We start from the raw sequence: 72,089 nt of genomic DNA, 5'->3' as shown, positions 1-72,089 counted from the left end.
TATGGTGCAGCCTCCCTGCTCAAGCAGGGCCATCCAGAACCAGTTACCCAGGACCATGTCCAGATGGCTTTTGGATATCTCCTAGGACGGAGACTCCACCACCTCCCTGGGCAACCTGTGCCAGTGCTTGGTCACCCTCACAGTACAAAAAAGTGTTTCCTGAGGTTCAGAGGGCACCTCCTGTGTTTCAGTGTGTGCCCATTGCCTCTTGTCCTGTCACTGGGCACCACTGAAAAGAGCCTGCCTCCATCCTCTTTGTACCCTCCCTTCAGGTGTTTATGTACCTTAATAAGATTCTCCCAACCCTTCTCTTCTCCAGGCTAAAACGTCCTGGCTCTCTCAGCCTTTCCTCATAGGAGAGATGCTCCAGTCCCTTAATCATCTTTGTGGCCTTTTGCTGCACTCTCTCCAGGATGTCCGTGTCTCTCTTGTACAGAGGGGTCCAGAACTGGACACAGTACTCCAGATGTGGCCTCACCAGTGCTGAGGAGAGGGGAAGGATCACCTCCCTCAGTCTGCTGGCAGTACTTTGGCTAATACAGCCCAGGATAGCGTTAGCCATCTCTGCAGGAAGGACACATTGCTGGGTCATGTCCAACTTGGTGTCCACCGGGATCTCCAGGACATTTTCTACCAAGCTGCTTTCCAGCTGGGTTGTCCCCAACATACATTGGTGCATGGAGTTCTTCCTCCCCAGGTGCAGGACTCTGCACTTCTCCTTGTTGAACTGCATGAGGTTCCTGTCAGCCCCTTTCTCCAGCCTGTCAAGGTCCCTCTGGATGGCAGCACGACCCTCTGGTGTATCAGCCACTCCTGGTTTTGTGTCCTCTGCACACTTGCTGAGGATACACTCTAATCCATCATCCAGATCATTAATGAAGATGTTAAACAGGACTGGACCCAGCACTGATCCCTTGGGTGTACCACTAGTCACCGGCCTCCAACTAGACTTCACCGCTGATCACACCCTCTGGGCCCAGGACAGAAAAAGTAAAACTCACAAAGACCATATGAGCTCCGAACGTGTGTTAAACATACATTTTTTGATTGAAGAGATTTCTGTAAAAAATGTGGTATGAAGTCAGTTCATGAGCAGTGTATACCTAAGGCATTTTTATGGGGCTGCTTTCTTATATACTATAGTCTCATCACGTTCACTCCTCAGTGCTTGATAACAGTTTGGGAAGACATGTTGTGTATTAATTAGGAAGTTTCACCATTAGTTTCTGTACAGTTTCTTTTGGAGGTCTCTGTTTTACTTTTTCCTTCTTTTAAGTCCAGGTTTGCTCCCCCATGTACACACCAAACCTTGCAAATTCATATTCTGTGGACAGTGTTATTCTGCAATGTACATTTACACAGGAGAACTGGTAAGCAACAAATAATGAATTTGTACCCAAAACATGGGGTATTAATATGGCATCACCATGCTGAGTTCTTCATACTTGAGGGTAACAGTGCTGGCATGCATCAGTTAAGCCTGGTAGACTTATATATATATATATATATATATATATATAGTTAAGTGAATAAACCTGGGTAACATAAAAACTACTTCTCTCCCAAGCCAGAGAATTCAATTGTCTTTTTCTAAGCACTAGCTCACCATATAGTAGCTGACTGACTATTCATGTCATCTATATATACTATATATCTGGCTCAGCATGGCTGGGTTTAATTAGCATTATATCAGAAAATGTGTAATCAACAAGTTTCGTGCCCTCATCCCTGGCTAATTTGACATACTACTTCAGTCAAAGCACAAAAATGCCTCTAGTGGAATTTCTCCAGGCAACAGTCATGACTTCATTACAGTCTCCAGCTTTGTAGACCTTCACGAAGCAGACTCATTTCATAGGCCTGTACAAAGGGACTAGTTAAGCTTATGGGAGTGTAAATTCCCTAGTTCTCGGATAAAAACTATGTTCAAGAATAGGTGTATCTTATTCATATTTGTTGATGAAAGAACGTTTGAACACGTCAGCTATGAAAGTTTCCTCCCACTGCTGATAAGTCAGCACATTATCATATCAACCATGAATTTTCCAGAAACTGAATGACTGTTGGATCAATCCTTTTATTCTACTCAAACTCTGTTTGCAATGGTTCACTTCTGTCCAGCATTTCCTGCCTTTTATAAGAAAATTTCTACAGCAGGCAATGTTTAAATTCTATCATTTTAACAACATACAACCCCCAGTACAGAGAAAATGCAGAAAAATCGCAAGCCAAAATCAGTGGAAGAGCCTCTGCAGAGGTAGCCAGTGATGTTTGGAAGGAGTTCTGAGGAAAGAAAAGGAACCTGGAAGTGAGGCAAACAGAAATAAAAGGAATGTGTGAAGTGAAACCAGAGCAAGGGGATGACAAGGATGTGTTTGATGAACTATTTGTCCCCAAAAAACATTCACAAGTGTTGGTACTTAAGATTCTCATTACAAGCCGTGCCTTGTTTCTTTGGCACTTTACTCCTTCCGAACTCAAAGCAGCAACTTAAGAACAACTTATTTCATTTGTGTTTCACCCACTTCCTAATGGTGACTATTTTGCTTGATTTTCCTAATTTGAGTGTTTATGATTGTGTATTTCTTCAGCTAGTTTTTGTAGAACTTACTGAAAGAGAGGTATGTTATTGATCTCCTTCCATTGTATAGTCTCTACACATCGATGTTAGAACATTTATAATTTCAATTATTTGTACCCATAAAGCTGTTATCTTGGAGCATACAAATTGTACATGACATCTCATCTTTCAAGCTAGTAAATCAAATCCTTTTCTTCACAATTTCATTTGGAAAGAAAATGTAATCGGTAGTCCAATGAAATCTACATTAGCTTGTTCCAAATTCAATCTGAATGAAAAAGAAAAAAAAACAAAACCTTGCTGCAAGAAATCACTTTATTAATCAGATTAATCTCAATTACTCCAGTAAACCAGTGGCTGTACTGAGCAAAATGGTGTTGAAGCAAACATCAGGCAATTACTAAGTCTGAAATTGACGGTGCTCAGGTTTTATGGTGTCTGATTTTTTTTTTTAATGATGCCTGCTTAATATAAAACATTATTTTTTATTCTTTTGCAAGTGTGAAAATACAACACAGACACATAGATCTAAAACCAGTCCTCATTGTAAAACCTCACTGTTTTCCTTTGGTTATAGGGATTACTTTCTTTAAGTCTGTATAAGTGCTTGATGTCAGAAATATAAAATAAAATGGAAGGGAATACAGTTGTATACACAAATACACAAATACTTTGTACAGAGTGAAACTCAGATTTGGATGACCTCAAGCTATTTTTGAAGTTTAAAGCTGGAAACACAGCTTTCAGATGATCCAGTTCCATTTAATTCAGTCTTGCCTTTATTTTTATTTTCTTTAAAATCAGTCCTACAATGACATCCCATAACTCAGTGCTATTTAATCTTTCTGCTATGCTGACACACATGGAGGACCCCTTCACCACTACATGAATTCATAAAAGCACTGTCTAACTGAATTCTTTCTCAAGACTGATTAGTGCAGCAGTGCCTAACAGAAACTAATCAAGAAAGACCTTTTAACATTTACTTTCATTTGATCATATTTTTTTACTCCATCTTGTTTCGTTGACTATATAATTTGCTGCTCAGATTTATTTATAGAAATGATCATTACACTATTCTTCATTTATTCCAATGTTTCTGTATTCTCCATTTTTTTCTCTACAATTCCCTGTAAATATTACTCCTGAAAAAAAAAGGAATTCAGTGTTTGAAAAAATACAGTATATTAAGTGTTAAAAACATATTCCTTTGATGGGCAATGTTTCATTGGCTGAAACTGGCAACTGAAATGGTAACTGTTAGAATTAAGCTACAAATGTCTTCTTTAATAATAAGCCATTAATTAAAATGTGCATGTACAAAACTTATTCTCTTTCTTCATAACTGTGGATAGATACAATATACTTGAAAGGCAATTTGACTATTTTCTTTCTAATATGATGAAGTACTAGACAAATGTGAATGCTTGCTTAAGTTCCCAAGCATAAAAGTTAACTTAAAAGATATAGAATGGCTTTTGCTAAGTTTTTGTTGGTGGTTTGGTTGGTTTTTTTCCTGTACTTCAGAAAATAAAATTATCAAAAAACTTAGTTATAATCAACAAGGTTAGCAAAGACCTATTCACATTTACTGTGCTGATTTCTATTGTTTTGGTTGAACTGGTCTATACAATATTGCATAGCTTTCATGTCAACAGATCTAAGTGAAAAAAAATTTTTGGATGGGGACGTAGATGAGCCATGGCTGGACAGCTAGGTAACCTGTTTAATAAGCTTTGGTAAAGCAAGAAAAAGTCTTTTGGACAAAGTTTGTTTAGACTAGACTGTTTCCCTTTGGATATTGTCATGTCTGTTGGTCTGAGTTTGATCATTTGGCAGCTTTGGGGCATGCAAGATTGGTTTTATCTAGCCAACGTTCTACCTCTAGAAAATGGAAGTCAGTGGTGAATATATGCTTTAAATAAGCAAGAAACTTAATGAGGTTTTTAAGTGTTGACTTCTCAAATGCAAAAGTGAGAACACTATTTAAAAATATTGACATATTAGATGAAAGAAATGAATAAAGAATATTTTTCTATATTTTGTTTATTTTATCAAAATTATTGTAATTGGAAGAATATATCTATCAACTATAAATATATTTAAATAGTATTGAAGGAATTATATTAGCAAGACAGGTAAATACATTCTAGTTTTGATTCTTTCAGGAATTCTGAAGGGGTGCCTGTTGTGGTTAAAACTGTCTGTTATAACGTTAATGGATTTGAAAAAGTACATCAACATTAGAGCAATGGCATAGAAAAAATACAGTGATTATGCAATAGGCTTAGTAGTTCATGTCAGATTATTGTTCAGAAATCTGACATTAAGCTTTTACTTTTGATCATGTCATGAACTGCTGATCAATTAGAAAACAAGCTCTAAAGGTACAGTATGTCTTGAGAAAAATCAATAACTCTACTTTGTCCTATTTTAAAGATGAGATGAAAATTTAGAACAGTCAATGCACATTGTTGTTACTAACCCCAGGTAATGGGGAATCCAAAGACATACTAACTGGCTATTTAAGTATAATAAAAGGTTGAACTCAGACCTTCTCACCTCTTTTTACAGACAACCATTGCAAAATAAAGAGCTTATTATTGATAAAATCTTAACTTGTATATAATCATAAATGGATATACTCATAGCTACACCAGAACCTACACACCTCACCCTTTAACCAAAATGAAAATCTAATGCACAGGGTACCCAGAGCTGTATGCTGCTGTGGAGGTCCGAATTTAGACAACAGAATGATATTTTTAAGATTTTCCATGGTACTGGGGAAATCGATCCATCAGCTATATGCTTTAATTCAAGTGGCATAGATTTTCAGTCAGTCTCTACAGAAGACAATTCACCATGGCCTTATACTGTTGCTAAGTGCCTTCTGAGAACTCTCCTCTGTGACCAAAACGAATCGTCTAACTGACTGAGACAAGGTCAGGCAATATATGCATGTTACACTTAGAGTTAATTGACTTCTATATTTAGATTTTTCAGTTATTCCATTGTAAAAAACACTGGCCTAAGAAACGCCATGGCCTGCAGCCATTTTCTAATACTTGACAGAGATAAGCATTACACTGGAGAAATGCATTTTCATCTATGAAACTCCTTTCCACTTTTGCTAATAACATTCACTTTTTCTCTTTTCTCATTTCTTTAGGAAAATTTTAGAAAACTATGGAAAATTCCTCAGTGCATGGTTGTCCACCACCAAAACGACAGTAACAGAAAAGCAAGATAAGATAAATTCTTCAGAGTGACAGAAGTTTTAAGGATGGAAAAAAAAATATGCCTGGACAAGTCAATCCATTTTCTCTTATTTGGACTTATATTATGACCTTAAATATTCATGCCTAACTTTGGGGAACTACTTGGACAAGAACTTCCATATAAGATGGTGTGAAAAGGTAAATGTTTAGGTTAGGCTTAGTTCTTACAGACTCGTGGACCAGACCTTAAACCTGAAGGCCCATCACAATTTAAAAACTGTGCCTATAATGCACATTGCCATCCTGTACATATATATCTGAGTTGACACTGAAAAAAGAGATAGTGATGATGAAGTCAGCTGACAAAGTCTGATATAGCAACTTAATCCAATTCCATGGATCCTGGACAGTATCACATTCTACTTAAGAAGTCTTTCTGAAAACAATGAAGTCGACTACCTGCCAGCACCTTCTGGACTTTTTTTCTTCTAGGTATTCAACAATTATTGTTTCTAAAAGAAAAATAAAAACTTTCAGGCATAATTTGCCAGCCAAATATTGTCTGACATGCATTTGTTCATTGAAATCCTGCTAAAAAGTAGTTTTATAAATTCTATAGTCCATTCATTAAGGCAAGCAGCAACTGCCTCACTGTTAAAATTATGATATAGAGGGACTAGAATATCTAACACTCCAACTGTATTACCATCCATTCCTTGAAAGTAGGTCAATCCTAGGAAGATGTCTTTTGGCCTGATCTTCTAACTCTTTTTCTTGTATGTTGCCCCTCTGAAGTTAAGTAGGAACATGAGGATTGAGTCTTTTCTGACTAGCAGTAAAGCTATTTCACCTCTGTTATCTGTAAAACAGGTCTGAAACAACAATCCTATCTGGAAGACAACATCTTTGACTTTACTTCCACAGAGAGTATCATACTTAGATTGTCTAAACATAAAGGACGACAACTGAGAAATTTGAGTTACTGTACAGACATACTTTTTTTTTTTTTTTTTTTTTTTTTTAATGTTAAAGCTTCTGGGGATGTTTTCTTCTCCGAATGTGTATTAGTTTTTATCTGGTTGTATGACTAAATACTCTTCAAAGTATTATTGAAATGTTGCTATGACTTTCACAGTCAATTTTCCTGCATTGTATCCTTTACAAGAGCATGAACGTGCTGGCATTTAAAAGAAAGCTATAAAAGCCTACACGTGTCAAGACAACTAAATTGAGTTCTATTCTATATATATGCTCAGAGAAGGAGAAAAATTTAAAAAAAACTAAAAAAAAAGGTAAACTGGGAAGAACCCAGGCAAGATAATGGAAGATAGTATTGGATAGTAATTCTGCAAGGAATTAAACTGTTCAAATTCACTGGTAAGTTCAGTGACTGCATCTAGTTACTGACATATTACCATGATATCTTACACCTAACTATGTAGATCCTCTCAAGATTATAATCATGTCATAGCTTCTTGATGATGTACCTCATATTGAATGAGGAATAATTCCTCAGAGTGGAAAAATAAAATAAAAACCTATCTATTGATATGGGCCATAAATAACTGTTTCCATGAATTCAGCATGAGCTGTTGTTATGGCCAAATTCTTACACAAAAGTTTTGAGTCATTTATGTCAAAGGACTTCAACAAACAATTAAAAAGATCCTGAGTGCTTGGCAATGCACTCGTAAGAAATTAGGTGCCCAAATCCAACACTGTAATTGACATGTCCAACACCACAAGTATCTTTTGATATAAAATACAAGATTTATTGCCCTCCTGGGACTCATAGGAACCAGATTGGTAAATAGTTAGTGACATTAATTGACTAGAAACACCAAAAAAGGGTAAGTCTGAAGACTATCTCAACAGAATAGAGTAGAGTAGAGTAGAGTAGAGTAGAATAGAATAGAATAGAATAGAATAGAATAGAATAGAATATTTCAGTTGGAAGGGACCTGCAACGGTCATCTAGTCCAACTGCCTGACCAATTCGGGGCTGACAAGTTAAAGCATGTTGCTAAGGGCACTGTCCAAATGCCTCTTACTCCCAATGCACTCCTTGTATTAATCCGGGCTCCTTTATAGCCTAGAACATAATATTTCTGAATACAAAGAGAACCTGACAGTAGCATAATGAGAAAGCTCAGCTAGAAAGCAAGAGCCATACACTATACCTACATTAGTAAATTAAACGCACTCAGGGCTCTTCTCTGGCATTGAGATCAGCTGGCACTGAATGGCCTGCTTCCACAGTCTTAAACCCTTGTACGCTCTAAAGCTAGGTGGCTGACTCCAAAAGGCCTATAGGAACAGTGTCTAACCTATGCTATTTGTGAATTGTCACCAGGAAATATTTTATTCAGTCGTGCTTAAAATATATTGTGCACCTTTGGGTAGGGCACTCTCCACAGTGGAAAGAACTGTGGGTTAAACTCGCTGACGATGATAGGGATGCTATAGCTGTCAGCCTGAGAACTAGGTGGTGCAACAGCTCCCCAAAGCTGCAGCCAGAAATGGGGCCCAGAAACTGAATACAACAGAACTTTATTTTGCTTCACTTCAGGAAAAAATATGTAGTTGGAATAGTTCTAAAGAACGGCAGTGAAGAAGGCAAGATCTACAGCAGTTATTTACAAAAACTGTACTAAAATCTATTTTAAAGACTAAGGTCTAGTCTATTTTAAAGACTAAGGTAGAAAGTGTTTCACAGGTGAGAAGAATTAAAATTCTGGTTAACAACAAAAGATAAAAGTAGACCAGAGCTTTTATAAATCTTCTTTATATTTATATTTTCATTTGTCACAAAGTAATTCCTTACATTTCTGTTGTTTGTAGACTTCTCCAAAACCTGTGATTATGGAGAACAGCTCTCTATAAGGGTGTGCATTTTCTATGTGCATTTCACAGAGGACAACAGTTTTCTTTAATCACTTTTTTTTTTCATCCTAAAATAGAAAGTAAAAACAAAAGCTAGGGAACAGCAACAATTGAAACCTTGCTTGTCAAAAAAGAGTCAAAACCAGGAAAGAAACAAAAAGGAAATAGACAAGTCTTTGTAGCAACTATGAATAGAGATATTAAAGAAAACGTGGTCAATATAAAATGATAATATTGATGAATCCCCTATTTGAAAATACAAGGAAATAGAAAGTTTAATGGCAGTACTCTGATCTTTCTATGACTTCAAAATATTGCTGGCATATATTTTGCTTTTTGTACTAACAAGAAAGGAATGGAGTGGAAAAAGAAAATAAATGCATTATAAAATGCACAGCAGTTAATCTTTCTAATTAACCTATGTGCCATACTCCATGTAAAGACATGAAAATCTGTCTTAATGTTTGTTTCCAGTTAATATGTGTTGGCTACAAGAGATTCTTAAATTCAACAAACTCAGCAAGAAGAGAAAAATTACACTCAGAAATCAAGGATCTTTGTTTTAGAAACACAAACTCCACATCGTCCTGAGCTGACTTTGGCCAGCAGGTAAGTGGAAAACATGAAATCTTGCCTGAAACTAAAGTTTTTTAATATTTCTCTCACAAATGTTCTTTTAAACCAGAGTCTCAAATATTACAGATTACAAAGATCATGTAGATCTTGTTTCCTATAAGAAGCAAAATTTATAAATCACATGAGAAAGGCCAAAATATTTTCAGTGCAATATTATACAAAACCTCTGACATTGGTTTGGTTTTCAGAAAATAAAATTGCAGCTCTTTGCCCATTCTCTGATCACCAAGACTGTTCAATACAGTTACATAAACAAACAGGCCAAAATTTAAAGACCAAATGGCAAATAATATCTACCCTTATTTCAGCCACCTTCTATACAGAGTGAAATAATAATGTTGGTTGACCAACCTGCAGGACAATTGAGACATAATTATACCTGTAAATACTTTTACCATTCAGTGATATTGACTTTCAATCTAGAGGCAATACTTTGTCTTTATGTAGCAAACTCAAATTAAAAAAATACTTTTGATATACTTTTGTAGTCAGAAATCTTTATATTTCCTTTTAAGATAGCTCACATATTTAAAATTCTTTTTCTAATATGAAAATCTCCCTTTGAGACAATCTAAATTATATCAGTTTTGACTAGTCTAGTCATCTGTATTTCTTCCATGATCCTAATACAAATGTTTGTGGTATTTTACTATCTAAACACTTCTTTAAAACAAATGCTTCTTCTTCAAAACTAGCAGATTTTGAATAAACTAATGGATTTCTCTTAATTCACCACAATTTTACAACTTCCAAATTGGGAATGGGCAATCCTCTGGCAAATTCTCCCTGAAAATAGTTGTTGCAGGTGTTTGTTACCTGTGTTCAGCTTCAAAGGTCCTAATAAGTTAAAGAAATAGGATCAGCTTAAAATGTGAAATACAATAAATATGCCCAGGGTCATAATAAGTAAAGGCCAAAAAGAATAGGTACACACCGATCTAATAACAGAATAGATTTATCTGGTATGTTTACACTGTGAACATAGAAGGTGTTTACTTGCTTAAAGACATTTTAACGTAGTAGAAGTATTCACACACACGTAGTCAGTCCACTTGAAGGGAATCCACACTCCCCAGAAGTACCTCCTCCTCCAGATCAGATCAATGGGTTGTGGTAATTCCTAACATTTCATGTTCTGGGATTAAATTTTAAATCTCAGGATTCCATGATACAATGATGATAGACGTTACTCTGAAATCCACATCAGGCCCACTTAGTTAATTCATGTCCTTTTCCAAATTCTTTGCTGGAAAGGAATAATACTAGAAACTAATATCTATCTAATTTGTGATCTCATGATTGTGACCTTCAGATGAATATTTGAATAATTATATACATTAATATATATATATTTTATATATATAAATGATCTTAAAGATCTTTTCCAACTTAAATGATTCTATGATTCTATGATTCTATGAATAATGTGCTGCCTATGTTGATTTCACTTGAACACTTGGATTTCACCTGAATAAAATAATGAATTCCAACAGATACATTTGAGTGGCTTAAGAATTTGTTTTTTGTAAAAGGACTACAAGACATTTCCACTGTTTTCTTTTTTATGACTTGACCCTTACGGTTTAAAAGAGTTCCATGCTTCATATTTAACTCACCAGACTTTGAACTCTGTCTTCATTTTTTCAGCTAGAGCTCTGCTGGGCGGTCTTGTTTAACTTTAGAGACAACAATACCTAATTCATTTCAGTGAAACACACTTTTACCAATAGACCCTGTAAACTAAGAAAAAGCTTTGAAAACAGGAGGGAAAGATCAAAGATGATTAAAGTATCTTAGTGTACGTTAAGACATATTTCCAGCTGTTCGGCTATGAAAGGGTAGAGTTTCACAGACCTTTTCATAAGGAAGATCTGAGAAGTCAACAGAGTAATTTTGGTCCAGCTAAGGAGGACAATATGCAGACTCTTCTAATGTCAGAAGTTATCTACTAAACCTCTACCTTTTTGCCATAGATTTGAAGGGCATTTAAGGTAGAAATGTTCTTCAGTTTCTCAATCTCTTTTTTAAAGTTAATATTGAAATAATTACTTTCTCAGGCCCTTTTCTCAGACCATCTAGAGCCACCTGAAGATACTTCAACACTGCCTAGGTAGTCTGACATCCCTCCCTCTTCAGAAGGTGTGCAGTCCAGAAATTAAGTATTCCAAACTTGCCAAATCTCTCAAATGCAGAAAAAAATGACAAGGAAAAATATCACCAACTTCTTTCCAAAGAGTAAAGCAACATTTTATCCAGTGTCTAGAGCCAGAAAGCTTCTCACATACATAATATTTGGGAGCTAGTAATGCGTTGTTGTATAACTTTATAGGCATAGAGAGTAAATAACTGCAGTGACTATGATTTATTGAATTTCAGAATCCAGTGATCAATTTTCCATTTGCAGCTAATTCAGCTGAAATTATCTCTATTTTCACCTCCATCTGACTCAGCCAGATGCAAAGAATAGAGGCAAACTCTTGTTCATTTTCTGCTGCTGGATCCTTAACTCACTCTTGATATTGGAGCTGCTGAAATCATTGCAAATGCAGAAGGAGAAGAAGAAAATTTGTCCAGACCCAAGACCCTATCTTACACTACTAATATAAATTTATTCCATAGAAGTATTTATATCAATTGTTTACAACACCTCACAGATGACACACCATATATGACAGAAAAATTTGCCTTAGCAAATTTTCAATACTCCTTAGAGTATTGAAAACATATCCTCTTACAGTGTGTAGATGATAGCACATCTAGCACATTTTGTAGGCTGACATAAGGCTATTCTGGCTGCATCCTAAGCAATAACAAATGCAGATGCAGTCTGCTTTCAATCGAAGTTCACCATGAACCTCAGGGGTCTGACTTGAATAATGCCACACCTGAACTAGTGGTGATGAATCTACATTTATATATCCCAAGTCAGTGCTTTGAAATCTGCATTACAGTTGTTTCTAAAGAGGACTTAATTCTGCTCACAAAGCTGTATATATAAATATATGCTTTCTGTATAAATATATATTCTCTCATGTATCTTCTCTCCTTGTTTCTTGTCATAAGCAAAGTGAGCAGAAGGATAATTTTTCTAAATCTCACATAAAATGAGGATTAAAAATACAGGATTCTTACAGTCAAGTCTTAAGCAAAAAATTCAAAAAAAGTTTCAAAGGCTCTAAACAAATTTAACAAGTACAAATCCAAGTTTTGGTAATTTTGAAAAAAACAGTGTGCTCCTTATCTTTTTTTTTTTTTTTTTTTAAATCTGAAAAAATAATACAAAAGGGATAAAAAATGAAGCAGGATAAGAACCAAAGCAGTTACCAATCCAGATTTACAGAAGTTGCTCTGCAGAGGAAAAAAGCTTGGCAGCCTGTTCAAAACAGGGAATACCTTTCAGAATGTAATATTAGTATTTAATATACCTGGTAAATGGTTGTACCCTCATATGTGGAGAAAACATGAATCATTTAATCAAAAAATACAATGAGGTATCATGTATAATTCAGCCAGATTAAAATGCAGGGTTATATACACAATGATCAGAGAAAAATGTTAATACTGTTATCAAAAGGAAAACAATGAGCAGCCAATAATATTGCAGCAACTACCAACAGTCAAGTAATAGAGCCATTAACAATTGTAGAATACAGCTACAGGCTGATTTTCAGAAATACTGTATGTTCATTAGCACAGAGTGGAACATGACTTCTAATGGCTAAACTTTAGTGACTTCTTATAACAAGACAGTAAATAACAAAATAAGTAATGGATAGGAAAGTTTTTAAAATGCTAAAACAGGAGGAAAAGAAAAATCCTATACTGTTTATGCTTAGCACAATTTTGAACACTGCATGTTTGTAGCTTTGTTTGGGTTTGTATGTGTATGTGGAGACATAGATTTATGTTTTAGCTATATAAGTAATATCAGTTTAAATGTGTATACACATCAGAATGAGGAAACCAGAATGGTATTACTCTTTAATATATTTGTGCACTTTTTTCTTCCCCATACTTCCTGAACTGACCTCCTATTGAGGAAAGAAGAAGTAGCATAGATTTCTGGTTATATGCCACCTTATACGGAAAGAAGCATCCTATGGCTATCTATGGCAGATTTTGATCCCCAGTATTGATCATTTGATCCGAACCTCCACTACTGACCTTTTGCACAGAATTTTTGTCTACAAGCAGAGTGCTGTGCACCGCCAAAGTATCACTATTTAAAGGCTGTTTCTCAAACCTTGTATCATTTTTTTTTTCCATCCCAAGAGCTTATATTGCTTGCAGACTGTGGATTTCTCAGATAATTGCATCTGAGTGTCCCACATTGCAAAAGAAAGACGCCTAGGAAGTAACAGAGAGCTGCTAAGATGTGAATAAGATTGCTGTCTTGGTGAGCCAGTGTTTTTATGAAGACTGTCTGCTACACAGACTTTAAACTCTGGTGTCAGACATGCTGGGTGGTGTACTTCACCTGTGAAGGTTGGCTGCTACAGTATGTTTCCTTCTGAAGTGCGAAAGATTGATGAGGTATGAAAATTTTATTTTTCCATCAAGTGCAAGCTGTGCCATCACCCTTCATGGATGAAACAGTCAATGATACCTTTTCTTTCAGGTATTATGAAAGTGTTTAATTTTTCAGTGTATGCTTTTAGAGAGGGAAAATAATGTTGGCAGTGGTGAGGATTATTAAACTCATCCTCAGAATACCATCCTGTTACATAAGTGATGCATGTACTCTCTTTGCTTTCAGTACATCTCTATTTTCTTACTATACAAGATGGAGATTTTGGGTGCATATTGGGCTATAGACTTAAGAATGAAATTATAAAATGCTATAATAAAACACTACTCTTTTATTTGATGTATTAGGATATCATCAGCCACACTATCAAAGTCCAGACCAGTTTTTGCTAGTCTTAAAGGGTAATTACCACACTGCTGATCATGTTCTCATGGCTCAGTCTTTTTTTAAATCAGCCTTCTCACTGTGCTTTCAATGCTTTCTCCCATTTGTATCATCTCTTGAGCAGAGCAGCAACCTTCTAACTTGAATTTCACATTGCTCAAAAGCCTACCAAGTTTCTAGTTTCTTTCTGTGCTTTCTAGTTTCTTCTTTTCTCTTCTTCCTCCAAAGCAATTCTAAGCACATCTTTAATTAATCTCAGAGGCTAAACAGTTTAATTTAATTGTTGATCCATTCACTGAAGTGGATATGACTCCTTGCCAGTAAGACTTGAATGCATTGACGCTATATTTAATCCATTGGTCTTAAAAAAATCCCCTAATGCACTGTATTTCTTAAAACTGCAAACTTGCTTCTTGATTTTTCAAATACTCATTGCATTACAGTCTTAGGAACCCAGGAAACCATTAGACAAAAGGAAGTACATATTCCAGTCGGCATTTCTGAGTGCAGGCTTCTCTGTTCAGCTCCCCTCCTTCTTTATTTAAAGGAAAAGGCAAACAGAAAACATTTCAGAGTCTCACATCCTAATTTAAGGGTAAAGCTCCATACAGTTCTATGCAATGTTTTCTTTCATGGAAAGGTTTTGCAATGCATAGCAGTTCTAGTAGAAGCAATATAATTAGTGTATAGCCAAGTTTTGCAAGTACTGATTTTATAAACCTGAGACTTTTGCCAGTGGAACTGAAAATGTGTGCAAGTTATTGGTCAAATCTGGCACCTATAACACAACGCTTTAAAAACCAGGTCAAGGAGCTCTGTTTGGGCCAATAACCTCTGTTCTAGAGAAACCTAATTAAGTTTTCTGTGCTGATGGAGAACTATTACTTAGGGTTTTTCAGTAAACTTGCTCACAGACAACATACCTTTCTCTTCATCATGCTCCATCAGGCAGTGTAGGAATGTCAGTAACTAGCAGTGACTGGGTTAGCAAACTGTTGGGAAACACACTGCTCTGTATGCACTATTAGAATCTGCTTTCTATTTTTTCTGTTGTCTTTATATGCACTCAAATAAACCAAAAGCCCCTCTTTCACACAAAATTGATCTTCCTCCCAAGTTACTTTCTGTCGATGTTCTGGGCTTCCTTCTACAGCAGGTGCAGCATCTCAAAAAGATACCTTAAAGATATGTATCTATATGGGGGGGGAGGAGAGAGAAGGAGAGACAGTGAGACAGACAGTGAGAGAGAGGCAGAGCCACAGAGAGAGAGGTAATAACACAAAGAGAAGGATCTAATATTTCTCTGCTACTTTTGCCAAGAAAGACGTAACTCCACTGAAAGGAACAACAGTGAGGTAATGCTTAGCAATGACTCTGATGAGTTAGAGCTGTCCTATTGTCTTCAGATCATCTCTACTCACAGTTTGTTACTGTTATATCTCAGGAAAACACCACAACCCCTCTTCAAAACTTACCTATTCATCAGCGTATAGTGACTATTATAGAACATACTGCCTTTTGGAGTGCAGTGAAAAAAGCCCTGTTGAACAAAATTTAAAAAGGTAAAGCCTGTACAAGATTATTCTTTATTTCTGACCATCCCAGGAGTGATTTGAAACACATAGGCCTTTGCTAAAGTCACCAAAAATACGAAAGTGGAAAAGGTCAACTGATTCTAACTTGAAACTCTAAACTAATAGCAGAAAATAAACTTGCCTTTCCACGGGACCCCCCCGTAGTTCCATCAAAGCATGTTAAATACTTAATAATGTATAATGATACCCCATGCACTGAATAAATGCTAGCTTATCTGCTTTTCTGCCTGATACTTTTTTACAAGTTGATATATTGACCTAAGTAATAACTTTGCTTCCTATGGCCACTGTAACCACAAATTGCCAATATGTTTGGACATTTCTTGTTTATACTAGAGAGCAGAGCAATGCAATGTACACTGTCTGTGTCTCTCTAAACTACAGCTTTTTCAATATTCTTCTTTCTTTTTAAAGAATAAATCTTTCCTTAGTGCCACAGCAGATCTTCCTATAGAATAAGTTAATAGAGCAACATACAAGATTTTGTTGGTCTCCAGTGGATACCTGCAGGGTAGAACTGCAGTGGAAGATATTAATAAGTTGGGGTTTTTATCCCATGACTATAACTTATTTTCCTAGAAAATAACATATAAAAATGGGAGCTTCCCCTCAAGCATAGTGTACTCTCTGCAAAAACACCTCACCATTCATTTGGCTCAAGAAGAATTGACCTCAAATTTACTGTCTCTGTGCCCTCTAAGCAATTCAGAGAGTAGAGATCAAACAAGACATCCATGGACCTACAAGTGAGAACAGCTCAATGGAAACACAGAAATCTTGTGAAACAAGAGACCTCCGTACCTTTAAATTGCAGCAAAGAGTGAGGTCTGTTCTTTTGATGAGAAGACCAGTGCTGTACATCATGTAAGCTCCAGGAAAATGCGAAAGTCAAATGTTATTTTCCTACAGCTGACAATAGCAAAGAATTGTGAGACAGGCCTAACGGAATGCATTTCCATGAGGTTGGAAGGCACCAGCTTGAAAAAGGAAGACAACTGTAGCAAAAAGACAATGATCAGTGGTGAACAAGCATCTGGATTTGTTCTTACAGCAAACAGTACTCTGATTGTTCTTAAATATACACATTTCAGCCTCAGAAATTCTGGCTATTAAGCAAACTCTTGAACACTAAGACCTGGAAATGTTCTTTGTATTACCTCCTCCCAATGAAACTACATGGGATCAATGGCCGATTATTCCTTAGTCTGTGCTATCTCCAGTCTACAATGACGGTAATTTCATTTTGCTTTTGCTGATATTAGAAACTTTCTTTCAATTAATTAACTGTAATTTATATTCAGTTGTAGAAAAAGTGTGTTTTGATTAAGTAGGCAGAATTTACCTATTCTCAATTAAAGAAAGAAGAAAAAGGTACACAATGGGGAATTCAAAGCACTTGATCTTACAACGGCACATGTACACTGAGCTCCTTCATGAAGAGTTAGCATTTGCCCAAGTCTTTCTCTCACTCTTTTAAAATGGTAGAATTACACTTATACATGCATATACGTTCCTTCATAAAAAGTAGAAAAATAGTCTGCAGATTGTTTCTAGGGAACTTCTACGTCTAAACTACAGAATAAAAGAAAACAAACAAAACCCCTAAAAGAACTAGGTGGACCTGGCTAGGCAAGAGGTACAACAAAGAAGTCATTAATTATGGACTAACCAAATGCAGATGCCCCCACAGTATCATTATAAACATTTAGCAGTAAAGTGAATGATAACTATACTGACCTTTCTGGATGGTTTTGAAGTCAGAGGTATTCTTTAATGTGCTTACATACTTATATACGTCAATGCATTTGTATTTCAATTAAATACATACATGCATACACATATATCTCCAGGACAACAATTACAGCTATTTAATCTTTCACCTTGTTTAATTTGAGATACTGCACCTTAGAAAAGGAGCTGATTCTTTTCTTTAGCATGTACCTTTGAATGATGCCACATGCAAAAGTTTTAGCAATATCTATACACAAACTATATTTCAAAAACATACCTCAGTTTGCCATAATATTTTTTGTCAGGATATCTGCAAGCACTTTACAAGCTAAGTCCAACACCTTCTTTTCTAGGTTAAAAAAAAAAAAAAAAAAAAGACAGTTCTAGAAATAGAATCCAAATTTCTGTGTCCTAAGATAGCATTAATTTACTAATCCCAAGTGTGTTCCTGAGGGTACCCACCACCACAGGAAGCTTGTACCTCAGATCCCAGATCAATGCACTCTATGCAAAACTTTCAAAGAATTGATACAGGAATAAAGACTGCCAGGCAAAACCAGAGAGCATAGAGGACAACATAAGAATGAGAAGTGAATAGTGGTTTCCCCAGGTAGTGAGACAAAACATCTTTCCAAATGTAAACTAGAAAGTCGTAGATTTATACAGTCAGATTTTATTTGAGGGAGACAAATTGTGGGAAAAAAATACTTTTATTTTGTGTTCTTGGAGAATCCCTAGTATTCCAGGTGGTGGTTGTGGCCTTTCGCTTTTAACTTAACATGATACATTGCAGCTTATTGTAATTTGGCCAAAATTTAACAATACAGGCTGTAATTTTCTATTTCATAACATTTGATGCCATCCAAGCAGTGAAGAGGAAAGCACAGACTGTAGTTTGGATCCATCCATACTGGTAACAAAGGGTGACAGTCTAATTTAGCATCCTTTGTATATGTACTCAGATTCAGCCTTTAATTACCTTGCGACATGGTATTTTTACACAGATTGTGCCTCTTTTAGTACACAAAGTAGTTGTTACAAAAACAAAACAGGACTGTGGAGTAAATTAGGATCTTTGCCTCAATAGCTGCAGAAGTTGGATTTTGTGCCGTGAATGAGCCACGACATTGCAGAAGAGAAAAGGATCTTTGTCCAGATAGTGCAGATAAACAGCACTCTGGTGAATGCAGTTCAGGTCTGTCTCTGTGATGTTGGGCAAGTCATGTAAATGAACATTTTCTCAGATGCACACTAACTATATTTCTCATGTTCTGAATACCATTGAGAACTGAGGATCAAATTAGCAGACATGCTGAATGCTTAGTAGCTACAACTGTCATCTAGTAGGGCTGTACTTTGGGAAGGGAATGTGCTAAAAGAATCAGCTAAAAATGAGAAACTGGATATTTAAACTTAGTGAACAGCTTTGGTGCTAATATTTTTTAATCTTTGTTCTTCATTAATTCTATCTCCATATTCATTGTGAAAACAACTTTAGTAAATGGCTATGAAGCTGCGAAATTCCATAGTGACATGACAGTAGAGAAGTCCATGAGATAATTATTAATTCTATATTTAATATCTGAACAGTATGAAATAAAATAGGACAAGGGTTATACATAGGGTGAAAAAAATGCAGAGGGGCTTGGAATAGCTCCTTTGAGATATATTCCTACAGCAAAAATATGGAAGCTTTAATAAAGTAAAATCTGAAATTAAACTTCCCTGAATACACTTTGAATACAGTTTCATGTTTTAAATGATAAGAACGTGCACAGAGAACTGGTGTGAGTCCAGTTCTACATTCCAAGATAAGAGTTTTGGTCCTTTTTTGTGGAGTTATGTTTCATCACATCATTGTATTGACAGCAGTCAAGTTGTACTGTCAGGCATTTTCCATGGTTAGGGTGAATAACTGAGGAGCAGAGAAGAGGAATGCCAGAAGTTCCTGTGTTCTGCCTCATTGCTGTCTATTCCAAACCTATGGAATAAGCCCTATGCAAAAACCAAAACCAACAATGCATGTATTCCACTCTCCATAGGGAGGAATGATATAGACTAAACTTTCTAAACTTAGGAAGTCTGCAGGCTCAGTGAGTGTTTCTAGTATTTTTGTGATTGGCATTCCAACCTTACTAAGTTCACGATTAGCTTTTAAAGCATGTTTTACAATGCAGTACAGCATAAGCTTTGAGTAACTTTTCTGTGCAAAATACAGCCCAAGCTGTTACTCACAGTTTTATGCCAGACATCAATGAGTCAACATTTTTAATGATGCATGCTTCTTGTTACTGGCATATGTAAGTACAAGAAGTGGTTCTATGTGTCTTTGGCGTTTGTTTCTGCATGTCCTTCAAGATTACATAAAAAAAGGGATATTCTGTCCAAGGCCCCAGACAAAATGTAGCTGTTGAGAGTGTTGTGGTAATGCAGTGGTTAATCATAACCTTGAGTGTATGAGCACTGAGCATTCCCACTAGAAAGACTCTACTGATTTCAGGATGTAATGCAATCCCTGGGTCCAAGCAGTGATGTTGCTGAAATGTCCTGATTAACCTTGAATAACTTTAACAGTATAGGGAAATTAGCATAAACCAAAGTAAACTGAGACAACCACCACCCCAGCCCCCCATCCCCACCCCCCCAGATTCCATCTGCAGTTTTGATAGAATCTCAAATCTAGATTAAGAATCCTAACCTGTGTTTTAAGGTGAAAATACAGAAGCATGTACATGTGAACTAGCTGCCTGACCTCAAATTCTTGTCAATGGAGATACATGTTTCAAGTCAGTTGCCTCAGCTGTATTTCATGCCATTTTCAATGCCCTACACTACCTTGCCAGCCTCCAGCTGCTGCCCAGAAGGACACGGATCACTTGTAAGTAGTATGCTGTATCTGAAAACTCCATGCCTCCTACACCTGTACATACTAAAAATGTATTTATAAACCAATATAACTGGAGGTAGGAGGCAAATATTTACCCTACTTGTCTAAAAAGTACATATATGGAGAGATTTATATACAGTTCCCAGATGCATGGGATACATCATAAAGATGGCTGTCTTCATCTCTGCTGAACAACCTCCCTTTGATTTTTTGTTGTTTGTATGTTTCTTCTTTGAAACAACAGAACTGAACCTTTTATTCCAAGCTATTTGTCATGAAGCGGTTCTGCACTGGTCAGACCCCTGCAAAAGGCAAATCTTCAGCAACTCTTTTACTTTACCTGCTATCTTTGTGATTTATATGATCAAGTAAAATTCATACCATTTGTTTTTAAGGCATCTTTCAACGCCAAACATTTCCTAGGCTATGTACATAGAGAAGTCAGTAAATTCGGCATGAATAGTGAAGCTGCGAGTTATACAGTTCATACCAAACCACAGCAATAAAATCTTTATACTGCAGAACTGTATGTTCTGTAGAAAAGATTCCACATATTACAAAGTAAAGCTATTATAGAAATGCTTCAGAGAGTTTTTAGAAGTGTTATTGGTGCTGTTCTCTGAATACAGTCATCTGTAAAACTAGTCTGTCTTACACAAAATTTATCCACAGCTACAGGCCTCCAAGGAAGAAAAAAAAAATAAATTAGCTTTTCTGTACACCATGATGTTCAAACCTCTTGAGCTGATATTTATGAATGTTGTGGCCATAGACCAAACTTGTCCACATCCTATTCAAGGACAGCCTTGATGTGCCTGAGGTGCTATGCAGCTTCTTCTCCTCCCCACTTTGTCCCCTCTTCAACAGTCTTGTGTCAGGCCAATTGTCTGACATGGGCTTATGTGGTAAGCGTAGGAATACAAAAAAGAACTGGAGCTGGAAAGGCAGGCATACTTGTCAATGGCCGCACAGCACCACATCTTTTTTTATTATTTCAGAGACTTGGAAAGAAGTTATGATAGTGCACCACAGGCACAAATCATGCAGTTGACTGTGGCAGGGTAGGAAACCAAGAGATGAGGTTTCTGGAGAGGTCTGTCACCTCCTTTCACTTTGTCTCCTTGGGAATGAGGAAAAAAATCAGTTAAAAAATGACTTTATACATATCTATGGAGAGAGCACATGTATGTGTGTTTCATAATTCCCATATCTTCTCTTTACTACTGGTGTTAATGGTGGTATTAATGTTATTTCTGCATTGTGTGTGTGTATGTAAGCAAGGCATACTTGTTTGATCATTTCTATGGGGTTTTTTAATGAATTCTACAACGTACTAGTACCTAGAAAGCTGTATCAAGTTCTGGGCAAGTAAGTTATAGAGTAAAAAATACTTAGATAAAATTTAATCCAAATATTTGGATATCCAAAATGCTATTATGTTCAGGGTAATGATTATGGGGATATCCTGAAGCAAGATGAGATGCTCAGGGTCTCTAGAAATTTAGGGGTTCTAGAAGAAACTGAGTGCCAAGTTGTGCTAGTAGGGAAGCCCAGTAGTATCGTGATCTTTGCTGATCTACATGTGGTATAACCTTTCATCTACAGCCATTTACTTTTCCAAAAGAGACGTCTCAGTGTCAAATTTTAAGTTGAGAGGCATAATCAGAATCAATCACAGCTCATTCAAATGCATAAGGTTAAACAGTTAGGATACTGGAACCAAAAAATGGATAATTCCAAGGTTCCACGTTACTAAAGGCTTGACCCCTTCCAGCTGCACTGCAGCCTTAGCCTCAAAGTACAGAGCATCCTCTGGCCAATTAAATGGACATAGGCAGGCTTGTAAATACCAGATTATTTTACGGTGTTTTTTTTAAATTAAAGAAATATAAAACATAATAACGGTATAGAAATCAGAGCAGATATAGTCAAAATATAGAAGTGATTCTAAAGAAAAATTATTTGCTTACATGTTACATATGTCTTTGCAGTGAAGTTATGTTTTTGGAAGTATTCTAAGATACTGACTTGAATAACATTTATTTGTAATGATTTGCTAAATCCAGGGTTACACACAACTTTACCTGCATGAACTTAATTTTTATTGAAATCTTCATACATTTTATGAAAAGTTTAGAAGATATAATCAGCAATGAATGTACTCTTGATGTGTTTGTTAATTCATATGAAACATAAAAATATAGTAAATTACTTTAAAGTATCAGAGACATTCTCATACTTGCCATCTTATTCTAGATTCAAACACCTAAATACAGGTGTTCACACATAGATGCCTGCTTATGAGAAAGATCTATATGCTCCCATTATGATCAATAGAGATCTAGTGAACATAGTCAACATACCTAAAGAGGGATTCAGACAAATTGTAGGGATTTGATGCAGTTTCCTAAACAGAAACCTCCAGTGCCATATACTGCCTGGCTTCTCGTTGTTGGTCTAGATGGCTACAGGTTTCTTGTGCTCTCTGTCATATCTGCCAGCCCCATGAGCATCTGTGTCCTGTTGTATCACAGAACAGTGCCAGTAGCCTGTACTGGGAAACTGGATCAAGCATTCTGTATCTACTTCAGGGTAAATTGAAGAGCTCTCTAGACTCTGCTGGCTGTCTTGATTCAATTCTCAGTGACTGTAACAGAAGGTTTGACAACTTGTTTGTACTTAGACGCTAAAGATACCAGGACTTGGTGTACTCACAGAAGCAGAGCCATCCCATGCAGGTTGTCAAGATACTGAAGCAGCAGCTGATGGCCAACAAGATACTATGAAGTATCTTAAATGGCGTCGGCTACCTGTATTGAGACCACTGAATCAAGGCTCAGCACCTGAAACTGTTGCTATCAAAGATCATATTGGTAGAGCAGAGACAGAATGGACTCAGATTCCAAAACGCTTTAATCATGGACATACTGTAATTTTATGAACTGCATGATTTGCCTATCTCACTGAGGAGACTGTGTGGTCCAGGAGAAAAGTTGGGCAAGTTAATGCAGCAGTGTGGTTCCAGCCACGTGCCATGTGGTCTTGGGGCTGTGCCGTGGGTTCTCCCATGATGGGCTGGAGCTTTGGCGTGTGTTGGAGCATTTGCACTGGTGTCAGAGCTGGCTGGATTTGGTTGCGACTGACAAAGGATGGGTCATGCCCTCCTCCTGCGCTGGGCACCCTGCAGCCCCCTGCTACCCAAACACTGCAAGTCCTGTCTAACACAAAAGTTGAACCTGGAACCCCCACTTGATTACTTTTAAAGTATTTCTAGTTTAAGGAAATACACTGAAAAAATAAATGTTCACTTAGTGTGAACTGAAAGAAAGTTTACCTTTTATAAAATTCTGTGAGTTTGTGCACAAATACTGTATTGCATATGCATATATATATATGCATAAAACTAAAGAGCCTTATTAGAAGCATCTTTGCATCTCAGGACGTGGTATCTGGAATTAAAACCTTAAGCATTTTCTGTATTTATGTTTGTTGTTTAAGTTTAATTGCAGTTGCAAAGGGAGAATAAGTCTACCTTAAGTTTTATAAAACAGATTGAATCTGAAAGTTAGAGGTGAAATATGGTTTTCCCTCTCAACTCTCATGTTTCTACGTAAAAACTAAAGTAAACATGACAAAAATCACAAGCAAAGGCTTCTTTTGCTGATGACCTTTTACACCAAGTAATTGCTTTAGACAGGTATATAAAACAAGACAGAGCTGGAATTTGTTACACAGGATTGTGAATCTACAAGATTTTTTCAAAGTCTTTGATATTTAGGACTGACTTCATATAACAGGTGACCTTATAAGAACTCCTTTCATTACAATCCATTGTCAATTTAGAAAGCAGTGCACTACTGAAGTGGCTCAATTATAAAGAACAATTTAAATAATTCATGAAAGCCATTTTTCTGAAATAATTAAATTTTTGTCTGTCAAAGCAGACCTCTCAGGGATCTTTGATGTAGATGCTAATATTTATAGCACTATATGTTTGTATAGCACCTACCATACTGGGTCATGTGCTAGCTGAAACATCAAGGTCCTACTGCAATATAAAAATGTAATATGAGAAATACCTGTAATTATGTAAACTCCTGTGACATGTAAAGACTCCAAAGAAAGATGAGGCACAACTCAAAATAAGGTCAGACAGAAATAATAGTGGTTAGAACTGATCTATAACACTTCTTCACCATTTATTAAGGAGGCCTGTCCTTCAGCTGTCAGACTGGCCCTCAGAGTCCTCAGCATCTTCTCAAAGATCTGTTTAGGAACCAGAGGCTAAAAACAAAGAAGCAAGCAAGCAAGCAAGCAAACAAGCAAACAACAAAAATAATAAATACTATTATTTACATCTGTCATCAAAGAGTGACTCTGTTTGGATTTTGAAATGAAGTTGTAAATGGTAAATAGTGGAGGTACCTTTGCCACAGAATACTTTATCAAAAGGTTCAGTCGCTTCACTCCTTCAGATCTCCAGAGCAAATCATATGGTCCACACTAGCTACACCAGCAATAACGAATCTGATTCCTAAACTTTTGAATGAAATTCCATAGTCTGTACGGTGCAGGTGCTCAGGTTAGGTGATCAAGTGCCCTCTTTTATCTTCAGATTTTTTGGAATTTAGCTATAGTGAGTAGTGCATCTGTGGTCAAGATATATGTGTTTACTAAAACAAACTACACTAAGGGATGTAATTTGTGACTACCTTAGATCAGAGTATGTTAGTCACTCACAACTCAATACTTTCTGAGGAGACAGCATCATTCTGCTTGCAATTTCTATGTTGTTAAAATCCACACCACTCAAAAAAGATAAGAGTGGAGAGATTTGAGAAGCATTAATCCTGTAAGTCAGTAGGACAGATATCTTCACAACAGATGTACAGTATGGTTAGGGATAGCGGTCTTTCCATAAGCTAAAACAACAATTAAATATATTATTTTACCCTTCTTCATGTGGAAGCCTGGCTCAGTTTCTGTTAGTCTCTCCCATTTTCACCCCATTTTCTTTTCCTTTTAATTAACAAATTTTACTCCTAAGTTAGGGTAATATTAGTGCGTTCTCTCACTCTTTTTCTCTTTTTCCTTTGAGGGGTGAGCTTAAAGAATTTGATTTAAATTGCATTTTAGCTTTCTCCTTATCCTGTAAACTACTGTAATCTATCATTTTGACTGTTTGTTGATCTTGCAATGACAATTGTGTCTTTATTCAATAGTCTGTCTCTTCCAAACATCATTTAAGAAAGGTTAGGTAAATCTACTCAGCCTGATCCTTAGGCTGGTGGTAGGAATAGCCAAAACATATAGGTATCCATGTATCTTTGGGTAAGAGGGGCAGTGGAGGAAAGGAGATGAAAAGGGAGGAAGCTAATGAGCTTTGACCTAAGCCTGGGCAATGAGTCCTATATGTATTTCTTTCAAAGGGGGAAAAGATAAACTGTTTATGATTCTCAGGTGTGCCACAGTCTGAGTTAAGGGAGCACCTGTTGGGCAGTCGGATGAACCATGGTGTTCATCTGAAGCCTTTCGCTGTGATGCTCAGGGGCCTTAGTGCTGTTTCCTCTCACCTACTGCATTAATGGTTCCTACTCCTTAGTACATAAGTTGAAAGGAGTTTCCCCCTGAGACGGAAACTGTTTTCTGTTTTTATGCTGACTGTTGTGTGCTATTTCTCCCTTAACAACAGAGAAATTATTAACACATCTGAAGGAAGCAAGTGAAGGAGTCATGCATAAATTTCCTGCCATTTCATTCAAGAGGGATTTGTTCCTTCTGGCATTTTGGGAGTGGGTTGGAGAAAAAGCAGAAACTTCCAACAAATTGTTGACCAAAACTATCCTGAGCTACTGTTACTCCTTGGAGTTTTCTGCAGTAAATTAGAGGTAGGGTCTACCTTAGCCATCGATGGTCAAAATAACTTTGAATGAGGCACTTTCTACCTCTGGACAGAGTTTTGTGAGGTATTGTATCTTGCAAAATGTTAGCAATATATCAGAAAGAGAGGGAGATGACCACTAACGTTATTTACCTAGAATAATTGTTTTTCTTACTCCCAAAAAGGTACGTGGAAAAACCGTAGTCATATTGTGACAACAATTCAATAAGAATAAATACTGAACAGGAGACACTCCCACTATTCATTACGAATTTCATTATTTATTTCTTAGTGGGAGGGTTCACAGTCCAAATTCAAAAGGAAGATAAGCAGAATTCAGCAAATAAAATGAGGCACAAGCTAGTATAGTGAAAACTGATTAGGGATTACCTCCTCAGTAAAAAATTCACTTTGACTGTAATTTATTCATGAAAAGACTCAGCAGTCAACTTTGGTCATTTCTGTTTATATTTTGGTTATGAGATGTTTCTTCCATTTGATTATCTGCTCATTCAACCAACATACCTAAACATGCCTGGGAGATATCTTCTGTTCAAACCCTTGCATCTTGACAAAGTGGGATATTTCATTCTTCTTCTCTGAAAATGTAATATAGAAAGTCATCTAGAAATGAAAGAGTATTAACAATAAGTCCAATCTATCTGTAATGCAGCAATTCTATATAGTTCTGTATTTTTTCTTACACATCTGATCTGTTGATGCTTTCTTTCTTTTATGTATTTATCTCTTTTAACCAGTCCCTCTTACTGTAACCCAAGAAGGTTACATCCAAGAAAAGACAAGGTCTGTGTTATTATTGGATGAATAACTAACAGATAAAGGACTTAACCTGAAGGATTCACTTTGGCCTCTTGCCATGCTAGACTGGCATACAGTCATGAAAGCAATCCTAAAGAGGAAAATCAGGAAGAGTGGAACGAAAGTAGTAACTGCAGAGCGGTTGGGGCTACATCCCTTTTTCAGACTCTGGTAGAATAAGGCAGGAGAGTCCTATAATGTGGATAGTTAGGCAGAATATGTGAGTACATCCTCAGGAGAATGTCCCAAAAGCTGAAGTTTAGGGAGTATTCAATAAGGACAGCTTCTTCTATACCTGCTCTACACCACACAAGGAAAATGCACAACTTCCAGTTAAGAAACTGTTTTGCTGTGCAAAGAAATAGTGCAGAGGGGCAGATCTAGAGGCTAATTATCAGGCTTTACAGAAGTAATTCCTAATCTGTTCTGCTCTTACAGGTTCCATGTTACACTTTTCTATGCATCTCTGGGCACAGTTCAAAGACAATAATCTTTTTTCATTTCTACTTGTAAGTTTCAGAGTTACACAAGGGTTATGATGTCTGGCTTGGAAACTAGTACTGTACAGCTTCTCCTAACTGCTGCTCTGGTAACCAGTGTCCAGGCCAATGGAAAAGAAAACAGGAAGAGTCCCCCATTGTTAGGATGCAATCTCCCCTGAAATTTCACTGTTGTTGTGTTTTCCATTTGAACTTTCAGTGCCTGATGGCTCTGAATCAAGTCTCCATAAAAAATTGAAATCCTATTCACAATTCTTTCACCATTATTTTTGAAAGGACTCCAACTGTACAAAATTTCAGAGGTAAAAAAATCATTATGATGGCCTTACACAGCAGACAACATGGATCTGAAGAGCGTACTAAAATGTAAGGGGCACAGCTTTTGTCTATGCTCCATGTTCCATTCCCCAGATAATTTGTAATTTTTGGTAGATTTTAAAAAAAGGTAGATTAAAAAATCTTGAAACTTATTGTGAGGAAATAACATAGACCAAAATACATCTGAATGCACAGAAATGCCATTTTTAGACATTTGGGAATGACATCATGCAGCTCATTATTTGGCCAGGCAGTATAACAAAAAAAAAAATGTTGTTTCCTTTTAGCTGTATCTATATCAAATAACAGACAAATAACACCTCTTGCAGGTAGGAACTTGATATCTTACTATGTAAATGTACGGAATAGCAAGACACCAAAATATCGTGGATGATTAATAGGACATATTTTTGTACGCAAATGTTTTTGTTGCTACTGAAGCAGTTCCCCTGGGTAACTCAGTATATATATACACATATTTAATTCTTGATCCAATGTTCTATCACCGTAAGAAGTTAGCATACAATAACAGAGAAAACAAAGCTGTTTCAGATCTTAATCAATCATTTATGCAAGTACCAGAAAAAAAACCCAATATTAAAAGTAGTCAAGTACGAGTAATAGTTTGAACTATTTATGCTAAAATCTAGCTAAGTTTTAAAATATATATTATTATTAATTTTTCACCACTGAAGTAGATTTTCTGCCAAATGAAACTGTAAGCTGGTGATTTTGATTAAGATCTCCCAGTTGCTGCTTAAGATTTTGCATATATCATGGATTAACATAAGAAACACTAAAAACTAACAGGTCAATTGTGGATAACTTAAAATTTTGAAGTAACTCAGACAAAAAAGTTAATTTCTTTTTGTTTTTCCAGTCAGAGTTTCCTTAATACCTCTAAGTGCTTGATATACAAGGAGTTTACATACCACTATTCTAGTGGTATTCTAGATATATATCACTATAACTATGTTTCAGACATGCATTCTACCTGAGACAGAGGACAATAATTTCTCAATATGGATTTTCTTCTTTCTCTTTGCTTTTTAACCATTCTTTATTCTATGTGCAGCAGCACCACTTGCTGTCCAGAACATTAAATAGCTTTAGAAATAGTGGGGTTTTTTCCCGCTGCTTTAGCATCCTGTAAGCTTATATTCAAGTGTGATGAGAGATCCTAGCCAAAGAAAAACTGAAACAAACCTATTGAATTCCTTTTAAACAATACATTTTTATAGTACTGTACTTGTAATTGCAAGAGATTAAAAAAAAAAAAAAGGCAGGCTCTGGATTTCAGTTAAGTATATGTTTTCAAACAGGTTTCACTAAATATATGTGGAAGTTTAAAATAATTTTGTTGGTTAAAAAGTCGTATTGCAGGGTAACAATATCCAGCCAAAAGTGTAACCTTGAAGTTCCTTAGCCTTAAATAGTGGTTTATCTCCACAAAAACAACTCCAACAGTAACATTCTTTTTTTTTTTTACAAGAAAACCACACATTTATCAAGAAACTTCGGAATCATATATATACCAATTTACCAGTTTTACCAATACTGAGTCAAAGAATTTGTAAATGGCTAAAGCACAACTCTAAAGTGTATCTTCCAAAAAGGCACTCATTTCTATAGGTAGAAAATTTAACATTCTACATTCCACTCCACATTTCAGTCCAACAACTAATCACAATCAATGATACTCCTGCCCTGTGACAATGGATTTTTTTTTTTTGCTTTGGTATGAAAATAAAAGCTTTGAAATTTGGGGGAATAGAGCATTTTGGGGGGAGGTTTTTCAGTGGGTTTTGGTTTTGGGGGAGGAAAACAAGGTCTGATAAAATAGAAAGAAGTCCTTGAGTAATTTCTAACTATGGCTGCATTAGCATTATGACAGACCATAGGATTAGATTTGTAGATAAACTGTTGTTTAAGGGTCCAACATCTGCTCTGCAAGTATTTGGGGGAGTTTTACTCTGAGCAAGCTCTAGGCTGGATGTGTGCCCATCAGCATCTGGCACACTTGCTGCACTCCCAGCACACATCTTCCCCTACATCCACACACAGCCCTGTCCATGCACTCTGAGATGGCCCTGTGGTGTGAACCAAAGCACAGTGATGGTGTGGAATCGAGAGATTTACTTTAAAACTGCTCTCCTAATGCAAACTAAACATAAATGCAGATGCAGCGTCTGTGGCTTTTCTGGGCCTAGTTGATCAACACCATTTTAAAGACAGCAAAACTGAATACTATATTTCAGAGTCATTATTGTTAGGGTGGTTTTGGGGTTTTTTTTCAAATGTATCACATGTTCAACTAAAAGATTACCTTTCCCCCTCAAAAAAAGTTTATAGCTTTATCTTATGAAATGACAATACTAATTACATAAATCTAAACTAATATCCCACAGGCTTATTTACTATTCCACTGCTACTGTTTCCACATTTACTAGTACAATTAGTACTTTTTACTGCTACTGCTTTGCTCCGAGACATTGTGTTTAGTTCAGTCAGCTATGCTTTTTCAATCATTCCACAGGTATGGTTTGTGCACCTTCCTTCCAGTGCATTTTATCAGTAGTGATTTATATTTATTACCAAGTCATCGATGAAAATGTTGAACAGAACCATGCTCAATATGGATCTCTGTGGAACACCATATAAAAGAAAATTCAGTAATAACTCACCTGTCCATTAGGCAACTCATGATCTACTTGTTGTGTGATTCAATCCTTTCATTAGAATGTCATATGGTATTAAGTTAAATACTTTATGTAATTTCAGCTCTATTTACCAAATCCATAATCTTATCAAGGCTGACAGTGAAATCAGATTTGCTTGACAAGATTTATATTCCAGTAAATCATGTTGACTACCAATAATTATATTCTCACCATTTAATTCATTATGGTTTAAATTTTGTATCAGTTTATCTCCAATATTGTCCAGGACCTATTCCAAGACCTTTCCAGACAATTCCCAGTGCTCTTGTATGGAACTGGTCCAGACTTGCTGGTTTGAATTTATATATAAGCTGTGGCTTTAGACTCAAAGTTTGATAGATAAAAAGATTTGGTGAAAAAAGAGCACAAAGTCAATTTTTGCGAAAGAAAGTTAGCAGAGGAATGAGCTGCTGGCTGCTCTTTCCAGAGCTTTCTTCTCCCATTAGACACTAGCTGCTCTGTAGCAGAGACTGCAACCAGATTTCAGGCCTACTGTAATTCAAAAGCCAATTAGAGAATTTGGTCATTTTGGGGCATTTCAAGATACAGTCTTTTTCAACTGTCCACAAATGGCTGCTGTTTTAAATTCTATTTTCCTTGGGGATCAAGCTGGGGAAGACACAGGTCACAATCAGTATTTCTTAGAACATCTTCCATTTATTAAGCTGTTATTATTAATAGAATCCAGCTGTTATTATAAATCATAATCACTAATATGAAAGTCTAATTAAAACAGCTGAAAAAATAAAAAGATATGAATATAATTCCCCTTGATATCCAATCTACATATACTGCCAGAACCAGCTGTTACACTGCCAAAGCCTTGCCATAGATCTACTTAGGCTTCCATGTGCAGCAGCTGCTCTAATGCAGTGCTGTCCTAAGCAATGCCATCAGAAACAATAAAACTAAGCAAAGTGGGATTTTTTTTCATCAGGATCAGAAGGTCTGCTTTTTGAATAGACCATACCACAAAGGACTCATCAGCAGAAAATCATGCACCCTCAACAGCAGAAAGATGAAAGCAAAGTTACAGCACATCATGTATCTTATGCTTTCCTGTTAGTCTACCAGGAAAAGAAGCTACAGCCATATATATGTGTATATTCCAAACTCATATTCAAAAAGAAAAAGAAAAAAAAAAACGACAAACACTCTAAACAACAACCTTGCCTAAGGTTTATGAAGGCTGGAGTAAGCAACATACTGAAGCAAAGGACCACCTCTTAACACCTGTTGACTTTTAAAGAGTATATAAGCTTCTGTCAAAAAACTAGTTCACTGTTGTCAATCAAGAAGAACCCAAGACAACCCTCTTTAATGCAGATAAGTGATCCTGGCCAGACCACTTGGAGATACGCATCTTGATGCTCATGAGTATGTGGGTGTGAAAATGTGAACGAAGAAAATCTATGTGAGAATGAGTGTGATTGGGTGAAATCAACTCACTTACAGATTTTGTAAATAAATATGAGCTTCCCCTACTCTAAGATCTCAGACTGAGTTTTGCTACATTAATTTCTTATATTATTCATATTAAATTGAAACTGCTGTTGATATGAAAACTTTCGATTCAAAACCAGGACAGGGTAACCTGAAATTAAGATTATTTCCTTATCTTGCCTGTTATGCATTGGCCATGTGGAAGTTAAGGAGAGTAGACGAGTAAATGGGATAGTTGTTACCCAGACATACTCTTTAAGAAGAGAGTGAGTGGACCAAAAAGACCAAGTACCAAATTTCTCCTCTGCTACCAAAGAGGAGAGCACCTGAACAGTGACTTACTCCACTCAGGTGAGTCAGTGAGCAAGTATACTAATCATCATGTGATGTGTCAGTCTGCTTACATCTTGACGTTTTGCTGTGTTTCTATATGATATATGCTCATTAGTAAAGTTTTTTGGTGTCCCTGCCTATATTTTCCAGGATCATCTTGATCCTGTAAAACACCACTTGTTTTAAAACTCTGCACATAGGCTCTTCTCATACAGGTTACCAACTTCTGCCTTGTGTCTAGAATGTCTTTCTCAAGTGCTTAATTACCTTGCCCAGGTACTAGGCACACACTGAAATGTCTTTATTAAAGCCTTGCTGTCAATAAGTGTACAAATTATACATCGCAGACACTATATTGAAGATTTTATGGTTTTAATATTCTCATAGTACATTATGTTTCACATGGGTGATGTGAGACCACACGTATCCTGGTGTGATGCACCTAGGTTGAACTCTGTTTCAATTCTCCCAGCCCTCCAAAACCCAGTAGCAAGCAGTTAATTACATGTGCTTCTCAACCCTTTTCCAGAGTGTATCTGACATTAACTTTCTAACACAATCAGATCACAGCTGAGGAGGTCAGACTTCTTGCTTTCCCTGCGTGCAAAACTAATACACCACTTTGAGAGTAAGCTTTTACCTTCACTATACCATTTGACTTAAACGAGGAAGGAAAGAGTAGTGTACCTCCAAGTATAGTACTTAGATGTTTACTGTTGCAATCAAATGGTGATTAAATGTGATGTTGGTAATATTTAGCATCCAGGTATCATTTTCTGTCTCTATGCATTGTGCAATAAATTAATGAATGCTTAGAATATTTCTGCTAGATAGCTACATTATCCCCACTGTACTGATGAGGAGATTGTGTCAATAAAGCCAAAAGAATTGGCCATGGTCACAGAACAAGCCTATAACAGAATCACAAAAAAGTTGTTCCTGACAGAAGATCTTTTGACCTCTAGTAAGAGGATAAAATCCCTGCATGACAAAAGGGCTCTCAGTTGAACTAAATTCTTCACAGAAGCTCATTTTATTTGTATCTGTCTATATGGTAATGATTTTTTACCTTCAGCTTTTCCTCTTCATCTTGTAAGACTTTACCTGTGTAAGACCATTGTTGCTCTTCTTAAACATGGGAACATGGACATACAACTGTCAGAAAGTTAGGAACTGAAGCTGCCGAACCTAGGCTTTGCATAAGCTGTAGTTGAGAAAATTAATTGTTGCTCAGTGAATTCCTGTGAGCTACATGGAAATGCATGCAAATTGCCAAGTTACTACCTGATGGGCCAAAACCCAGGACCGTAATGTTAAGGTTATAATGTGTGGGTGGACTTAGAAACCTTCACAAGCACGCTAGTGACAGCACAGTTATCAGAAGTGCTCATATAGTCTAACACAGTCAGGCTCAGTGCATGTATTCCTCTGTATGTGCATAGATAGAAGCTGGTGCTAGCTGTGAAAAATGAGTTGAAAAATGAGCTAGCAAAATATTATCATTTATGCTTTAGAGGGGAAACACTTCTGAATACATACATAAATTTTCAGGCTCTTAGTTTTTTGCACTTTTGCTTAGGTAGGTGAACATTGTATGAGTAGCATTTTTTAATTTCTGCACAATTTATTTACTCACACTTGCAACCTAGCTGCTTTTCAAATTTTAATTTAAATACTAAAGGTCGATATAGCTAGAATATATTAAGACTCTGGTGAAAAAAGGTAAAAAAGATTGTCAGGGTTATATAGCAGCCTCGGAAGTTGTGGTCTTTTATCTATATTAAAAAAGAAAACCCATGGAAGGTTAACACTGAAAATTTCATTTAAGCCTCCACATTCAGAAAGTTCGTGTTTAAGACTGATTAGCTTGGAATTGTAAGCTAATTTACCTAGATGCTGCTGAAGTTTCCTATTTCTCCAGTTTCTAAGCACACCAAGTGTTACATTGTGCTAGTTCAGAATGATTCACTTTGTATCTAGCTGATGGAAAATACTTTTTTTAACATTATTTTTGCACATTTAGAATAATCTTATACTATTGTCATATAAAAATGGTCATTTCTGCAAGGAGTTACAAGTGACAAAGTTTCTCAAGAACCAGATGCAGCATAGCTCATCAGCTGAGCATTATGCCTATTCTGGTGAACCCAGCTTAGTATGCCAAACAACAGAAAATACTTTCTCAGCCAGCACACTACGTCTGTATGTCAGCAGCAGTGCTGCCTGAGTGCACACTGGAGCTTCTGAACAGAATGTGTTCACTTCTGGCTGAAATCTCACCCTGCAGGACCTTAGGTTAGCCCTGCATTTTGGAGGGGTTGTTCTCAAGTGTGCTGGCTGTTACACATTCATTCCTTTGTGCCTCACCAGCTCAAGCCTCTCTAATTCATGTATTACCCTCAATTCATGGGCCTCTCACTCATGTCCCCCCGCATTTTCTTTTTGAAAGGCCATAGCAACTTCAGTCTTTCAACATCAAGAGGATGACAACACCAGTGCAGAAAAAAATCCATATAGCACAATATCCAATAGTCCATCTGTTCATGCCAAAATAAGATCAGAATTATGTAAATGCCAATTTTGCCTTTATGTTACACAATGTAAAGAAAGTATTTAGGTGTGTGTATTTAGTTTCAAGAATCTTCTACTTCTCAACTGAAGGATAATTTTCAATCAAGGCTGAAGAACTTAGTTGTTTTTATATATAAATGGTTCTTGGGAACTACAGTACTTTAAAATACTATCATTCTATCATGTATCATACAATAAGAAAATTATAATCATATAATAAGAAGAATGAGACTTGTTATTACTAAATGTCGCAGCATTATCTCTCAGGTATCTAATCAACCTGAAAAACTGTTTATTGTAGCACACGCTACCTATCCTGTTATTAAGATTAGCTCTTCATTGACTTGCCTACTGAAAGTGCAAAGATAAAAATAAAAAGAAGTCAGAGGAAATAGGTGTTTTGAATTTCATTTACAAAAAAGTTTTATATGGTTATTAAATGTCTATGTTTATAGATTGTGGCCTTTTTTTTAGTGTTTCAACTGTTTTTTCATGGTGTATTTAGCTTTTAGTCTATCACATGGAACTACAAAAAGAATACCTCACATCCAGTCAGTGGTGTAGGAGCTCTTTGATTATATGTGTCTATTTTGTTGATGTAAAGGATATAGATGAAGAGGAGTGGCAGCAGCTAGGGCCTCTTAACTCAGCTGTATCTTAAGGTCAGAAGGCCAATGGGAGCTGTAGCAACTGATCCTATTAGCTTAACTATATTTATCTTCTGTCTTGTGTGTATCTTTATTGCTTCTACCAATCCTTTTATGCAGAATGCTTATACAGATTTTATATGTAGCCCTATGTATACAAATCTATTTCAGCTAGCTAAGCCATGACTATACAGTCTTGAATATAATAGTTAAATAGAAATGTAATCAGTTCATCTTGAAATGAGCTCTCATGTGTAATATGACAATCATTAAAAAGCTCCCAGGTGAAAATCTGGAATTCAGAAACAATTTATCTAGTTGAAATTGACAGATATTGTCATTGACCAAGTTCTTTCAAAATACCCATGCACAAATTAAAATTTAGCTTTTACATTAATGAATTAATCTGAATAATGCTTTTGCTTTAAAATAATGCTGCTATATTTTAGGTGTTTGAGATTTTCATTTTCAGTTGAAATGTTGTATATCAAACAGAACAATGTTCTGTTCAAGGAAAATTCAGAGAGTTTACCATGAGGGAGCTCAATATCCTGTAGTAATCTCTCAGAAAGAGGTACTTAAACCCCTTCTAAAAGGCACAGAAGTCTTAACAAAGTCAGTGAACTTTGGATAAGGGCATACAAATAAAATTTTGATAAACCTAGTCACTACAACTCTTCCTATTGATTAAGAATTCTCCTTGATATCCTGCCATCTGAACTATGACCAAGTTTAAATTTTCCATTGTGTCTGTAACACGTGAAATAAGTCATAACTGAAACAATGTCAGGCCATAGTGTTTAATGAGAGTCTGAAAGACTATTCAGAATGGTGTTAGCTATCTGCATCCTGCATCAGGCTTACTGTATTGCACGAAGTCTCAGGTGTAGAAAATGTTTATGTTTTTACCTTTATACAGAATAGTCTGAGTTAGTCTGGTAAAATTGCTTTTATACAAATCTGGAGTCCTATTAGTTCTCAAATTATACTTCACAGAAATTATATTATGCAGGAAATTCCTGTCCTCACGTTCCCTGTCTTCAGAAAAAGAGCTTGACTTTTGGCAGGGGAGTTAATTTATGTTACTGTAAATCTATGGAAAACTACACAAATCTGGCTAATTTACAAAGTCTTGAAAAATCAAATTTCCTGTGCTGAAATAAAGGTTTGCTTAATCTCATTCATACATTTGAAAGAGTTCATTCACACTGAGTAGGTTTCACCTTTTGCCTAAGTTCGGCTTTTCGTGCTCTGGTCTTAAAGGTCTGGAATCCAGCAGCAGACAAAACAACTAAAAGTAATGTTCCTACCATGTTTTTACAGCAACCATCATTCTGTCATCAGCATATGAGGAAGAAGAGGCTATTGATTTGAATAACAAGATGACAAGATGTGGGTCAGAAACCAAATAAACCAATAGCAAAGTGGAGACAGTACTCAGCATGAAAATATAAAAGAGGTTGCCAAAATGCTGAGAGCAGTTGGACAAAGAACATATAGCTGAATGGAGGCAGGCTGATCATAAGTTTCTTGAGGAAAGAACATATGTACTGGGACGAGATTAGGAAAGACTGAATGCAAACACTGGGAATTAGGGAAGATAAAAGCAAAGGTAATTTGAAAGGATAGAGTTAGAGATGATGAAGAACAAAGAGAAAAGATGACAGCAGAACTGGCAATAACTGAGGACAGGACTTAATAAAAGACTTGTGGAAATCTAAAGAAAGATGGAGAAATTAAAGAGGAATCTAGAAATTAGTCTAAGACTAGAAGGTAGTGAGAAAAAAGGATATTTGGAAGTAAGGTCAGGTGGAACACCAGGAGAGAAAATGGATTTGAGTGGGAAGAGAACTGAGAAAATGGGAATGACATCTGAGACAGAGATTGGATTAGGAATGATGTGTCAGTTATAGGAAACTAGTATAGGAGGGGCAAAGAGCCAAGGACTGAGATAAAAAAGTGTGAGAAATGGAAAGCAAAACTGATCATATGACGATAACGAGGTTGGAAGTTGTAATGGAGAAGATACTGAAGTTGCACCCATATAGACTGGAAGGAACAGAAGGAATCATCTATGGGGCAAAAAAGCATATGGAAATTTCCAATAATTGTATCTCATGATTACATGACATGTCTGTGTGAGTCCAGCACTGAATTTAATTCATTGATAGAGCTTCTCTAGTGTATTATATAAGCTCGGTACAAAAATACTTATTTCTGGAAGGAAGATATTTGTGCCAGTGTCAACATCAGGGTACACTAAATAGTTTTAAGACTGAAGTGAATGTATTGACTAAGTGATTGACACCATTTGCTTAAACATTGGTGTCTATGGCATCTGAGGTGCCATAAGGTATCCAAGAAATCCACAGTGGGCTAGTAGACAGGACATAGGACCTATGTGAGTCTTGCTCCCACTCTGAAACAGCATCTGACGACCTGTCAAGATACCCTAGAACATGTTAAATGGAACCTATCATCAATATTTGACATGTACCCTATCTCAGCTTGGACACTCAGTTTTACTAAGGCAAAAAGTTAGTGTGCAAACAAATGTAATTAGAACTAATTAATGGTTTGAATACAGAACATGTTGTATATTGTTCTATCATTTTATATAACAAAAACTCATTGTGTGAAACAATTAAATATACTAGTTCTGGGCACTATAAGAAAAAGGCCTTAAGCAAAGGGCCAAGGGCTAATTTTATACAGGTTTTAATGGTAATCAGTAACTAAGACTTGAGAAAACACATGGAACACTCAGGAAGAAACAGGAATGTGAAAAGCTGCTTATTGGTGAACGCTGCTCTTTCTGGGCCCTGCCTGAGGCAGATCCTGTGTAAATGTGACTGTGCAAATAAGACAGGGATGCAATAAAGAAAGCTGAATGCCGACTGCACAGACAAGTTGCTTTCTGGCATCTGTTATGTCTGAGTTTCCTCTGCTTTTTGATTTTGTGAAAAATAATGGATTTTGATTCCTTCCATGATTATTTTATATCATTGCATATACACAATGCTTCGTTTGACCACTACAATAAGAAAACTAACAGGAATTTGTCTCGAGCCAAGATGGAATGGGGAACAGTATTGTGTGAAATTCAGCTTATCTAGCTGTTTACTTGTGTAACAAAGAAATACACTGATCTCCTATGCTACCCAAGAACAAAGACGTCACTCCAATATATTGAGCTTGGGTTATTCCTTTCTTACCACATCAAAGGAAGAAACTCATTTATTTAGTTTTATTGTCAATTGATAAAACATGTTTCCAGGCCTTAAGAACTATAGAGAAAAACAAAACAAAGCAACAGAATAAACCAAAACCAAAACAACAAAAAAACCCGCAAGAACATAGAGGTTTCAAGAAGGAGCTCTCTGCCAAAAAGAAGAAAGGAACAAGGAACAGTGAGCACCTACTTCATCTAAGCAGACAGTGCAAGACTGTCAGGCAGAAAGAGACGTGCATGGACTGCTAAAATACAGACTCAAGACAGAGAACTGCTGTAGTTACATCCCATCAAATGTACCTGCATAACTATGCCAGCTTAACTAAATAAACAAATTACTCTGCAGTCTAAGGCTTCTCTCATCTGAAAAATGTGCAGTTATCTCTGAAATTAAACATTTTAAAGTTTTATGATTTTTTTTTTTTCTTCAATCAGCTTTGATCAGGAGCTGACTGACAATCATTTTTGTAATTGTGGAAGACCTAAGGGGAGCATGTGAGGAACATGCCTATAGTTCTCGAGTGGTAACAATAGTAAGTGCACACAGGTTTACAGCATTATTCTTGAGGCTCAGGAGTTCACAAAGACCAAAAAGCCAAGTAAATATGAAGCAGGGTTCATTTAAATGAAGAATTTCTCATCCTTTTTATTCAAGGCTTGTTGACTTTGATTGAACTTATACCCAGATGCACAAGATCCTAGGAAAAAAAGTGTGTCATCAGTTTCCTACTGCTTGTTGGCATCATGATTAAATGCAACTCATTTTGCAGAAGCTAGATTTCAAAGGAGTGGAGCAGGTCAAACATTCCTCTCAAGGAAGGACACAGCTCACTTGGTAAGTGGGTTACAAGCAAATAGCATTTGCTCTAATACAGGCAAAAAAAGTCATATATCTTCAGTGAAAGACTAGAGTGTGCTTAGAGCTTGGACGACATCACTTGGGGAGCAGTGACTCTGAACAGGGCTTTGGGCTGCATGATGGATAGCTCCGCGCATGTAAGCACAAGAGAGACTACTGGGGAAAAATTGAGGTTACTTACTGCTGACTTTGTGCTGGTGTCCCCAAGAATGGAAAGTCTAAGCCCTCGTCTCATTTCAACACTTCTAGGAGAATTGTGATCACCCAGGATGAATCCAAAAGGAGAGAAGAGACTACTTAGAAGGTTGGAGAGTACATCTCCTGGAGACAAATCCCTGTAGTTGTCCCATTTAATAAAGTTCAAAGTATTTCTTTTCTCTGCTTGTTTGTTGCTAGATTCATCTCTCTAAACATTCACAGGCAAAGTTATCAAAGTTAAAATGTGTTTTGAAGTGTTTTGAAAAAGTCAAACTATGAGCTATCGTACTTCATTTTTCTGTTAAAAGAATTTAAACTATATAATAGAGACAAGTGATCACTACAACAGTGATCAGATCACCTGTCGGAAACAAGGTGTGCAGCAAGCAGGAGTCAACATCACCTTGGGAAACTGTTATAAAAAGCTATTCTTTAACACTTTTAGCTTAGAATACTGAATTTGATATTAACTCATTGAAAGGTTAGGGTGCCAATCGCTCACACAATACTATATTATTACTCATTATAGTTTTATTAACACCTTCATAGTTAGGCTAAAGTCTAATGCCAATATTTTACGCTTATGCTTATGATTTAATTTTGTCGAGTCAAAATAAACACTGTTTTGTACCACATTTCAGGCTTGCAACTTTCCAGGATTTCTTGTCTTATTCCAGTTAATGGACTGCTTTAAGGGTAATTTACCTTTTTCTTTTTTTCCCCAGAAAAGCTAAGCTCTTTCCATTTAAGCTAGCATTTTTCCATTTTAAGCTGGTCCTTTTCTATTTGTTAGGTTTATAGGAAACAAGTTAAAAAACTGGAAGGGACGTAAGACACAGCTCAACCTTCAAAAAATTAAGAAAGTTTTAGTAACCGTCAAAAACTGTCTGTTTTCATTACACATTACTCTTCCTATTGAAGTAATGTGCTCATTTTTGTGGGGTACATTACAAGTGATGATGGCAGAGCTTCTTCAGTTTTCTCCTGCCCTTGTCTTCCTGCAGACCACAGGTGAGCACTGTCACTTCAAATGCAAATTGGGCTGTTCCAGGAGACACTGCTTTACTCATCCAGAAAATTACATTTACAGGTTCAAGTGCCTCTTTGAAGAGGACACCATAACATTTTAAACTGGTTTTGTAGTTGGCCCTGTAATTCCTTCAATCATAGTGAGAGAGTACTACAGATAGTCTTCTTCCAGAAGAACATGATTAATGTCTCCCAGTCCTGTGTATATATTCAGTTCTTGGAACTTCTAATTTGTATTCTTCAGGATAAGTTTCCTTTCTATTCATGATCCAAACTAAAGAGATTGCATAGAAGAGGAATCAAGGATCAGGTAGTAAGCAAGAAACAACAGAAGAAATGATAGTGAGAGCTCACCACAGAACAAGATCAGGGTGGCTTAGGTAACAACAAAACCTGTAAACTAGTGTAAGGGTTAATCCTGTGCTGCTCAGAAACATGCCGATAAATTAAGTACATCCACTTGTAGTATAGCTATTAATTCAGGTTTTTGTTAGCAATTACACAGTAAGAGATGAGCTCTCTCCTGGAAAAGTATTCTGACACTGAACTCAGACTGAGGTTCCCACCTGCAGTGGCAACAAGACCTTCACACCCTTCCAACTCAGCAGCTGAATCTTGAGGACAGTTAGCCGTAAGAGGCCAGCCACTTATTAATATTTCTTAACATCTGGAAAACTAAGAGAATTTCAGTCTTCAGACTCTTTTATTTCTATTATGTTTACAAGGTTATACTACTTCTGTAATTTTTCCAGACAGTTACACCACTCTGAATAATTCCTAGAATTCTATGACTAATATTTTCAGTAGAGTTATTTTAAAGTCAATTCTCTGGAATACTTTAGTTTCTCTGGACTGAGGATTTGTCATTCTCTTGTTCTCAGCTCATATCTTGGGGTCAACATGGGTTTCTTACTTTAAATCACCTTTATAATGGGACTTAAGCCTTTAATGCTACAAATTTAATTAGAGTGCACTCCCAAAATGGTATCATTATGAATTAAAAACTTCTGGTTTTTTTCTTCTTATGGCGATCATTGCAGTAATTCTAAATTTTAGTTTCCATTTTTGCAAGAACTGCTGTGGAGACAAAATCAGCTCTCTAAAAATCACTGAGAAGGAAGAGGCAAAAATTAACCTTTCTTCCCAGTTCCATCTTTGCATGAATACACCAGAGATGGGTCTGCACAGTTCTGAAGAGTTTCCTTGCTTGTACAATTTCACCTGACTTGAATGGTAAAATTTATCTATTGCTTTCTTCTCTCCAGTAACTTTAATTTGCAAAAGAGTTGACCTTGCCTGTAGTTTGGTTACAGCCCATTGCATTTGTGACACAGCCTATGTTCAGGATTTGCATAGGCTAATTGCATTTCCAGATCTCCACCCTCCCAGATATTCTCTCTCTGAAATTTGTCAAAACAAGCTTTTGCTCTAGTTTTGGATTTCTGTAATTTAGTAGCTACTCACAAATGTACCTGATTCAGAAATTTACATAATGTTTGCATAATGATTTACCCCCTGTATCTGAGAGCACTAGTATTCCACATCAGATATTCTGGCATATGTATACTTCAGCCTATTGTTACCTCAAAGGGAGTTTCTGTTAGTAGCTAGGGAGGTTTGTTGGAACTAAGGGAACTATCAAATCCCAATTGTTCCTTTGTCATCTGGTAACTTCCTCAGTATTGTTTTAATCATGTTTCATCTGTTCTACTATGCCTGATGGCTGAGTTCATAAGAAATGTATTTTTTTGTTGTTGAACTCTTAACATCTTTGAATATTATCAGAACAGCTTTCAGATTCAATCTTAGCTGGGACTGTCTAGGGATAAAAAAGCCTTTTCCACCACGACTGCAACTGTGGCTTGCTCAGCGGTCCACTGCAAAGGAAATGTTTCCACCTTACTTCAGAGTACTGAGGGAGGGAGCCTACAATTACAAGTCAAAATTAATTTCCTTTAGGGTTTTCTACCAACGAACCCACAAAATAAATTTGAAAGCATTCTGTCATTCTTCATATCTCTGAGAACCTGGGGGGACTTTTTCTTTAAACTTGATGTTTTCCTTGGAGAACTATTCAGGCATACCTTTGCACATAGACTTTTCAAGTCAGAAGCCCAAGACAAAAAGCTTTTGAAAAGTCTTTTCCTAGATGCCCCCCAGTAAAGGTGTCATCAGCATAATACAGCATTTACTTTCTAAACTGAATTGATACTATCTACATAGGAATCTTACCTCCTTCAAACAGCAGTAACTCAAGCATTGTTTGTAATTTACCTAGGGAGCACCTTTACCAGCTCTTTTTACTTTCCTTGGCTATCATCTTCAAACATACGAGGAGATGTTTTAATTATTTTGTCTTTTTCCCAGTCTCTAAATTAGGTGTTTCATTTTCATGTGGTTCCTTCATGAGAGTTTCTAACAATACAGCCTCTTTTATGGATTTTAAATTTTTCTTTAAAGTTTTCCCAAGCCCTTGTTTTATCAGCTGATCCGTCATATATTTTAAGTAGAATACAGTACCATGAGCTTTTAACTCTTTCATCATGGAATGTTTCTTCAGTTTAGTAAGGTCACAAATATACTGCAACAAAGGAACAAATTTATAGAAGTGACTCATCAGAAATGTGCTCATGAGCATCCTGTGTTGACAAGAATTGTGTGAGTGAACTGCATTTCTAAGCACAGTCTGAAAACAAAGTAAGCATTCAACTGCTATGAAAATATTCAAGTGCAGGTGATGAAAAGCAATTCTGCGGTGAGCCGAGCGGGGGACAGCTGAGTAATGCATGCTTCAAGTGCTTCCAGATGTGTGGGTGAAATTGTTTGGCTGTCAAATCCAGTATGTCTTTTCTTGAATGCAATAACTGGAGCCATTATAAAACATTAGTTTGCAGGCACATCTGTGTGTGAGAGTAGTGATTCAAAGTATCAGTTCACTCTTCTCCATCTTTTATTTCATAGCAAAAACTGCATGGCTGTGTGGGTGTTATGCTACACAGTCTGGTTTGGACCAGTCAGAAATGCAAAATGTTTGATGATCATTAGTAAGTGTTCCTCCCACACTGAGAAAACTTACTTTCCACACTGATCAATAAGAAAAAAGCCTTAATTTCAAGTCTAAACTTCCATGCCTGTCCTAGGCTGTACCTGCAGCTGAAGTCATTTAGAGCATTTGTGTGCCTCTCCTTCCCTAGCCATTTAATCTGTTTTTCCTGTAACCAGTGCAGAGGTTCCACTGAGGCAGTGCAATTGGGAATCAATTCTCAATAGTACCTATTAACATCCAAAAATAATGTACTGGTGGTTGAATGAGAGTTGTTTCATTAAACATTCATAAAAACATTATTTTTTACATTCAACCATCAGTACATTTTTCTTTTACAGGATTGATATTCTCACAACCTTTACAAGGTGGCATACCAAAAAAAACCCGTTCACTATCAGCTGCACTTTTGCTGAATTATACCTGAGGCCTGTTTGTTCTGGTGACCCTGGTAGATTTTTCAATTTCTCTAGCTTATCCTCCTTTACATCTATGGCTAAGCCTCATGAATTTTGGCAATTTCATTTGTGCTTGTTTCATTTGACAATGGAAATTGAAGAAATATTCAGAAATCGCCTGGATAAACAAGTAAAATATGTGCTTAATACCCAAGGAAGCAGAGATACAATTTTGCTAGCACCTTCAGCCAGATGAATGGAGAAAAAAATCATTGCTTGCGTGTAGGGGTGAAAACCACTCAACTATGAGATCTAAAACCATATTTAGATCAGGCATCTTAACCATGGCTGTAACACATGTAGGTGTGACTTGATTAAATTTTCAGTGATCAGCTGTAAAACACCATGAACTGCCTGCTTTTCCTATTGGTTACACTGTGAAATTAGTGACTGAAAAACATTCTCAAACTATTTTTGTTACAAATAGCCGAACTAGGTAACATGACAGAGGCAAGGCTACCACAGCTCCATGCTCCTGCCTCCCACCAGCAGTGGGGCTGAGCGTGTATTGCCAGCACCCAGGGTCCCACTGCTAAGTGTGTATTGCCAGCAGGCACATGTGTACGCACTATGCAGCACATACACATGGATGCACGGCCAGCCACACAGAGCAACACGGGCAGACATGCTCACACAGACATGAACATACCAAAGGTCTCTTCCTGTTCCCCCCACTGGCTGATCAGGATGAAGGTCTGTTAGTGGAAAATAAATGCATATACATACATACATACAATATGGGTCTCTCCAGTAGCTGGACTTAAAGACACTCAGGCTACCCAGTAGCTGGCCCTGGTATCCCAAGTCACTGGCACCTGTACATAGAAGCTTCCCCAGCTGCAGTCTCACTCCAGCTGCTGGCACCGCCCCCCTTACACGCACACACACACAAAAGTGCACCCCCACACATGCACCCACACCCTGCACACCCCAGCTCTCTCTGGTGCCGGCCCCTGTCCCACAGCCCCGGCTCCATGGCAGGGCAGGCACTCAGCCCTCCCACACCCAAGCACATGGGACGGGGAGCCCTTGCCCAGGAAAACCATCCAAAATGGAGTTTAATGAGGAGACAGGAGAGGCTGCGCTGGCTGACATAGGCATGGCCAGGCACGTGGACTGACCTGCTGCTGCTCACACCCTACCAGCCCCTTTTACCCCCTTTCCCTCTGTTTTCCCACACTTGTTCCTCCCCAAACCGCCTTGATCTCTCCCTTTCTTGCCTTCATTCCTTATCCTACACACTCTGTAATGACCCAGGGTGCCCCCCTTCTTTACAAACACCACTGGTTGTACACAGCAGCACCGTGACACTGCATGCTTCCTGCTGGCATCCCAATGCCTGCCTCGATAAGTACACTTGTGTTTCCTCTTTTCATACTCCTTCTCTCTTTAGTGTTTACCTATAAGCATCCTGCATGAACACTGAACACGTGCTGGGTAACCCAAGTCGGCTACATTTCTTCTATCTCAGAGTTTTACACCGTGTGGTTTTGGAGCTGTTGTAACATCTCAGGAGCAGGAACATAAATTCAAAGTGACCATGAGAGAAAAAGTCCAAAGCTGCCCTTGCAGAGATGTTGGTGTGATGAATTAGTATTGTTCTCTAGACCACTGGTGCTTAGGGAACATAAGCTTCTGTGGAAAATTGCAAAGCTTATTTTGTTGATGGCATCACTGTGCACAATTATTCACTAGAGCTCCCTTGTTCTCTGCAGTAATGCTTGTGTGTGGTTCAGATTATTTGAGCAAATGTTAGGATTAAAGAGCTAGGAGAGTAGTAAACTTCCTTTCACATGTTGATAGTACTTCTGCAGTAAGGGCTCTCAATTTCTGATTCTTAAGGGGAAGAGAACCATAAATTTTATTATGCCGCTGCCTCTTCAACATGAAAAAGGAAGTTAAGTACTTAATCAAGACACTCAGGAATAGTTCTTCCTTTTCCGTTTTGTGAGGAGAGTTGTTAACAAATAAGTTAATATACCCAGAATTTCCAGGAGCCCCAGGCATATCATGTGAAATTCCACATCTATTGCTATGACCTATGGCTAATAACTGGGTGCTACGTTTTTTTCAATGTCTTTACAGTGGGCTTTTAAAGCCCCTGGTGTAAAACAGCAGGGTAAGAACTCAGCAAATGCTGATGAACTGTCAAATGAAGCAAGTTAATCAAACCATCAGTATCAACAATAACATGAAAACTGGTACAAGGTTTTAACAAGTACCACTTGTACAGCTATCAGATCATTTTTCTTCATAGACTCTGCACTTTAGTTTGAACATCTAAAGTCTGGATACCAGTCATAAATGTAATCGGAGGCTTAACAATTCTGTTAAAGAGGAGTGAAGCTGATGAGTAGGACTCATTCTCTGAGTACTGTAATCAGAGAAATTATTCTATGATGAGGAAATGTCTTTAAGATTAAAAGAATGAGGAAAAGGAAGGATGCTAAGACTACAGATGTGATGGGTCTTTGCCTGTCAGCTAGGAAATGCTAGTGTCATCTGACAAGAGCACCTAGATTGCCAATAGCACCTTAACAAGCTATATGAGTGGTACAAGCATCATGTAAGGATCACATTATAGCAGAGATGGGTAGTGAATGTTAAAGTAACTTGAAATGTGCTGAGCATCTCAAAAATAGTAGTGTTTGCAGCAGAATATGCTGCCTCTCACTGTTGAGTTTGCTCTATTATGAACATTTAGTGAGTAACTGAGGGGAGAAGCATCCCGCATGACCACTATCTCAGTTTCGCCATGCTGTATTGGAGACTGCAAATCAGGTGACTCCCCTGTGGATGAACTTTTGGCATTTGTAAATTGTTGGAGTGAGAGGAGGGCATGTTTCAGTGAGGTGGCCTCAGGCAACATGCTGTGCTCTGCAGAGTGGCATAACATTTTGTAACTTTCACATATGCTAGATAAATCATGTTAAAACAAACAAATTTTATCAACTGATTCATTTGGTGAAAATTAAATAGTTTTGGGGGTAAGCTTGAAACGTATAGTCCTTTTCCAGCCAACTGTTTCTGGCTACAATGAGCTTGCAAGAATTGGTGGTGCAGTTTGTGATTCAAACTAATGCAGCCGATTAACATGCATTGCTTTGCAAGGCCTGTGCTTTGCAAAGGCTTTGTGCTCTACTGCTGTATTTCAAGTACATGGCAAATATATTTCCTTGTATCTCAATGGTTTAAAGCCTTGGTTGTTGTAGTTATTGGCATTGATATGACAATCAAAAAAGCGACAAATGCTTCCACTGCAAGGTTTTCACAAATCACAAAGTGATAACAACTGAATGGTATAGTCTGGGAAAACAAAATAGACAAAGTTAGAGGAGAGCATAGGGAAACCCTATGTTCAATCACACAAAAACCCCCACCACAACGACAACTCTGTTCCACTGCAAACGTGGAAGTCTATCTCAGAAATGATGTGAAGGTAAAAACTTATTTCATTACTTAGCATAAGAAAAGAAAATAAATTCAAATCTCAGTGAGCAATGTAACAAGAAAAGCAGGCCATGAATAGCTGAAGTACAGTCCAAGAGGAAACTGTTTGTGCTGGTTTTGGCTGGGGTAGAGTTAGTTTTCTTCATAGTAACCAGTATGGGGCTGTGTTTTAGATTTGTGCTGGAAACAGTGTTGATAACACAGGGATGTTTTCCTTATTGCTGAGCAGTGCTTACACAGAGTCAAGGCCTTTTCTTCTCACCCCACCCCACCAGCGAGTAGGCTGGGGGTGCACAAGAAGTTGGGAGGGGACACAGCCAGGACAGCTGACCCCAACTGACCAAAGGGATGTTCCATACCATATGACATCATGCTCAGCATATAAAGCCGGGGGAAGAAGAAGGAAGGAGGGGCTTTCGAAGTGATGGCGTTTGTCTTCCCAGGTAATCATTACGCGTGATGGAGCCCTGCTTTCCTGGAGATGGCTGAACACCTGCCTGCTGATGGGAAGTGGCGAATGAATTCCTTGTTTTGCTTTGCTTGCGTGTGTGGCTTTTGCTTTACCTATTAAACTGTCTTTATCTCAACCCATGAGTTTTCTCACTTTTACCCTTCTGAGTCTCTCCCTCATCCCATCATGGGGGGAGTGAGCGAGCAGCTGTGTGGTGCTTAGTTGCCAGCTGGGGTTAAACCACAACACTGTCTAAACCTTGTAATCCAAAAGCAAACACGTTTGGTCATGTAATACAACTGCTAAGTAACTAAAAAAAAAATCTCAATAAATGTAAAGAATGTGTATTAAAACAACCCTACCCACAATTCTCAATTTTCAAATGCACTTAAAGGAACCAATATGTCAGGAAGAAAAAATTGTCTAGGAAAGACAATGTTGTAAGGATTTTGGCTTAGATCAAAACACACTCATGACTACCTCACTAGTTTCTATCTCTTTTGTGAAATTTGTGTTGTCTTTAATTTTGATTTTCTTAGCACAGATATTATACAGACTTCTGTTGAATAGAACTGAACATATGATGAGTTATAGCTCTCTATTAAAAGCACTACAGATCAGTTCTCACAAGGACAGGTTCCAAGCTCAAAATAACTACATCAGAAACAAGATGAAAGCTGGCAAGATGCAACGCCACCTTGGGAAACAATCCAAAAAAGTTATTCTTTAGCACCCTTTTATCTCACAATAACCAATTTATATATTCATAAATTACAACTATACATGATACATATACATGACTGACAAGCTAGGGCACAGATCTGCTGAAAAGGGCATGGGGGTCCTAGCATACGGCAGGCTGAACATAAGCCAGAAGGGGGTGGCCAACAGCATCCAGGCTGCATTAAAAGAAGTGCAGCACTCCTCACTCAACAAGTCCAGGTACTGCCTACAGTTTTGGGCCCCCCAACACAGCACAGACACACAGGCAAACTGGAGCTCAGTGGGGGGGCCCCCAAGGCAGAGGGGACTGGAGTACTTGCCCGTTGAGGAGCACCTGGGTGAGCTGGACTAGGTCAGCCTGGAGAAGGGGCAGCTTTGGGGCATCTCCAGCACTTGTGAGGAGTCATCAAGGAGACAGAGCTGGGCTTCTGGGAGAGTCAGAGTCAACAGGCACAACATGTTGCAGCAAGAGAGGTTCAAGCTGGGTATAAGGGGAAACTTTTATCTGTGAGGCAGTAGAGTAGCTTGTCCCAAGAGGCTGTGCTACCTCTGTCTTTCAAGGGTTTCAAGCCCCAACTGGACCAGGTCCTGAGCAGCCTGGTCTGATCCCAAGAGCTAGCCCTGCTTTGGACAAGGTGCTGGACAAGAGACCTCCTGAGGCCCCTCCCAGCCTCAGTTATCCTGTGGTTCTGTGATTCTCTATAAACATGTACTGGTTTTGGCTGGGATAGAGTTAATTTTCTTCATAGTAGGTCATATGGTGCTGTGTTTTGGATTTGTAACCAAAACCAGTGTTGATAACACAGGGATGTTTTATGCTTCACCTATTAAATGGTCTTTATGTCAACCCATGAGTTTTCTCGTTTTTACCCTTCTTATTCTCTCCCCCTTCCCACCAGAGGGGGGAGTGAGCGAGCAGCTGGGTGGGGCTGAGCTGCCCAATGAACTCAGGGTATGAGCTGCTGTACAATGAATTTAGGGTATTATATTCTATTGCTTACCCTAATTTCATTAATGGATCTTCATAAGTTCTTCCTCACCAACTAGCTTTTCTCCAATACCTTCTGATTAAAATGATCTATTCTTATTCCATCTAAGGTCTTTATAAAACTGTGTGTAAGAGAAATAACAGGTTATTTTGCCTACTCAGAACAGTCTCTGGTCTCAATCACATTCAAGGCCTGCAACTTTCTAAGGTTTCTTATCCAATCCTGCAGTTAAAGGACTTTTCCCCCATAAAACTGAGTCCTCTTTTCTTTAGGCTTTACAGTTTCTCTAGAGTTTTATCTTTTACTTTCCTATTGATGTCAGTCAGAAACAGCACTCTATACAGGCAACATGAGCCAGGAGAAAGGCAAGGGATAACTTGATCCTAATCTAGAAGTATCTGTACAGAAAACAAAATTTGGACAATGGAGGATATTTATTTTAGTAGTTAAAGATATAATATAATGTACCAGGAATTACAGTCAGAAAAATTTTGACTAGATTTAATATTTATAGGCAATTTTTTTTATTATCAAAGTAATTAACCACTATAACTAAATACAAAATATTGTGGTAGTTTTACTGGATGGGTTTTTTCCTTCAAATGAAGGATGATTTTTATTTTTTTTTAAATATATAAGATAGGTCCTAGTTTAAACAGTATTTAATTAGGGAAGTCTAACATTTTGTGTTATGCTGGAGGCCTTACAATCTGGGAAGCTATGTGTCTGGAACTAAATTTTGTTCTTTAATTGTAGTAACTCCTCATAGCAAATCTGTATGTCCTTAACAATGTCCCTGGGAAGATACCAACATCTGTACATCTGTGGCCCATTGTCTTTTAAACAGAAAATAAACTGCACTTTTACAGACACTAGTCAGTGAAAAAGTGCTTTACTATGTACCCTTCTTCAAACTCATTCAGAGGTTTGACAAAACAGCTGCATTATTTGCAGTCAAGGACCAAATTCCTATTAAGTTAATGAAGTAGTTTGGTTTTTTCCCCTGTGTTATCTATATATTTTGGATTTCAATTATGTGCTACTAAGGGGCATCAAGCAGTCCATGTCTCCTTACGCTGAATGCATCATAGAATCATAGAATCATAGAACCATAGAATGGTTTGGGTTGGAAGGGACCTTAAAGGTCATCTAGTTCCAACCCTTCTGCCATGGGCAGGGACACCTTCCACTAGACCAGGTTGCTCAAAGCCCCACCCAACCTGGCCTTGAACACTTCTAGGGATGGGGCATCCACAACCTCTCTAGGCAACCTGTTCCAGTATCTCACCACCCTCACAGTGATGAACTTCTTCCTTACATCTAACCTAAACCTACCCTCTTTCAGTTTAAAGCCATTACCCCTTGTCCTATCACTACATGCCCTTGTAAAAAGTCCCTCTCCAGCTTTCTTCTAGACCCCCTTTGGGTGCTGGAGGGCTGCAATAAGGTGTCTGTGGAGCCTTCTCTTCTCCAGGCTGAACAACCCCAACGCTCTCAGCCTGTCTTCATAGGGGAGGTGCTCCAGCCCTCTGATGATCTTCGTGGCCCTCCTCTGGACTCGATCCAACAGGTCCATGTCCTTCTTATGTTGGGGGCCCAAGAGCTGAACACAATACTCCAGGTGGGGTCTCACAAGAGTGGCGTAGAGGGGGAGAATCACCTCCCTTGACCTGCTTGTTATATTCCTTTTGATGCAGCCCAGGATACGGTTGGCTTTCTGGGCTGCAAACGCATGTGGGGTCACTTTGAGCTTCTCATTAACCAACACCCCCAAGTCCTTCTCCTCAGGGCTGCTCTCATTTAATGTTCTCTCATGAAAACCCATCACGTGTTTGAGCCGCAGACCACTTTATCCCAGATTGTGGTATCCAATACCAACCTGTATTCTTTAAAATGAGAAGTTTTACCATTACTTTTGAAATAATGTCATAGTTTATGTTCAACATAAGCTAGTTTAGGTTGGGACTGCAGGTAGTGAAACTGTGTTCAGGCCAGCTCTTTGGACCATATCCATAAGGGAACTTGTTTACTGTGATATTCAGGTACCTGACTTGAAAACAATAATTCAAAAGATGGATTTAAATATGTATATCCCCCATTCCCCCAGAAGTGAGCCAAGCAGGCATCTGCATTGAATTCACAAGAGTCAGTTTGAAGGCTAGGACATCCAAGTAGTTCAACAGGAGGCACCAAAGGATGTGGTGTGCAGTGTTTTTGCAACCTCTTGCAAGGGAATGTTGAGCTTTTATTTGGACCCTTTCCTGGGATTAGTTGTTTAGTTGTGTATCTGAAAATGAGAGACTTTCCTCTTTGTGACTGTGTTTTAAGGAAATGGCATTGCCAATGTCTTGCATAATTAAAAAAATAAATTAAAACTGGTAATAATACTAATTAAAATATTTGCAAGGGAAGTGATGAACTTATATGTATAAAACTTTGCAACCTAAAGGAATTTGATTTTCTATATCAACATTTACCTTTTATATCCCAGAATCATGTCGCAACTTTGATTTGGATTTGGGACTAATTCCTTCTGTTTTTCTCTTCTTCCTCACCCTCTCCAGTGAAACCACAGAAACTATGTGCAAAATAGGACCTAAAAAGACCAGAAGGGAGCCTAATGGTATGATCACTCATGCAAGCATAAGAAGTCTTGTGGTTTTGTTCCTTCATGCCTGGATTATTCCTTCCTTTCTTCTATTCATCAGCAAGCATAAAATTTATAAACTGCCTGGAGGACACCACTTCAAAGTCCCAAGAGCTATGTTTCACAAAAATTTCACAACTGGCCCCTGCAGACCGAGGAGAGAAGCTAGGACACAAAGTATAGAATTACAAGAGTAATGCGTTATTCACGCACATGAAGTGTCCCATTCAAATTGGGGCACACCAAATGCAGTTTTACACATGGTTCTTATACCTTTCAAGCGTTCAGGTACAACATGATTTGACCAATCACTACTTAACACGCACATACTACTGTTTTGCAAAGCAGCTATAATTCTATGGCGTCATCATCCCTCTGCTTCTTTCTGAATCTAGACATCCCTGAACTCAGACTTGCTACAGTTACTTACGTATGATGCCAGATAATGGGAGAGCGTCACAGAGGTATTGGAGAGGCTAGGACACTGGCATTATCTCGGTAGTCCAGGGGCATCCTTTAACCTTCATGGACGGCTTTAAGATTCCGAGAAACAAAGGTCTTTATCTTCTGGATAGGGGCTGTCATTCTCCTCCTTGCAATGAGCTGGGGTCCTTTAGTCATGCTTACTTAACCATTACTATGCAGTCTACAATGTAAATTATATATATCTTAAGAAAGTTAATGCAATTTCATATTGTTAAGAAAGTTCATACAATTTCATGCTATAAAGACTAATTGGTACAACGGTACCAAAATGAGATTTTCCCAACATATGTTAAAGCCAGAGAGAAGTTAACAATTTAACACAGTTGTTAAAATAATAATAATAATTCTTTTGCTCTAGGAAGCTCATGCATTAGGGCATTTAATCAATGGCATGTCTTATTTCTAGCAGAAACGTGGACTTTGCCAATTTGGGACTTCCTGAATAAATATGTAGAAACTGTGAAAGAACGCTGACTTGGAAAGCTAAACTTGCTGCTGGGCCTTCGAGCACCTTGGTGTCTTAGCCTTAAAGATTTCTTCTTTCACAGAAAGTATATAGTTATTTCTTCAGAATGGAGTTATTCCCCCCAAAAAACAATAGTTTTCTCTGGAAATAGTTAGGTCTTCACATAGACTAAAAGAAGATAATCTAAGGTAAACTACATTGATAAGACATGATTATTGTGAAGCTGAATGTTAAGGACATTGCTTTATCTGTACAAGTGTTTTTACCTCCAGACAGCGTCCTGACAATTGAGCTTAATAGGGTAGTTTAGGATCTGTAGTTCCAGAGTAAAAGAAAGAGTATTTTAATTAAAGACACATACAATCCCCTCAACCTTACTATTGTCTTGTAAAGGATTCAATCCATTGTTTTAATTGGCAAACATTTTTTAATGTGCACCTCAATTTTTTGTTTGAAAAGCTGTATATCATTGTAACAGTCTGTGAAAAAAGGATTCATTACTATGGAATGACATTATGTGAAATTGCCTTACAGGAAAAAAATATGAATTTTTTTTTAATAAGGTTACTTTGGACAATTGCATTTGTTTAATAAAGTTATGTAGTTACCTGACTCCAGAGATTCTGCAGCTTTTTTTTTCTTTGTAGTAAGCAAAGACAAATTGACTTTATGTAAACAATAATTCAAATTTAGGATACTTCGTTAAGCACAAGTTTAGGGAAGAAAAAAACCACACATACCCCCCTTTATCTAAATTGATCGGATGTAATTACTAAGCCACAGAGGAATTTAAAAAAATAGAAGACACTTTCTAGATTACCAGCTGCAGCCACCAGCTGATTGAATTCAATATTTCTGTTTTCAAAACTCATGAGATTTTATCCTAAAACTCCATGGGTGGTTTTGCCTTTCTCCCTCCCCATCACCTACATGACACCATAGGGAGGATGTTTAGAATTTTACAATCCTGTTGGTCAGATATCCTTTCAATTTCCAAATTAAATGTATTCCTGACAAGCTTATTTCATTTATTCCTGTATCAATAATACCTGTTTGCTTAAATGACTGTTTTCTTTCATTGTTTTTAAATATATAGTCAAATACAGCAATCATCCTTTTTCAGTTCATATTTGCTAGGCTAAACAAACTGAGATCTTTCAGGGTATATCTTTTCTTTACAGGGCAGAATTAGCTAAATCTTTATAGGCATATCAGCTACTAATTAACCCAGGCTAGCATGTCAAACAAATGCCCAGCTTCTGGGATAAAAAGTGTCATTTCTACAAGGTGCTGTTCTGTCCTTTTTGTAAAAAAATTCCTTGGTTTCTGCATCGTTTTAAGTCTCCTTCAGTGCCACTTCAAATTTACATGTATCTTTCTCAAATGAAGGTGAATGGAAAGCTATAAAATAAAGATTTTCTACTACCTTTTACAATGACACCAGTAGTATTCTTTTTCTGATGAATTACTTTTCCAGGGACAGCATAGGCTGTGATCAGCGCACAGTGATGGCTTAGCCACTCTGAGATAATTTGCACTCATCTAGCATTTGTTTCCATCCGAAGAGCTCCCACATAACATCAGAAATCCCCTCTGTAAACCCATACATTCAAGATCTTATGCGTAAAAAGACTTAATGGTCTTCATATCATGTATGAATGAGGGAGAAATTTAATTGCAAAATTTATCACAGGCGGTATCATTAGGACAAACTTTGTTTTTTCTCCAAGGTCAGTGAAGAAAGTAGTAAATAAGATTGGCTCTAAAAATGAAATATCAGAAACTCTTTTTGAACCTCCTCAAAACCCAAGAACTTTCCTCTCAGAAAAAATGCTTTAATCTTTTATTAGTTCTCTGTCTTTCTCCTTTTAACTACAAAATTGCCAGCTGTTACAAGATCACCTACTGTACCTGAAGGCCGGATAGATCAGGTCTTCTATATTCCAAGAGAAAATCTTCTGTCTTACTGAAGACACATTAGTCTTTTACTTTTGGCAAAATTATAGTTTATTTCAGCCTATTCTGTTTATATCTTTGAATAAAGTATCAATGTGTGTGTTAGGTTCTCCCATTATCCTCAGTAGAGATCAGAGATGGGAAGTATTTTCCTGAATACATGCATTTAGTGCTATTTGAGATGGCCTAACATATCTGAAACATCTAAAAGAGGCTGACAAATAATTCCCAAGTCCTAAAGACTTCTGAAATAGAAGACAAAAACCAGGCAGTGTAGTCCAAAGCATCTCAAACAGCATCAGCTGATTATGATAAAGTAACTGCATTTCACTTTTGTCAGGGTAGTCACTGGAATATAGAGGACAATTTAGCTGTCTAAATATTGGAGTCTACTTCATGATAACTGAATCAGCACTGAATCTGAAGTTGAATATCATCCTCAAAAACTTAGCCACTGAATTTATTAAGCACTCTGTCAAATTTTTCTTAAACTAATATGCAGGGTATTTTGGTCACATGAATTAATTCCTTTAAATTATTCAGAGGTAATCCTCAAAAAAAAAAAAAAAAAAAATCAGGCATCACCATTCCTAGTTCCATTGTCCAGATATTTTGAGATAAGATAGTTGCTCCTTTTTTTTTTTCCTTTTTTTTTCTTTCTATGATACTTGAAAATAAGCAAAGGAAATTGTACTTTAGTGTTGTTTCTGGTAGATGGTGAAGACATTATGGATGATCTGGCTGTGAAAATCATCTTGGCTGGAGAAATCTCAAAATGGTTCTTTTCAGATTAAAGGAGATGATAAAAATAGGCCTGTAATAAACATTTCCAATTCCAAAAAGGTCACCTTTAAGAAACAATGGAAACTAGATTGAAGCTCTCAAGGACTATATATATAAGATTTATTACTTCCTTATCCAGAAGTGACAAATAGGAATCTTGCACTGACTTTTAAAATCTGCCAAATAAGGCTTCAGAGCTGAAACGATGAAGAGCCATTTCAGATTGGTCAGTAGGAGAAAGCACGAAGGAAGGGTTAAAAGGACATGTCAGCAAATTAAAGTTTGGTAGGCAGATCTTGCATGGTATTTGTGTTTGCTTGTTTGTTTTCCCAGATGATAAACAAGAGAGAACAGGAAAAGTGGATTATTAGGCAGTTAGGTTGTGCTACAGATGAAAATCTGACAGTGACTGTAAACTAAATTAGTATTTACCTTAATTCACACAAAAGGTGGAACAAGGAGGTAAAATCCTACAGAAATAGACTTAAACATGCAACAGATTATCTTCTGACAGTCAAATAACCAGAAAAGAAAGCAGGGGATAAACAGAGGGGTCATGTTATTTTTAATGAAACATTTAATTCCTAAATATAACTTTATTTTATATTTACTCTATTTTTTTTATTTGCATTTTTTTTATTTGCATTATGAGAAGGCTTTACAAAGTGTCTCAGCTTATGTATGTTTACCACTGCTTTAAACAGTAATAACCTAACATAAGAGCTGTGTCAGATACTGGCTTATAGCAGATGTCTAGGGAAGGCTACAAGACCAGAACAATTATTTGATGTTACTTCCTTCAATTAATTTATACTTCAAAGCTCTCCTTGAACTTCTGGTTTTTTCCCCTTATTTCTTTTCATAGTACTAGAAGATAATCAGGCTGGAAGGACAAGTGCTCCAGCCCCAGCTGCCTTGCGGGTCCCCTGCTGAGGTAGCTCCAGTTTGTCCATGTCTTTCCTCTGTTAGGGGCCCAAAATTGGATGTAGTATCTACATGTGGTCTGATAAGTGCTATGCAGAAGGAGATAATCCCTTCCCTTGATCTATGAGCTGGGCCCTGTCCATACAGCCCAGGAGCTGTTGGGCACCTTTGCTGCCAGGGCACACCATGGGCATACATTCAACTCACTCCCCACCACCACCCCAGGGCTTTTCCTGCAGAGCTACTCTTTGGCCCACCCATCCCCAGCCCGTGCTATTACAGGAGCTCTTCCCTCCCTGAGACAGGACTCAGCATTTTTCTGTGTTGAATTTCATGAGGTCATGCAGGCCCACTCCTCCATCCTCTGGATGGCAGCCCTGCCCTCCGGCATATTGACTGTTCCCCCACTTTGGCGTCATCTGCAAATTAAGAAAACATGCACACCCTTGCCTCCTCCAGGTAAATTTGTAGAGTCATTTGTTTGAACCAAAATCAATTTTAAATAGATTGTTCTTCATTTCAAGCAAATCTGAATTGCTTGTTGGTTAAGTGAGTCTACTGCACCAACTACATTTAGAAGCTGAAGGAAGCTATGCCCTGTGAAGACAGAATCACCAGATTGCTCTTACACCACTCATGATGCTGAGAAGCTATTTAAAATGGCCACCCTGTTTCTATTCTGTGTTTATTCAGCTTTCCTTACATAAGAGTTATAGTGTATGGCTTTCAAGAAGTTACTGAAGTAGAAATAAGAAATGTTGTTCAAAGAATAGAAGTGGATTTCACAAGAAAATAGTATAGTTGGCTGAAAAGAGGCAGAAAACCCCAGCCAGCAGCTAAGCACCGTGCAGCTGCTCCCGTACTCCCCCCCTCCCCACTCCCAGTGGAATGGGGAGGAGAATCGTGAAAAAAAAAATAAGACTTGTGGGTTGAGATAAGAACAGCTTAATAACTAAAGTAAAATATAATACTAACAGTAATAATAACAACAAAATATAATAATAATAATAATAATAACAATAATAATTGTAAAGAAAAGGAATATAACAAAAAAAGAAGAGGGGAAAAAAAAGAAAAAAAGGAAAGAAAAACAGCGATGCACAATGCAATTGCTCACCACCCACTGACCGATGCTCGAGCAGTGATCTGCCCCTCCTGGACAACTCCCCGCTGTTTATATACTGGGCATGACATTCCATGGTATGGAATATCCCTTTGGCTAGTTCGGGTCAGCTGCTCCGGCTATGCTCCCTCCCAGCTTCTTGCACACCTGCTTGGTGGCAGAGCATGGGAAACTGAAAAATCCTTAACTTAAGTGCTACTTAGCAACAACTAAACCATCAGCATGTTATCAACATTATTTTCACACTAAATCCAAAACACAGCACTGTACCAGCTACTAAGAAGAGAGTTAACTCTGTCCCAGCTGAAACCAGGACAGTAGGATACTCTCAGTTTATCAATTTTATTATTTTAGGAATAGATTTTCTTAATTTTTCACTTTGATAAGCATGTGATCAGATCTTGCAAAATGGTTATATTTTCATGAGACTATCTGTGAGTTAAACATTCTCTAGGGTTAAAAATTAAATGAAATGACAGGGTACTTAATATACTAAGACAGTGAACTAGACAGGTGTCACAGACTGAGTATTCACTATACTAGTTGAATGTTAGCAAGTAGGAAATTGAAGTCAATCACCATAAAAAGAATAAAGCAATCTTGCTCTTAAGAGCATGGGGGGGTGGGGGTGGGTGAAGAAGGTCATAATCACTTATACAGATCAAACAAACCAACATTTATGCAGTGCAGAAGAGACACTTCTATGTACATCTAACAAATATCTCAGTCATAGAGAGACAATTAACTGAGGCAATAGTAAATGGGTTTTTTCCCCACTGGATTTACTTTCACAAGAAGATTGCATTTTCTCCATACGTACAGATGATTTTGAAAAATTTAAAAGCAAAAACACTGAATAAATTTCTGAAGAGCTTGCATATGAATAATGTATTCCCATTACATTCAATTTTAAGAGTAAGAGTAACAAAAGCTAATTTAACCTTACTTCTACAGTATCCATGCACACTGTCTTCAGTTCAAAATTCATCTGAGTTAATTTTTCTCTTGAGTAATATTTATAAAATTAACCATGCTTTTTATTTTTTCTAAAAACTACATGTTTCTAAAAATTTATATGTGGTCATACTGTTCCACTGTATTAAAAAAGTTGAAGCTAGCAGGACCCTTTCAGCCCCAATGGCACTGCTACTATAAGCAATGATAATTAGGCATTTTGCCTTTTTTCCTGTTTTGAGTTCACCTCTAGGTCTAAAATCACCCATCAAAATTTGTTTGTTTAGCTACATATGCTTGATGTCAAATTTATGGATCTCTGTTGCCTAAGCTGTTCTTTTTTCTTTCTGGAGCATGCATACAAGTCTAGTCTCCACTGGTAAGATGCCATCCTTTACACAGTCAGTTCTTGCTACAGGATCTCTGCTTCAGGTGTTCCTTTTTTTCAAAATTCTGTGAAGATTAGCCAGAACCAAGGATTTCAACCATATTTAGCTCTTTTCATTGCAGGTTTTCCCTCAAATGTGGTTATGGCCTCATTCTCAGTCTCCATCCTGTGCTTCTGTGTAGAACAGTAACACAATGCCAAACAAATGGGGAATAAGAGAATCAAAACTATTACTTATTGGGTTAAAAGACATGGTATACTCATGTGGCAGGAATATTAAGAAAGAAAGGCACAGTTTGCTCAAAATAGAGGGGGAAAAAAAGGAACATGTTGACAGGCATGTAAAGAACTTATGCACTACCTTTGAGAATGTGAATTGCGATAGAGCTCTTGCTAATATCTAGGTAATGCTGGAAGCATGTACAGCAGGACTGCTGGGTTCAATTTTAAACATTCTTAGCAAGAAAGATGTGTGTCATTTCACAGAGCACTTCACTGAGAATTACAAGGAGATGGTAAAATGAACTTTAATATAAGAAAAAAGAATTGAGAAGATAAGTCAGCAGAAGAAAAACTGGAAGGATACGTGATAAAAGCCTTCATAGATCTAAAATATATAACTATTATGAATACTTCATATGTCAAGCAGATCCAAAATGAACATAAATTATTCTCCCAGTCTACTGTAGATAGGGCATGAAGTAATTGGCTAAAAATACATGAAGAAATGCAGTCTTGTAGGAGTTGTTAATCACTTAAAGATTTTTCATGAAAAGGTTGTGGAATCTCTATCATCACAGAGACTTTTCTGATTGCTTGTTTTGTTTTGTTTTGTTTTGAACAAAAGGGTGTACAATTACATGTCAACAATGACCCAGATGTAGTTATTGTTGATCTTACTTTGGATTAGGTAGGGGACTTCTTCCAGTCCCTTCCAGCCTGTGTTCTATAACTTCATGAATCTCCTTAATAAAAACTAAGATAAACTACTAATGTTGGGTTTCAGCCATATTTCTATCTTTATTGACTCCAACCCACATATTGTAGCCAGTGCTTTTTATTCAAATAAAGTACTTTTATTGTTTCTGAGACTTTCCTTCCAAGATCTAACTCAACCTGCCACTTGGCGATTCTTATTTTAAGCTTATGTTAGAAAATATAAATTTTTTTTGTTTATTAGTCCCTCTATTAGTATACTGACCTCTGTGTTTACTTCTAATGTCTTTCTGGTGATGTTTATTCATCCATAAGGTTTATGGCCTTTCCCTAGAAAGATTTTCTTTTTCTTTGTCCTAGAGATAAAATAAATACCAAAGATAGGATAAAATGTCTAAGAATCAAGGAAAAAAGAAGTTTAACAGAATTTCATTATTGCTTTCCATAGACTTTCTTTCTTTGGCTTATAACAGGTTTTGATCTTGGTTTTCTTTTTTTGGGGTAGGGTGGGGGGATTTGCAAGATTCATAGAATCATAGAATCATAGTATGGTTTGGGTTGGAAGGGACCTTTAAAGGTCATCTAGTCCACCCCCCCTGCAATAAGCAGGGACTTCTTCAACTAGATCAGGTTGCTTAGAGCCCCATCCAGCCTGCCTTTGAATGTTTCCAGGGATGGGGCATCTGCCACCTGTTCCTGTGTTTCACCACCCTCATTGTAAAAAATTTCTTCCTTATATCTAGTCTGAATCTACCCTCTTTTAGTTTAAAACGGTTACGCTTTGTCCTATCGCAACAGGCCCTGCTAAAAAGTCTGTCCCCATCTTTTTTATAAGCCCCCTCTAAGCATTGAAAGGCCACAACAAGGTCTCCCCAGAGCCTTCTCTTCTCCAGGCTGAACAACCCCAACTCTCTCAGCCTGTCCTCATAGGAGAGGTGTCCCATCCTTCTGATCATTTTTGTGGCCCTCCTCTGGATCCGCTCCAACAGGTCCATGTCTTTCTTGTACTGAGGACTCCAGAGCTGTATGTAGTACTCTGGGTGGAGTCTCACCAGAGCAGATTTCCAGAATGAAGGAATATTAGGTGGATATGCACAATGTCATCTACATGCTGACATTTCACATGAACTCATTCACATAATCTTGGCTTTGCTCTCCATTTCTTTTTCATGGCAGTTTCAGAACAGTCCTGCTCCTGGAAAACAAGAGCTTGTCTGTTTGCAAGGGGTTTTTTTTGGCCTATATAAAGCATGTAGTTTAACTAGGACAGGAATGCTTGGTGTTTGCACCTACGTGCCTGATGCGTTTGTTTCATCATCACGCTAGGTAACCAAATGGGGAAAGTACAGTTTGTTATTCTGTGTTTTCACCTGTCATAAGTCTTTGTCCTGCAAGATTGTTGGCTTCCTCCACTGCAGTCAGTGGAAAAGATGTTACTAAACACAAATAATATTGACTTCTAGCAAGTTTGGCAGGTCTTTAGTGTCTCATTCAAAAGGCACCAAGACAAAAATATTTTAAAAATATCTTTTAATAGTTTTACCTAAGGTTCTTTTATTTGTTGAACTAATGCGTAGCTTTTGCTAATTTTCTGTGGGGCTGCTTTAAGAATATCATTGTGTTTCATTTATGAAACATCATATCCTGTAGAAAAAGGCTATCTACAGAATTCTAGACTTTATTTCAAAAGTAGAAAAAGACCTAGTATATCTTGGCACTGATGATAAGTCCATTGTCTAAAGTGTATCCGTTTATCATTGATTTCCCATACTGAAGCTCTGGGACTACCTGAATGAAATAGAATTTGTGACAACTGAGGGATCCAAGAAAGTAGAGGTGCTTCAGGACACACATGATATTGAAGAAAATAAGCAAGTTCCACTTGCTAACAGTTTTATTATTTTTTTTAATACAGCACAAAATTAAATAATCAACATCCTAGGGAAATAAATCGTCTGCAGGATTAACAAATTTTCTATAAGTTTTGAATAGACTGATATGTATGTGGGCAGACGTTAAACTGATTCTTTTATTAAGACATTATATGATAGTTTTCCTTTTTGAGATTACACTCATATCATAATGGCAGAGTATACCTTAGCACAGTTCTGGTGGGGAAAAAAAAAAGAAGAAAATAGAAAAGAATATACCATAAGACTTTTAAAAAGCTAAGACTTTTAAAATGAGTATAAGAAAATGTTATGTTCTGCAAAGGAACCAAATCCTAAAATATTTCATTAAATAGTTCTGACTTACAGTTTGCACATAGTCAACTGAAACAAACTGCATACTTTACTACACCTTCCTATTATTTGCAGTTTTTACATACTTTTTGCTAGAACTTCATTACAAAGCTAGTGATATCATTCTGTGTATGTCTGATTAATTTTACCTTCAGTTGCATTTTCCAACAGTACAGAATGTAATTTTCTCATCATTAAAGCCTAGATTGGGGATATTGCGATTCGGGTAAAAAAAACTCAAACGAAGCAACAACATACTTTTGCCTGTATTGATCTTTGCGAGTAATGTCATCTATATGACAAATATAAGCATATCTACTTTTGCCTACCACTTCCAGATAGAGCAAGAAGAGATTATTCTGTAGTAAGGAGAGAAACATTCATTCTATCTAAAATACCAGGCATTAATGGGCTATTTACGGGGGAAAATCTATCATCAAAATAATCCCAGGACAGAAGATAAATAAACAATTTAGTGGTATGGACAAGGAAGTTAAGTTCAGGATATATTCTACTTTTTCTTATCTTTGGCTAATTAATCATTACTATGCAAGCAAATACACCAGATACATTTTATAATCTTTTCCTGTGGAAATTTACAACAGACATAGATTTTACTTTTTGGTTTTTTTCCAGATAATTTTTTCTACATTAAATACAGATTTTTAATGGCAATAAAAACCTTCTAAGTAGCTGTATATCTTTACTATTTAATTCTAAAAGAATCCTGTATGAATTCTTACTAGTCTTACGTGCAGATATTAAAGCAACTTCTTATTGCATTTAAAAATAGAAAAACAACGTTTAAAATGTTTTTATTTTTTCTATGATATAAATAATTTCTAGGTGACAGAAGTTTCTTTTTTTTTAATAATTGGAGATGTAAGTATTGACAAACTTATAAAAACTAAGGTGAAATCCCAGTCCTACTGAAGTCAATGCCTTCCAAAAGAATGCATGATGTCCTGCAGCCCATCATTCATAGTTCGGTTGAATGCGTCAGCCAGAAACTCCACCACAGGAGCTGGGATATAGATGTTTCCTGCATCAGAAAATGGAAAAATAAAGAGCTCTGCGCTGTTATGTCTGCACTGTTTAATAAATGGTACATTTAAACAGTTGGGCATAACTTCTTCAATAGCAGAATTGATCTGGAAAGAGCTTTTTGGCATCCACTAAAAACATTGCAGTGATAAAGCTAACTGCACAGAACTGCATAGACTAACCCAAGCCAGACTTGTGCTCACTCACCGGTCCTGTCTGGTGCCTCTATGCATACAGCTTGTATGTATGCTCCATAGCCTAAAAAGGGCAATCTGGACAAGTCAACAACAGAGATAATCTCATAAAACCCATGGTGTCAGTGAGCCAGTGGAACCGTCTCATGCATTTCCATTACTTCTTTGTACATCACGTGGCAAATCACTTTCCCTGAGAGAAGGCAGCAATATTATAGCACGAGTCTCTTAAATACTTTAGTAACGAGACTTTGTTTATATATATAAAAAAAACCTGTCATCATTTTAGTCTCTCACTCACCAATATCAAAATATACTAAAAAGGAAACTGCAATTAAAATGTAGTAGCTCCAAGAATATATGTTATCTGTATGAGGAAAAAGTCTCATTTGAAAAGAGCTCACCACAAGACCCAGGAAACACTTTATAGCTTTAGCAGGTGTATTAATTCCCTTCATGCAGAAGATCAAGACTACGCAGGATGACTGCTACCCAGACAACTACCAGAGCTAAGATGAAAGTGAGTGCCCAAGACACAAAGAGGGAGATGCTGGGGAAATAAGTAGCATTTTGAGAGGACCTCAACTGAAGCAATCTCAGTTCCTGAGAGGGTTTTAAATCTTGGAGGCTTATATTGCTAAGTAGTGGTAGCATGTGCAAGAAAGCACCGTGAGATAGGAGAGGGACAGCCTCCAACACCGAATTCCTTTGTGGCACTCATTTATTTGTCACTTCTCTAAATATGTAAGACTTACCCACTACACATATGAGAATGTAGTTTGTTATAAGATGGTACTATCAATATATCCAATAGACCTATTAATCTCTGTTTTGCACAGCTGTGGATATTGCTGTTCCTTTGAGGCTTCCAGCCTGCAGGTGGCTGTGTAGGGTACATGCATATCCTTGGACTGGCAGTGTTAGAAGATGGCCTTGGCAGGTCATTCCTGCAACAGAATGACTGGGAAGGGAATTAGTAAGGAAATTCATGAAGTTTCTTCTCCTAGTCTACATTTTTGAGATTTTAACACAGCTACCATATAAGAAATTGCTTTTAGTAACAAAAACATCCTTTTGTTACTCGATGGGTTAAGAAGTGATTAATTGTTTTTAACACACAGTCTCTCTGCAGTATTTGCTACAACAACTTTGCATTTCACTGTTCCAGAAATGGTTAAATGCTACTTAGTTCATTACACAGTCTAAAGGGAACACATAGTGATAAAGGTTTTAGCTATGTGAGCACTAACATATATTTATTGAACTAAGTTACAATACTAGGAATCTAAATCTTTAGAAATGGAAGAAAAAGGATCTTGGAAAGATATTTGTGCTGTGTAAATACACAATAAAATCTAACTTAAATGTTCAACATAGTCAGGATTTTCTATATTATAACATAATAGTCCAACTGTTCATACCTAGCTATATTGATGTTTATATCTCTCTCCCAAGATAAAGCCAAAGAAAAAATAAAAATAATTGGCAATCTCAATAACCCATTGACTGGGTTATTTAGTTATTCTTTGTGTTTATGAATAAAACAACTAAAAACAATAATCTACACTTTTTTGCTTGTTTGTTTTGTCATGTACAGTTCATTTTCTCCAAAATGTTGAGGACTGAATTTGAGTTTGGATTGCAAAGACCATGACAGCAATGACAACTTTTGAAAATATGTTAAGACCAAACCAAAGTTGATTTCAGTGGCAGGAAGTTCAGTACCAAGGTAGGTTATACATCAAGTTCTTTTTTTTAATCTACAGACATTATAGAGAGGTAGCAAGCGTTGACAATTTAAAGCCTGCACATGCTGATGACAGCAAAAAAAGGTTTTTCCTACAGTATTTGGATTTTTGGTTTGCATTTGCTTCTGTTTAGAGTCTTTGCATTTTCACAGATATTTTGTAGTGCACTACATGTCTTTAAGACTCTACTGCTTTGGAATGAACAATTTTTTGGGGAAAAAAAATATTTTATGATATCAGTTATTCCTTCTGAGAAATTACAAGGGAGAACCCTAAAGCATATTATATTTTAATATTTTAATATTTAAATTTTCTTTTTCTTATTCAGACTATTTTGTATGTGATGTAATATTTGGATTTACTATGAAATTATCATTTGCATTTTCTTACCAGGCAAAGAATATATTAAGATTGACATTAATAAGACCTATTAAGACAGAATTACACAACTTTAAATCAGATCTAAATATTAGCTTTTATTATTAAATAGGATTTTCAGACACTAGATAACCAACCTGAATATTACAGTGCTGAAATAATTAATCCAGCTACACACAATCCTCTGACAGAAACTAGAAGTCAGTGTGTGTCTGAATCAAAGAGCTTGGCTGATATTACTCGTTTATGGGGCTTGAAAATTATGTACTTTTTCTTTCTGTTTCATCACAAGATAAATTCTTAGTTAACAATTGCGATCTGTAGTCTAGCTGATCAGATGATGCTGACTATCCTTCCTGTTACAAGCCACTACTTCACTCTAAAAGTATTAGTTTAATAAACTATTTATTTCCCATAAGAAATTCTTTATGCGTTACAGAGATTGAAGAGGCAGCAAGAGGATAGACAACATCTAATATGACTTCAGCAAGGCAAGCAGTGATACCATCTCCCTATTAAAATGCATCACAGAAGGACACTTGGGGTTCCATAAATGGGTACCATTCATGTAGGCATGAGCTTTTTAATCAACTCAATAGATAAGAAACCTGTTTTGTTATTGAATTGCAGACCTCCTGTACAGTGCTAGTTAGATATAAATGCCCTCCAAAAAAAAGAATAAATTGAGTTTATAAAATAAATATTGCTTAGGTAAAATTCTGTGTGCAGGGATGTATGCAAATATTTCTTTTGGGTTTCAGGATATATGGATTCATAATAGTTGGATGTAACCCTAGTCCCACAGAACTGAACGGTAAAAACTTTGTTTATTTTGGTAAAGACAACATTATAGCCCTTCTTTTATTGTTTATTTATTTAATATTTATTTTGATTGAAGCCTTATTTTTTATACAAAGGAATATTTAAATATCAGTATTTCTCTTAAGCACTAAGTATAGATCTTTGTTAAGGAGTTTACGTTAGCTTATAACTCCACCATACAAGTCTAACTAACCAGGATGAAAAGATTAAAGAGATAATCTTTGTACTATGTGGTACTTTGTAACACATTGTTCTATGTTTTACACTCAAAAGATTTCCTTTTAATTTCAAAGAACTTAAAGAATTTTTAAACTGAAAGAATGACAGGAACCGTGGGACACTCATTCAGTCTGGAAAGGTGGATGGCCAGGTTTGTTGTGTTCACAGCAGACACAGAAGAAATACAGGTGGTCTATCTAGGGTGTTTGGAATGGGGAGAATTGCTTGTTTTCCCCCATATTTTTTGTCGTTTCTAAGAAGAAAGCTTTCCTGCTGAATCCAACCAAGGTGGATCTGACTATATTCAGACCTGAGCATTTTTGCATGGTAATGTTGAGGATAAAGAACTCCCAAAATTAATTTTCATTTCTTTTACTATTTAAAGCCACTCTGTAAGCATGCACAGAAACAGCCCTGATGGCAACTTCAAAAATTGACTTTAGGGAGTAAATGGAAGATCATAACGTGTTGTATTTTTGCGATTTGCTAGGAACTGGAGCAGGGGGGAAAAAGTTCAGAGATGAAGTAGCTTGCTTCCATAAGGGAAAATTAGTATAATATTTATTTATTTATATTGTCCCAGAATTTAATTACATTTCCATGAAAGATATCAAAACAGTAGCACTGTTAATGTTTAATAAAATTTTAGAATTTTTTTTTTCTCCCCCCCAAGAAAATGCACAGGAGTTGTGGACTAGGTTCTCTACTTGTTTATTTCAGGAACTATGCCTGTAAATAGTGAAATACACTAGGGTAGAGTTGACCCAGAAGTAAAATTCTTAACAAAGCTACAAAACAGTCTTAAAAACAGTTTTAGGAAGAGACAACTGGATGTCTCACGAGATTGTATGGCAGTATTCATTATAAATAAGAAAGATATTATTATATTTTATATAAATGTCACCAGTATTTAAATGAGAAAAATATTCCTTTGCTCAATGTATGTGTTTTGCTTTATGACTTATCATGACTATAATGGCATTTATGATTGCCATTAACAAAAGCTTTGTGTATGTATTTGGAGAGAGTCCCTGTCCTAGTGAGTTAAGTTTTCAAAAATGAAACTTTTTCATCCTTCTTATAGTACTTACTGTACTTCTTTCGTGTGTAAAGTTGTAGTTGAAATCTCCTTTTTTTCCCCAAAAAGATCTTGAAAGATTTTCTGTGACGAGTTTATTTTGAGGCTGAACAAAATTTTTGAATGTGTGAAGCTGCCTTTTCCTGTGGATCAGTTCACTTAACTGGGCAGAAATCCTTCTGCAGAGTTAAAAGACGACTCTCTTAGACTCCATCAGAAGCTTCAGAGAGGGAAAAAAAGGTGTGGAGATTGTATAAATAAAGCAGAGCATCAGAAGTCAGGAAGAGATGGAGGCACTGTGTGTACAGGCAAGGGGTTTTGGGAGAAGACAGGTGGTGGCTGATGCTCTGAGTTATCATTATTGGGCTCTTGTCTTGGCTGCGTGCTGACCTTGCAGCTGTGCGTTACCTGGGGGACACCCACCACAGTTAGCACTCACCAGGAAAACCTGATGTCAAGATTGGGGTCCCAAAAAACATTAGCCGCACTAACGAGGCACTCTGCCTGGGCTAATTGCTCCATCTTCTCAGAACGTGTAGGCACCAGTTCTCTGTCCATAAATGGATAATGATTGCCACAATGCACCTCCCTTCTCCTTTCTCTTTTTGGTCACCAAGCAAAACAGACTCGAAGAGTCATGGAGAAACCTAGGAAATGGCATACTGAACAAGACAAGAGATGCAGAAATCCTGTATCCTATTTCTAACAGTGACCATCACTAGAAGATTCGGACAAACTGTTAAAGCCCATGGCTATGCAAATGTAGAGTAATCCAACACTTAGATCACATCCAGGTCTGTATTTTCCATGGACAGCCTTCAGCTCCAACGCAGGAGTTTTAATAACCTTTCAAATGTTATGATTAATTATAACAGGAATTGATAGTTTTTGTTTCAGTAGAAACATCCTGTCTCTTTGAATCTCCTCAAATGTTGGTGGGAAGGTGTTCTGCGACTGAAACACAATAATATGAATAAAATTGTCTACTTGTCTTAATTTTAAGTTGAATACTTTTAGTTAAATTGAATCACTCCTTTCTAGTTTTGTAAAACAGAAACTCCTGGGTAGATTTTTCACTATTTTGTTTACTTTAATAATATTCCTATTTATTATCTCCTTTCTAAGGTAAATTATCATAGGTTTTTCAGTCTCTTTTTATATGTAAGTTTTTTTTCCAGACTTTTGCATTGTCTCTAAGCAACTTGCTTCTGAGACAAGGATATTGTGTTATGGGTATAAAATATTTTGAATGAGACATCCTTGTTGTTTTATACAAAATATTCATGCATTAGTTCATAGAATCATAGAATAGTTTGGATTGGAAGGGACCTTTAAAGGTCATCTAGTCTGACCCCTCTGCAATAAGCAGGGACATCTTCAACTAGATCAGGTTGCTCAGAGCCCCGTCCAACCTGACCTTGAACGTCTCCAGGGATGGGGTATCTACTACCTCTCTGGGCAACCTGTTCCAGTGTTTCAGCACCCTCATTGTAAAAAATTTCTTCCTTATATCTAGTCTGAATCTACCGGTTTTTAGTTTAAAACCATTACTCCTTGTCCTATAGCAAATTTTCAGCTTATTCTTTCTGTAATATAATTCTAGGTTTATTTTTGGACCACAGCTGCATAATGAAGGGAAATCTTTGCTGAGCTATTAGTAATAATAGTCCATCTTTTTCTGAATTGATAGAGCATATTTTAAATCTTGCAAAGAATATTAGCAGTTTTATTTTCTACTTACTGCTATGTATGCATCAATATACATTATTTTGGGATCTCATTTCTCTTTATTTTCTAATCTTGATTTGTGACAGTATATGTATGGTATTTACTACAATCTACTCCTAATATCAGCTGGTGCTTATAGCGTTACTATAACATAGAGCTTAGATTTTTTTTTCCAATATGGATTTTAATCTGTTTGCAAATTAAAATAATTTCAAATTATTTCTAAGTAGCAGTATTATTGTACTCATTGTATATTTTATTTTGATGTTACTGTACTTTAAAATTAAGAAACTGTAATGTAAATAAAATTTATCTCATAATATCAACTGTAGATTGATTATTGTCTTAAATTATGATAAAATTCAACAAGACACTCTAGATACAATGAACTTTAAGCTATATGAGTCTGGTCTTATGTCTTCAGGAAACACTGTCTGGACTGAAGTTGGACAAGTTCTTATTAATTTCCTCAACCTAGGTATAAGATATTCTACAAGGAGCATGTTCTCACCTCTCTCCTTATCCCATCTCAATGTTTATCTCAAAACCAGACAGCGCTGATGGCATAATGAGCAGGAGGAAAAGAAGGCTGGCATTAAAATCTTGCAGGGGAAGCCAAATTAACATCAGTCTTCTGCTTATCCAAGGGAAGACTGTAGGTACATCAGGACAGACACTTTCATCTTCCTTATTGCTCTTAAAGATTGACAACGGGTAACACCCCAACCATGTGGTACTGCCTTCCTCCGACTAGAAAGGGTTAAAACCACGAAAGAGCAGGAGCAGGAAAGGAGCTGTTGTGTGAAAGCATTTGAGGGGTATGACAAAATGAGAAGCTATTTAAGAGTTTTGTATGATTTGAGTGAGAAAGGAATTCAGGTAAGTTTCCTGTGACTGAAGGGGTCAGTTTAGTTCTCTACATTACTTTTCATAAGCTGAAGTAAAAAAAGTGCTGTGAGATGACACAGTGCAAGGGATGGCAGTAGGATTGGTTAGCAATATAAGGAGCAAGGTGATACATAACTGCTGGTGCCCTGAAGTAAGTTAGGGAAATAAGAAGCTGGCAACAAGTCAGAACAACAGGCCAGCTTAGTAAATGCTGGGCCTCCCTGTTCAATAAAACATAAAATTTGCCAATAGTGAATGGAGGTCTCCGTGGGAGGGGGCAAATATCTAGTCAGCCTCAATATTGCATTCCCAGTGGAACGTACATTGTTACAGATGTGGTTATACTCCGAGAATCGGATATCACCCTGTCTTATACCCTCCTAGAGTTTTCTTCTTCTGCTTTAATGAAAATATTCTTTGGTAACCTTTCAATTAATACCTATGAGGCATAAAAGTTGAGTTCATTTAGTACAAGAAAATCTGTTTTAATTTTCTCAGGTTCATGGGTAGGGGTCTCCGACTAATTTTTCTATAGTGATGCCTTTCAGTTAAAATCTATTCTGTGTCTCTGCCATTTGATTGCTGGCAGAAAGCTACACTGGCATCAATTATATTCTCATCTTTTAACATCTTCTTGAATCCTTTATCAGTATTCCCATTACTTTGGCTAGAGCTGGTGTGCAGGGTGGGTGGCTTATAATTACCTGATTCACGTACAGAATCATAGAATCAGGGGATGGCTGAGGCTGGAATGCAACTCTGTAGATCATCTTGTCCCACCACCTGCTGAGAGCAGGGTAAGCTAGAGCAGGTTGCTCAAGGCCATGTCCACTCAAGTTTTTAATATTTCCAGGGATGAAGACTCCATAATGCGTCCAGGTGACCTGTTCCACCATTTGACAACCCTCATAGTAAAAAAAAAAAAAAAAAAATCTTTCACAGGTTTCTGTTGTTTATTGCAAGTTCTGTGACAC

This window comes from Gymnogyps californianus, chromosome 1, assembly GCF_018139145.2.
Source record: "Gymnogyps californianus isolate 813 chromosome 1, ASM1813914v2, whole genome shotgun sequence".
Lineage (NCBI taxonomy): Eukaryota > Metazoa > Chordata > Aves > Accipitriformes > Cathartidae > Gymnogyps > Gymnogyps californianus.
The sequence above is the reverse complement of the archived record's forward strand: the minus strand, read 5'-3'. Positions refer to the sequence as shown.